This window comes from Perca flavescens, chromosome 10, assembly GCF_004354835.1.
Source record: "Perca flavescens isolate YP-PL-M2 chromosome 10, PFLA_1.0, whole genome shotgun sequence".
Classification (NCBI taxonomy): Eukaryota; Metazoa; Chordata; class Actinopteri; order Perciformes; family Percidae; genus Perca; species Perca flavescens.
In genome coordinates, this window is record NC_041340.1 from 1049583 (window position 1) to 1100709 (window position 51127).

The 51127-nt window shown below is 40.8% G+C and overlaps 4 protein-coding genes across 4 annotated transcripts in view; all 4 read left to right on the top strand.

Moving 5' to 3' along the window:
- The window catches only part of tgfbi (transforming growth factor, beta-induced), a 39322-nt gene extending 38545 nt beyond the window's left edge, over positions 1 to 777 (top strand). Inside the window, exons 16-17 of the mRNA XM_028589680.1 lie at positions 542 to 566; positions 655 to 777. Coding sequence (XP_028445481.1) covers positions 542 to 566; positions 655 to 710 — 81 coding nt within the window. The 3' untranslated portion in view covers positions 711 to 777. The remainder of the gene's footprint in view (positions 1 to 541; positions 567 to 654) is intronic.
- Positions 778 to 13343: 12566 nt separating this feature from the next.
- Positions 13344 to 18660, top strand: LOC114563305 (exosome complex component RRP40-like). The gene is given in 7 exon segments (XM_028590152.1): positions 13344 to 13476; positions 14222 to 14371; positions 14957 to 15131; positions 17848 to 17856; positions 18079 to 18150; positions 18153 to 18208; positions 18330 to 18660. Coding segments are annotated over 7 exon segments (534 nt in total). The 5' UTR covers positions 13344 to 13440; the 3' UTR covers positions 18366 to 18660.
- Positions 18661 to 26312: 7652 nt separating this feature from the next.
- Positions 26313 to 36975, top strand: LOC114562964 (zinc finger protein 235-like). The gene is made up of 2 exons (XM_028589681.1): positions 26313 to 26458; positions 35148 to 36975. Exons 1-2 carry the CDS (start codon positions 26366 to 26368, stop codon positions 36435 to 36437), a joined length of 1383 nt encoding a protein of 460 aa, XP_028445482.1. The 5' UTR covers positions 26313 to 26365; the 3' UTR covers positions 36438 to 36975.
- A 12876-nt stretch (positions 36976 to 49851) lies between these two features.
- LOC114562968 (gastrula zinc finger protein XlCGF7.1-like) overlaps positions 49852 to 51127 on the top strand; it is a 12527-nt gene continuing 11251 nt past the window's right edge. The window contains exon 1 of the mRNA XM_028589688.1: positions 49852 to 50059. Coding sequence (XP_028445489.1) covers positions 49967 to 50059 — 93 coding nt within the window. The 5' untranslated portion in view covers positions 49852 to 49966. The remainder of the gene's footprint in view (positions 50060 to 51127) is intronic.

The window sequence follows — 51127 nt, forward strand, 5'->3', positions numbered from 1 at the left end:
AGAAGATTTATTTATTTATATTAGGACAATGCACATTAATCAACATTTCTGTAAATGCGCCGGTGTTAGCCAGTTGGCTAATTTTCAACTGTAGTCCTAGTTGCATGCATGTCTTTATGGTGGGAAGAAACCGGAGCACCCAGAGAAAACCCACGCAAGCACGGGGAGAACATGCAAACTCCACACAGAAAGGCCCGGGACGACCTGGGTTTGAACCCAGAACCTTCTTGCTGTGAGGCAGAAGTGCTAACCACTGAGCCACCGTGCTGGAAGACATGTTGTCATATCTTCTTGGTATATAAGGTCTACCGTAGATGCAACACGAATTTGAAAAAATGAGGTGCTAGAGAGCACTATAAGTTTGAATGTAAAACAATTTCACCACTAGATGGGAGAAATTCCTCCACAGTGGAGCTTTTAAGCTTTTTTGTGTTTACTTTTGTTGATTTTTTCACTTTACATAAAAATGACGACAACTGGTATTGGAAGTGTCTTTTGGTGTATTCTCTGTCATTAATAATCTGTATTCTCTGTCTAACAGGCGGACTCTAAGAGCTTCAGGGACGGTGAGTTTCTTCTTTCTGAATTATTTCTCAAACAAGTCGACTTTGAGCCTCTTCAGGACCCGTAGACTCACACTGGTTTCTGTTTCAGACGATCTGTTCCAGAAAGTGGTCCGCAGCCGCTCCAGCAAGACCATGTCGCAGTAAAACTCTGCCGAATGTCCGAGTAACCCCAGGGAAACGGGAACAAATAAGAGCCGTTAATAATTACACACGGGGGATTTAACTAAGTACATGTGCTCCAGTACTGTACTTCAGTCCAAATGTTGAGGTACTTGTACTTTACTTGAGTCTTTTCTTTTCATGTCACTTTTTACTTCTACTCCGCTACATTTCAGAGAGAAATATTGTACTTTTTACTCCACTACACACACACACACACAAACACAGAGACACAAACACACACACACACACACACACACACACACACACACACACACACACACACTTTTTACAATGGTTTAATACTTTAACTACATTTTCCTGATGATACTTATAGACTTTAACTGAAGTACCATTTTCACTGCAGAGTACTATTACAGTGTGGTATTAGTAATTGTACTGCAGTAATCTGAGTACTTCTTGTGTAAAAAGGTTTTGTAGTTTTATTGTGTGAACAGGCAGAAAGGAAATGGTTGTGTCCGTCTCTCAGACTTTTACAGAAATATTCCTCCACAAATTAGAATTAGATATTGACGAAATCATTCTCCGTCTACAGAAGGTTTTTACAAGCTGAACTATTAGCGGCTCATATTTGATCCTGTAGAAGCAGAAGCAGGAGGAAGAATCCCCTCAAGTCCTCTCACCATGTCTCTGGACTCACACAGGAAACAGAAACATGGACTCTGTCGCTCACAGAAGACTTTACTCTAAGAAATCAGTCTGTAAGAAATCAATCTGTTAAATAACAGCTCGTGACCCGGATGTTGCCCCTTAATGACGTGTAGGTAGAGTTAAATACAGAACATTTTCTGTTATATGTCCATATAGAAAACTCTCAATTACTCATCTATACGTCCACAAGTTAACCTTTTGAAAAAGCAACAAAAACGGCAGAAAAAAAGCCTCAAAACGGTTTAAAAAAACTTCACAAAATAAACTTCACAAAAAAAAACGCCCAAAATGTCGTAAAAAGCGACAACGTGGACTTCTTTAACTTACAAAAAAAGCAGCAAAAACATCTGAAAAAGTGTCACAAAAGGTCCAAGAAAGCGAGACGACGTGGACTTCTTTACCTGCTAAAACCTCCGAGGTTGGAGCCTAAATGATGCAATTTAGATTCTGTTAAGTTATACTAGGGATGCACCGAATCCAGATTTTTGGGGTTCAGCCAAATCCTGAATCCCCTGGTTGAGATTGTGCTGACTCCTCCTCCCATCCTCAGTCCATGAACCCAGTAAACACATGAATGAAGTAAACAGGGACTGTCCTTCCTTTGCTGTACCTGAAGTTGCTGCATTCTGGCTGCTGTCTGGAGATTCCGTCATGCACAACTCGTATTCTTCCAGATGTTTCAGACCAGATGTTGTAACAGCGGCCATGTTGTGTATAGTTTAGGGTCCTCATTGAACGCTCCACCTACGTAAACACCTTCCACTTCGGTTCGGTGGGAAAATATTCTAAGGTTCTGCAGAAACCCAACCCCGTCAAAAAGCTCAATATTCAGCAGAATCCTGGATTCGCTGCACCCCTAGTTATACAGACAGACAACTGTTAATACGGATATTTCTTAGAGTGGAAGACGCCGTGTGGCGTTTATAAAGTGAACATCCGTCAGTTTCAGGTTCAATTTTCAAGTTTATTTCTTTATATCAAACTTCAAAAGCAAACTAGTTTGCACCAAAGTCCTTCACATAGTCAAAAACATCTGTACACACTCATAAAACACACACCGATATAAATATATGAACAATAAGCCTTGTTTACCTGAAGTTATACCTAATGTTTGAGTTACACAAAAGATGAAATTATGAATTATTTTAATAATTATTTCAATTTTTTTCAATGCAGCCTCAGTGTGAACAACCAAGGTGGATTTGATGCGACTTTTACGTTGATCTACATCGACATTTGTCCTAATGATGCTCCGGCGGAAGTTAGCCCCAAGACACAGACTGTAAAATTACAAACTAGACTAGTCTACAACATGGAGACCAGTCAACAGAGGGAGAGGGAGCTGTTAGACCTGATTAATGTTGAAATAAAAGTGAAAATGCTCCCTTCCTCCATAACCTCCCTAACGTTGGTGCAACAGCGTGCTGCGTCTGACGTCATTGTTATTGGTCTTTTTGTGCATGCGGGTCAGTCGGAAACCGCAAACAGTTCACACTGGAATCTGCCATATAGGACGCGTTTTAAAAGGTCATGTGGACAAACAAACACAAAATCAGATCTGAGCAAAAAATCCCAATTAAGCATTAAGACATGTGGTGTGAATGTAGCTTAAGTTACGCAACAAAACTAGGTTAAAATAAGTATACGTTGACTTTTGGTTTCAACACTTTATCGTGGTTGTTTCTCGTAAGTACGAGTACAAATATTAACAAACTAAAGCTTCTCTGAGGGTTGTTGAAAGGCATTCTGGGAAATGTAGGAAACCACTGAGAGAGGCAGATGTGAGAGGATTGGAGCGGATTCTTTTGTTTGTGGAGAGAAGAATAAGAAGAAGAAATGTTTTTTTTAACCGACAGCGTTTTGTTTTCTTTGTACTGTAAAAAAAAAAGTAGTTTTGATTAAATGTCCAAAGTTTGAACTCTGACATGTAAACCTTTTGTAAAGTGTGTTGTTGTTGTTGTTGTTGTCGTCGTTGTCTTGCAGCATGTCGGCAGCGGCCTGATGGATTTACATCTTTGTGTGTTTTTGTAAAATAAAAATGAAAAAGGAGCTGAAAACACAAGACTTGTATTTATCTTTAAAGGAATCACCAGCAGGACTTTGATGTCATTTTTAAAAACTCTAGACACAAAACTCACAACGATCATCACTTGTAACACAGGCTGTCCAATGTTCAAAACATTGCATCATTCATTCATGTTCATATACATTTAAATAATTCTTGCACTTGCACAATCATTGGTTCAAAAAACTAATATATTGTGAAATACCATTGAAACGTTACTTTAGATCACCCACACACAAGCTACCCATAGTTTCACTGGGTCATCGTTTGTACAATCATTAAATACTGTAATACAAAATAGGTGTATTCATTATAGTACTACATGTAAATACATCCCTGTAAAAGTACTGCAGTAGTAGAGAGAATACTACAGACACAGTGGAATTATTGAACAAAGCCTGAAATGTATTGATGAAAAACAATACAGTATGATCACAACATTGGGTTATTTGAATCAAAGCAAAATAATTAGCTACAAAATATAAAAGAAAAGACAGTAGTACTGTAGTACTGTCAAACATCTAATGCAGTGCAGTGCACCATAGTAACAGGGTCTGATAAACAGTAGTACATTACAGTAAAGGTAGTACATGGGACCATAGTAACAGTGTCTGATAAAAAGTTGTACATTACAGTAAAGGTGGTACATGGGACCATAGTAACAGTGTCTGATAAACAGTAGTACATTACAGTAGTAGTACATGGGACCATAGAAACAGTGTCTGATAAACAGTAGTACATTACAGTAGTAATACATGAGACCATAGAAACAGTGTCTGATAAACAGTAGTACATTACAGTAGTAGTACATGGGACCATAGTAACAGTGTCTGATAAACAGTAGTACATTACAGTAAAGGTAGTACATGGGACCATAGTAACAGTGTCTGATAAAAAGTTGTACATTACAGTAAAGGTGGTACATGGGACCATAGTAACAGTGTCTGATAAACAGTAGTACATTACAGTAGTAGTACATGGGACCATAGAAACAGTGTCTGATAAACAGTAGTACATTACAGTAGTAATACATGAGACCATAGTAACAGTGTCTGATAAACAGTAGTACATTACAGTAGTAGTACATGGGACCATAGAAACAGTGTCTGATAAACAGTAGTACATTACAGTAGTAATACATGAGACCATAGAAACAGTGTCTGATAAACAGTAGTACATTACAGTAGTAGTACATGGGACCATAGTAACAGTGTCTGATAAACAGTAGTACATTACAGTAGTAGTACATGGGACCATAGTAACAGTGTCTGATAAACAGTAGTACATTACAGTAGTAGTACATGGGACCATAGAAACAGTGTCTGATAAACAGTAGTACATTACAGTAGTAATACATGAGACCATAGAAACAGTGTCTGATAAACAGTAGTACATTACAGTAGTAGTACATGGGACCATAGTAACAGTGTCTGATAAACAGTAGTACATTACAGTAAAGGTAGTACATGGGACCAGAGTAACAGTGTCTGATAAACAGTAGTACATTACAGTAAAGGTAGTACATGGGACCATAGTAACAGTGTCTGATAAACAGTAGTACATTACAGTAGTAGTACATGGGACCATAGTAACAGTGTCTGATAAACAGTAGTACATTACAGTAAAGGTAGTACATGGGACCATAGTAACAGTGTCTGATAAACAGTAGTACATTACAGTAAAGGTAGTACATGGGACCATAGTAACAGTGTCTGATAAACCGTAGTACATTACAGTAAAGGTAGTACATGGGACCATAGTAACAGTGTCTGATAAACAGTAGTACATTACAGTAGTAGTACATGGGACCATAGTAACAGTGTCTGATAAACAGTAGTACATTACAGTAAAGGTAGTACATGGGACCATAGTAACAGTGTCTGATAAACAGTAGTACATTACAGTAGTAGTACATGGGACCATAGTAACAGTGTCTGATAAACAGTAGTACATTACAGTAAAGGTAGTACATGGGACCACAGTAACAGTGTCTGATAAACAGTAGTACATTACAGTAAAGGTAGTACATGGGACCATAGTAACAGTGTCTGATAAACAGTAGTACATTACAGTAAAGGTAGTACATGGGACCATAGTAACAGTGTCTGATAAACAGTAGTAAATTACAGTAAAGGTAGTACATGGGACCATAGTAACAGTGTCTGATAAACCGTAGTATATTACAGTAACGGTAGTACATGGGACCATAGTAACAGTGTCTGATAAACAGTAGTACATTACAGTAGTAGTACATGGGACCATAGTAACAGTGTCTGATAAACAGTAGTACATTACAGTAGTAGTACATGGGACCATAGTAACAGTGTCTGATAAACAGTAGTACATTACAGTAAAGGTAGTACATGGGACCATAGTAACAGTGTCTGATAAACAGTAGTACATTACAGTAAAGGTAGTACATGGTACCATAGTAACAGTGTCTGATAAACAGTAGTACATTACAGTAAAGGTAGTACATGGGACCATAGTAACAGTGTCTGATAAACAGTAGTACATTACAGTAGTAGTACATGGGACCATAGTAACAGTGTCTGATAAACAGTAGTACATTACAGTAAAGGTAGTACATGGGACCATAGTAACAGTGTCTGATAAACAGTAGTACATTACAGTAAAGGTAGTACATGGGACCATAGTAACAGTGTCTGATAAACAGTAGTACATTACAGAAAAGGTAGTACATGGGACCATAGTAACAGTGTCTGATAAACAGTAGTACATTACAGTAAAGGTAGTACATGGGACCATAGTAACAGTGTCTGATAAACAGTAGTACATTACAGTAAAGGTAGTACATGGGACCATAGTAACAGTGTCTGATAAACCGTAGTACATTACAGTAAAGGTAGTACATGGGACCATAGTAACAGTGTCTGATAAACAGTAGTACATTACAGTGTAGTACATGGGACCATAGTAACAGTGTCTGATAAACAGTAGTACATTACAGTAAAGGTAGTACATGGGACCATAGTAACAGTGTCTGATAAACAGAAGTATATTACAGTAAAGAATGATGAAATATTACATCCATAGATACTGTATTCTGATTGGTTCAGGCTCCACGCTAACTGGTGACAATGAATCTCGTTATCTTGACACTTTCATGATCTAAACATGGAATATTGTTTGTCTGTTTCCGTACAACTATGCATTAAGAGTAATGCAACAGTTACTCATCATTTTGAGTAGTTGTATGGATTGATAGTTAGATGATTGTAATGAAATGAATAGACAATTATCTGAAATGTAATGTTTGAATTGCTTTTTGAAATAGTAGCACTTTGATGTTAAGTTGTGTCATATTGAACAGTATATATATAGGTGATCTTTGTTAAATGAACAAACGATCTTTGGTTTATGTGTATTGTATCCAAGCAATTGAAACAAGTGTTAGAGTTTTGAAAAATGTGTATTTTGATCATTGGTTGGGAGTTTTGTGGGTCAGGGTGCAGCCCCCCCAGCAGCACAGAGCTGCAGCAGCACAACACTGAGCACTGAGCATCGCACTTTGCAGAAGGTGGAGTAAATCTCAAAGGGCTCCATGTACACCAACACAGTTCTCTCTGATGACCCACACTGATCATCATCTGGGTCAATAACTGCACTCCCACTGAGATATTAGAGATAACCAGGCTACTATAATCATAGTCCCAGCTCACTCTGCTCATGCTCCGATCAGACTTTACACTAACGATTCTTCCCTCGGTTCGGTGAGACTTGATAAACCAATCATACACCCAAACACCTCCAAAACATCTGAGAGTGACTTCTTCTCCCTCTGAGAAGAGCTCTACAGCAGGCGGGCCAAATTTGGGACACATTTGGTGAGAGAGCCCATCAGACCAACGTGGCAGCTGGTCATCAGTGGAGTCAGCGATAGTGCACGGCAACACAGCGCTCTCTCCCACTGAGCCGTAGATTATCTTATTCCATAGTCCCAATTTTACAGTTAGACTGCTAACACACCTCTGTTGGTACATCAGCAGACATCTGTACCATGTAACGTCTGTTTCTGTGACGTTGTAAACATGAAGAGCTGGTGGGTCTCTCACCACTTGGTATTTTCCTGTAACATTGTCCATCTCTGATGTCGTATTGTCCCCAAAAACTCTGCTCCATGTTTCTAGCTCATATCTAAAGTCCCCTTTGAGCCACTGGATATCCAGCTTATGCTTATAACCTGCTATCCAACATGGCACGTGCAAATTTTTTCCAACTCTCACTGTGAAACCGGTAGAATGCATTGAAGCAGCACAAACAGTAATAGTGAAGTTCTTCTCATGCGTCAAGTTGCCCTCATTCCAACACTCCTCTCGGTACGGGCCGGAGTCTGAATGGGTCAGGTTGAGGATGGTGTAAGAAGATGTATTCACATTGCTGTAAAGTCGTTGTTTCAAGTCTCCAGGTACTGGGGAGCTGTTGGACCAGAAGTCAGAGCTGTTGGACCAGAGGTCGGAGGTGTTCCACAGGACAAGCTTCTCCTCACCAACATATCTGGAGATCAGGCAGGAGTTGGCGTTCTTGGGGAGGTTGAAGGTGTAAGAGGACCATTGGTCTCGGATGATGATCCGTTCTTCTGCATGGATGTTGTTGATGAGAGCAAACAGCAGGAAGGAGAGCTCTGTGACTGCAGCCATTCTGCTCCGAGGTCGACAAACACTGACACCACTCAGCTCATATACTCTCTACACCAACCCTCATCAGCAGCTGCTCTTTTCCTGTTTTTATCAAACAATACTTCTTTATGTCTCTCTGTGTGTGTGTGTGTGTGTGTGTGTGTGTGTGTGTGTGTGTGTGTGTCTCTCTGTGAATGGGTGTGTTGCAGCCTCCAACGCAATTTTGCTTGGAGCCATTATGTCAGGAGTAAGGAATGTCTCGGATGTGCAGCAGCAGACTTGTAAACAACTTCAATGTTCTTATGTTCGAAGTTCGTTCTGTTACATATCATAGTCACGACCATGGTCAAAAAACTGTGTTCCTTCTACACTCTTAGAAAAGATGTGTTAAGACTTACACATCAATGGGTGAGTTTTTGGACAACTTGTTGTGTTAATTTTGAACACAAAGATGTGTAAACGTGTAATATTAACACATGATGGCTACACACATTGTGTAAAAAGAAACATATTTAGGTATGTTTCTTTTTACACACAAAAAGTGTTATTTGACACATAATTAGTTGAAAAAGGAATATATGACTTCAACACATTTAGTATCAATACATTTATCATTACGTTTGCTGCAAATAGAACTATACAAGAATGTCAGCAGTAAAAGAAAGGTCTGACAGAACAGACATTTGTCTAATTTCATTGGGCAACACAACACATAACCACACCTCCTACATCACTTCACTTCAAAACTATATGTATCTTGGATTGATGTAGATCTGATCATCCCAAAAATGTGTCTGAATATGCAGTCCAGCCTCACAGCAGAAATTGTGAAGTTATTCAATCTATTGATTTGTGTACAAGGACTTGTTGTTTTTGTGGTGGTGAGCACAAATTTTAAATTAATGTATTTAATTATTATTATATAATTATTATCTATTATTATCAAAATAACGTGACAATTTCACAAACTGCCATGAGACTGGGTTGGAATATCAAGAAGTCGGGAATCTGACAAACCGGGAGGAATTTTTACAAGTTTGTCTATCTTTTCCACAGAATATGAGTAAAAGTGATCATCAAAATATTTAACATGAACTGTCCTTAAAAAAGCCAACACTGTGCATTATCCCTGTTTAAATAAAATAAATTCAAAATAAATTCAAATTCAGAAATTCTGTATGTGTAGCCTCTTTCCGACCAAGTAGTTACAGGAACGTAGATATAGGAACAGTCCACTTTTAAGCAGGTCTACTAACTACTCTCCCCCGAAACCATTTTTTCCATTTGCATTCACACTGGCCAAGTGGCCATAGGAACTGGTAGGAGGGGTAGGAGGTGTTACACAGTAGCCGCAGCCACGCTGGCGCACGCAAATGTGACGTCATGGGGGCGCCGTAACTATTTATACCTGCGCTGGTGGTCGCGACACTAGTTGCAGTCTTCTCCTGAACAGAGGTGGCGCTAATGAGGACATGCTACCAACTTTGCTATTTCTAGAAGAAAAAAATTTAAACAAGGTCAGAACTTGCAGCAGCATTGACGTCAATGCTTCGATCTGATTGGATGAGCTACTTGGTGGGATCAAGCCTTTCATTCACCATAAAAGAACTCATCTTAACCCACTAAGTTTACCAGAGAGACATGCAGTCGCTCTGAGAGTCCTGGCATCATGTTGCCCAGGAGCTCGTTCATGCTTCCTGTTTCAGCTTTGTCGCGCGCCGCTGAAAAAAATAGAGAGGTGCACGACCTCTGCTCATGCGTTATAAATCCTGGCGCACCGTCAAGATCTACGTCATTTTGACGTCACGATGGAACGCACCAGCTTGGCTGCGGCTATTGTAAAACGATCATAAGGAGACAAAGTTGTCTGAATGCTAGTGTAGACCTTTTGTGATGTTAACACAAACACTTCACAAAGAATGTCAACCGGTGTGATTAGATGGCTGTGTGAACACCAAAGACCTTTTGTTATTATAACTCTGCTGCTGCTCTTTGGAATCAAGCAGCTAGGCCTACCTTCATGTGTGCATGTACAAATAACTGTAGTAACCCACTTTTCTATTAAATATGTTATGTATATCAAAGTAAAACACAACACAGCAAACTTTAGAGTGCAAAGATAAACTTAAGACCTGTTTACAAAAGTAGAAGGCATGCTAAACAGTGAAGTTAATACAATATTAAAAAGATGCCGGAAAGGGAAAAGACCCTGCCCTGATTAGGAGCTGAAAGAGTTACAGGAACTGCAGTCAGAGGAACTTAATAATCCCCAAATTGGTCCAGTGGGAACACAAGAAAAAAAGGGTTCTAGGAACTTTATGTTCTCAGAAAGACTTTCTTTTTTTCAGAAGCCTCGCTGTACGGGACGCTATGTTACCGTTAGCTAGCAGCTGGATTAAACCCAAATGGTTAAAATGCTGACAGCTTATGTTAAGCGGTGTAAAGTGTGACTGTATTTCACTGTAGAGGATTCTAACAGCGGGACCTAACAGTCTGACTGCAGCTGAAGACGTCTGAATATCAACACACACAGACGGTTCACTTGAAACTCACCAGCCTCGTGGTGCATTCAAAGTTATTGTAAAATACCCCTTTTCCCATCTGGTGGTTGTTTTTGTCGTTCACCAGCAATTTACTGGTGAAATAAGTTATTGTTATTACATTATTAATCAATCATTTAATTTTGACCATATTAGCAATAAACAAGCCGTTCTTTAATGTCGCCAACTGTCGTTTTGTGCTCCTTTTTTAATATTTTATATGACATATATTCTAAATATATTATATATATTTCAGTTCAGGCACCGTGTAGGCACAGGCACCGTTTTAAAAGTGTCGTTTTAGCACCGGTATCAGAAAAACTCAAACGATACCCAACCCTAACCTACACTGACTGATAAACCGTCTCTGTTGCCTCATCTGCAAAGGAGCTCAGTTCTTCTCTTATTTGGCCACCATGTTCCGAAGAACAAACAACAATAGGATATGCATGTGGTATAGATAGTTGAACATCTAGTGGGTCACCAAATTTCCAACAATACATTTCAATCTAATTTTACTGTAAGGGCACACTATTGATATCTTCCTTTGTATTTTTGTAGTATGTACTGTATGTGTATAAGCTATTGGACACCTTAATTTCCTATCTATCTATCTATCTATCTATCTATCTATCTATCTATTTATCTATCTATCTATCTATCTATCTATTGTTTTTATAAGCCAGAGTTTTTTATATATTCCTGAGATTGCACACAGCATGTGCTTTCTGTTTGAGGGGATTATGCTTAGCTTCAGACTCTCAGCACTTTTAAATCAAGGCTGAAGACCTTTCTTTTTAACACTGCCTTTTGTTAACTCTGTGAATTTGATTTTTGTATGTATTTGTATTTAGATTAATTTTTTTTAATTTTGTATTTATTGTTTTTTATTTCTGTATTAATTGCTTAATTAGTATTCATTTGTAACTGTGTTTTAATGTTTTATGTAAAGCACTTTGAATTGCATGGCTGCTGAAAAGGTGCTATACAAATAAAATTGCCTTGCCTTGCCTTCAAGCCTCATCCACCAAAGTTTTGACAAAGGTCCAAATTGAATCGACATAGTTGGATAATGTGTCATGACGTGGTGTTTTGGGAGGAGGCGTCGATCAGGATAAAGTTCTTTGAACAACTTATGATGATCTATGATAAGCTGTTTCAGGAACACTGCAAGACCTCTGGTTACTACAGGAGCAGATATAAAGCTATATGTGGCCGGGTTGGGTCAGTGGTAGAGCAGGTGCACATACACTGAGAGGTTTATGTCTCCACACAGAGGTCCAGGGTCAGAATCTGACCTGTGACGATTTCCTGTATGTCTTCCCCCCCTTTCTCTTGTGCATGTAGACATCTTTAATTGTTTAAGGCCCTACCTCTCTTGCACCTGCACTCACAAAATAAATGTTTTTATTTAATTTTAAAGTAAAATAAAGTTTATAATCTTTGAATATCATTTGTTGCTATTTTTTAATGTGCCCCTCTGGTTAAACTCTGGCCCCTTCCTGGCCCCCAAAGTAAAATGTATCCAGAACTGCCACTGTTTGGAAGGAAGGAAGGAGAGAAGGGAGGAAGGAAGGAAGGGAGGAAGATAGGAAGAAAGGAGAGAACGAAGGAAGGAAGGGAGGAAGGAGAGAAGGAAGGAAGGAAGGAAGGAAGGAAAGAAGGAAGGAAGGGAGGAAGATAGGAAGGGAGGAGAGAAGATAGGAAGGGAGGAAGATAGGAAGGAAGGAAAGAGAGAAGGAAGGAAGGAGAGAAATAAGAAAGGGAGGAAGATAGGAAGGAAGGGAGGAAGATAGGAAGTAGGGAGAGAAGGAAGACAGGGCGGAAGGAAGAAAGGAAGGAGAGAAAGAAGGAAGGAAGATAGGAAGGAAGGAGAGAAGGAAGGAAGGGAGGAAGATAGGAAGGAGAGAAAGAAGGAAGGAAGATAGGAAGGAGAGAAGGAAGGAAGGGAGGAAAGAAGATAGAAAGGAAGGAAGGAAGGAAGATAGGAAGGAAGAAAGGAAGGAAGGAAGATAAAAAGGAAGGAAGGAAGGAAGGAATTAATTTGCAGACACAAACACACAACTAGAAAATCAAATCTTGAGATCTTTAGAGTTGTATGAATATATTGTGAGGAGAGAAACATTAACATTAATTTATCTGATGGAGTAATAAAGTCTTTGGACACTTTAGTTGCGACACTCCCTCGCCAGGGGAAATGAGGCGCCACACGCCGGCTAAAACAACAGGACGGGCCGCCACTCGCGACCCGCGCAGGGGCACACAACAACGGGGAAATGAAACACCACAATAACGAGACGGTTGGGGTTAGGAAAAAAAAAGAACGGGGAAAGGAACCGCCACACACGGGACACGCCGACAAAGGAACTGCCACACGCGGGGCGCGATCCCCGGTCTCCGGGGTGAAAGTCCTGTGTTTTCTGTTTTCTGACCCATCCACCACCCCGACCAACATCCCTACGCGGACTTTCGCCTTATCAACTACTCGCTACTCGCTTTCGTTCTGGGATCACGAAATATGCTTCCCATTAAAATGCATTGCTTTCAATTTCGTAATGACCACACGAAAAAAACGGCATTTACGTAACCTGTCCACGACTTAATAGATTACAATAACGTGACTATATAACGACCTGGCATGAGCATGGGCTGGATTCGTAATATCGCTTCCCGCAGAGGGCGCTGCAGGCTGCAGGCTGAGCTTCCTGTTTCCTGTTTCCTGTGTGTCCCAGTGATATCAGTCCCCGGAACAACAACAACAACAACCCATGTGAGAGAGAAGCTGTGGAGTCTCCGCCATGTTCTCCGGTTTAAAGGACTCCCAGCAGAGGAGGGTGAGACAGCACAGGAGGGGCTGGTTATCATAGATAGAAATGTGTAAATATATATGTGTTTATATCTATGGCTGTTTATCAGCAGGAGCTTCTACTTCTACAACATGCAAGGTCCGTTCACAAAACTCTGCATTTAAGGTTTCTTCATGACAGCACGCGTTCACTCCTCATATGACACAACTTTTAGACTGAATGTAAATCATTATGAGTCAGTAGTGATTTCGGGTTGAAGATAATGTTATTAAGTCGCGCTTTGTGCCGTTAAAATGAAACTTTATTGATCAGGTCCGCTGGGATTTCTGCTCGCTGCGCGCTCCAGCGGTCGGCGGGAAGAAATCCCAGCGGACCTGATCAATAAAATAAAAAACATTTCTGAAAAGTTGAGATTATTTAGGAGTAAAGTTCTGCAAGGTGAACCAGATACTCCCCGAATTAATCAGAAGACCAAAGCCATTAATAGGCGTTATTAGTTTTTGTTCTGAAAATGAAGTCCGTCGAACAAAATCCTGTCAAATTTTAAAATGTATATATTTAAATGGAGGTCAGCAGGTCACAATAAAAGCCTGTCTTCAAGCCAAATCTTAAAAAGTGAGGAAATAAATAGACTCAAGTGAACATCTCTGTAAAGAGAAGGCAACATTTCAGCAACAGGGCGATTCAAAGTGCTTTACATAATCACATAAAGAGAAGCCAGGTGTTGTAGCGGTGCATGCTGGGAGTTGAGTGTGTCCCTCTCTGTCCTCAGTATGTCCCCGCTAAAGGAGAGACCGTCATCGGCATCGTGACGGTTAAATCCGGAGACGTCTTCAAGGTGGACTTTGGAGGAAGTGAGCAGGCGTCTCTGTCCTACCTGGCGTTTGAGGGCGCCACCAAGAGGAACCGACCCAACGTCCAGGTGAGACACTGAGAGGACACAGAGATGTCCAGGTGAGACACTGAGAGGACACAGAGGTTTCCAGGTGAGATACTGAGGACACAGAGATGTCCAGGTGAGATACTGAGGACACAGAGATGTCCAGGTGAGATACTGAGGACACAGAGATGTCCAGGTGAGATACTGAGAGGACACAGAGGTGTCCAGGTGAGATACTGAGGACACAGAGGTGTCCAGGTGAGATACAGAGAGGACACAGAGATGTCCAGGTGAGATACTGAGAGGACACAGAGATGTCCAGGTGAGATACTGAGAGGACACAGAGATGTCCAGGTGAGATACTGAGAGGACACAGAGGTGTCCAGGTGAGATACTGAGGACACAGAGACGTCCAGGTGCATTATTACGACGTATTTACTGTTTCCCCCCCACGTTTTTGTTACTTTAAAAAAAGAAAAAGTCATGTTTTTTGGACCAGTTTCTGAGGTTTTTGTCGCTTTTTTTGTAATTTCTTTACACTATGTGTGTGTGTGTGTGTGTGTGTGTCTCTGTCTCTGTCTCTGTGTGTGTGTCTGTGTGTCTCTGTGTGTGTGTCTGTGTGTGTAGGTGGGCGACCTGGTGTTCTCCCAGTTCGTCGTAGCCAATCGGGACATGGAGCCGGAGCTGGTGTGTGTGGACAGTTCAGGACGAGCCAATGGGATGGGAGTGTTTGGAGCCGGGGGGCTGCTCTTCACCGTGTCTCTGGGACTGGCCAGGAGGTCGGTGTTGTTTTTACATACCGGTACATATTCTTGTACTACTGTGGGCTAACAGTTAACATAGAAAGGATCAGACATCCATTTAAATACCCTCTGTAAATAGACAGTATTACATGGCTATGCTGCCCTGCTGGTAGTAGGGGTGGGAATCACCAGAGGCCTCACGATACGATATAATCACGATACGATATTATTGCGATTTTAAAGCTACTGCAATATTCTGCTATATATTGCAATTTATTACCTTTTTTCCCAATTTCAAATTATCTCCTCAAAATAAAACTTTGTCAACATCTGTTTTATCTAAAAAGATACATTTCTCTGTTTGTTCATCTCACTTTACTTTTATTGCTGCAAAATGGGATTGTCAAACTGACCAACACATATATAATAAAAGATCGATACAGTATTGCCACGGAAAATATTGCGATACTATGCTGTATCAATTTTTTCCCCCACCCCTAGCTGGTAGGGGCAGTACATTATGAGTATTGCACTGGATTTAATGTAGCTGGTTTAACAACAGGATAGATTGGTGTATGAAAGAGTTTTTAAGTCTGGTGTGATTAAAAGAATGAACTCTACAGCGTCTGTTTGAAGGCAGAAGCTGATATTCACTGTGCAAGACATGTGAGGAGTCATTTGAGATATTTCTGGCCAGTCTAAGCATACTATTATTCTGAGCCTCCTGAAAGACGTATGCTACAGGTGGTCCTATATATCCTATAATAATAAGCAAATTTTAATCTGATTAAATAGCTTTGTTTTATTTTTATCTGATAGGCTACTTAGCCAAGCAGTACTACAGTAGAGCATGATACTCTGAATTACTGATGTGAAAAACAAAAATGATTTGACTACTAGCTCCAAAGGATCTCAGTCTATCATGACACCCAAATATTTAGACTTTACTGATTTCTGAGTTATGAATCTTCACTGAGGAGAGTTGACAATTCGGGGTTATTCCAAAAATGATTTCCTTCACAATGTTAATAATGAGAGCATTGTTATCACACCACTTAACTAACCAATCCACATTGCCCTGATACAGTGTAGGGTCATCACCTTTGTTCAACAAGGTCAGGAGAGTGGAGTCATCGCAGAACTTTAACAGAAACTGATTTGGTAAAGTAGAGGTGCAGTCAGAGGTATATAAAGTGAACAACACAGGGGAGCTGATACAGCCCCGGGGTACTCCAACATTAGTTTTAGTCTTTGGAGAAGAGAGTTTGTCATTTACTTTGACTAGCTGAACCCTCTCTGAGAGAAATGAGTAATACCAAAGAATAAGATAAGGATTAATCTGAAACTGAGTCATTTTTGATAAAAATGAATTTGGTTGAAATTGTATTAAATGCAGATGAGAAATCAAGAAACAGAGCCCTGACATACTGTATGTTTTTGGTTTGTCAAGATGTTTGGAGCTGAGGTGCACCAGTGTAACCACTGCATCCTCTGTACTACAGCCTTGTTTATACGCAAATTAAAATGAGTCTTGTTGCTTCCATAGATATTTATTAAGATGTTGAAACATGATCTTTTCCAGTGACTTCATGATCACAGATGTAAGGGCTATTGGCCGAAAATCATTATATTCTTTAAGACTTTGTTTTTTAGGTAGGGGCCTAATATGCAATGTTTTCCACTCTATTGGGATGGTGTGTGTGTCCACTGACGACTGAAAGATGGGTTGCCACACAGGGCCTAATTCCCTGGCACAGATTTTAATATTTGGGTTGTGGGCTGGAAAGTACCCCTGACCTCCTCCCCAGTTTTGACAATCCTCTCAGTGTCAGAGGGTGTGATAGTCTTAATTACATTTACACATTCCTCACAGTGGTCAGTAGAGTCAAAGTGACAGAAGCAAATCATTTAGCTCATTTGCAAACATAAAATAATTGCCTGTCACAATGGGTTTATTAGAAGGAGAGTCATTTTTTTCATCTTGTCCCATAATCTTTTGGGGTTTCTTTCTTTGAATGTCTCCTCCAGCTGATTTCTGTGTACCTGTTTGGCCTCCCTGAGTTTGTTTTTCAAATCTGTGTCTGATTGTTTGCCTGTGATGGTATATTTGTTTTTAAATGCCACCTTCCTTGAATTTATAATACCCTTAATGTCCTTAGACACAAACCTTTTATTGTTTGGATATAGCTTTATTCTTTTAGTAGGAATGACCAATTGTACGCAAAAATGTATATAATCAGTGATAACTGTAGTAGTTTCATCTAGGGAATTTTGATTATGGAATAATTCTCAATCGGTCAGATCAAAACCGGCTTTAAGCATCTCTCTTGCTTCAGGAGACCATTGTCTTATTTCTCTTTCTACTGGTTTACAACCTTTTCTTTTGTTTTGTAAGTAGGAATGAGATAAACCACATTATGATCCGAATTTGCAATAGGAGGTCTGATTCTGGAATCATAAGCATTTTTAACATTCACATAGCATTTGTCAAGGGTATTCTGTCCTTCCTTGTCCCATTTTTAACCATCTGACTAAATCCAGGTAGTACAGTGTCCAAGTGACAATGAATGAAGTTCCCCAAAACGATGGCAGGAGCATCTCCACAATCCCCACTAGAGGCAATATAACCCACGGGAAATCCACCCTCCAATTTACATATGACACGGACGACATTTAGACCAGCGACATAACACAACCATAATACAAACTCAACACGAGCACACTAGGGCCTGGGCTGCTGCCCCCCTCTCTAATGAGACTGTGTCTCTGTTCCAGGCTGCTGTCCCCCCCCTCTCTAATGAGACTGTGTGTCTCTGTTCCAGGCTGCTGCCCCCCCCCTCGAATGAGACTATGTGTCTCTGTTCCAGGCTGCTGTCCCCCCCTCTCTAATGAGACTGTGTCTCTGTTCCAGGCTGCTGTCCCCCCCCCACTCCCCCTCTCTAATGAGACTATGTGTCTCTGTTCCAGGCTGCTGTCCCCCACAGCGAGGTCCTCTCTGACCTGCAGACCCTCTTCCCCGCGAGCTGGTGGTCGGGATGAACGGCCGCCTGTGGGTCCGGTCGTCCAGCGTTCAGCAGACGCCGTCATCACCAACCTGCTGCAGAGCTGTGACACCATGACGGCCCCCCAGAGACAGGAGCTGTTCAGGAGGGCTGCACAGGGGGCGCTATAACACCATGACGGCCCCCAGAGACAGGAGCTGTTCAGGAGGGCTGCACAGGGGGCGCTATAACACCATGACGGCCCCCCAGAGACAGGAGCTGTTCAGGAGGGCTGCACAGGGGGCGCTATAACACCATGACGGCCCCCCAGAGACAGGAGCTGTTCAGGAGGGCTGCACAGGGGGCGCTATAACACCATGATGGCCCCCCAGAGACAGGAGCTGTTCAGGAGGAGGTACAGGGGGCTCTATAACACCATGATGGCCCCCCAGAGACAGGAGCTGTAAAGCCGGGGTCAAAGCATAGACCGATAAAGTGAATACAAAATCTACAACACATCACACCCAAGGGGGTCAGCTTCGCTTCAGAACTCGAGCCATCTATGGCGCCATTTTGTTGCTAACTGGCCATCACCTCCTGTTAGCATTCCGCTGACCGCCATTTTTTTTTACGTCACTTGACTGAGAATAACTTTACATCTGAAGCGTTTAAAGACTCTATTTCTCCGTTGTTTATTTCTAAAGAAACACAACAATGTATAAAAGGCTCCATTACCTTGTAGCTCACGTTATGGCTCCGTAGCAGACGCTTTTATAACAATAGGCTAACGATTGGGTCATAACCACGAGACTTACTGTCACACAGTAGAGGAATTACCGTATAGTACAGGAGAAGCTCACAGGCAGTTTCGACTTACATGAGATGTTTAGGTTTAATTACTAATGTTAACTAGCATGTTAGTGATCAATAATTACTAATGTTAACTAGCATGTTAGTGATCAGTAATTACTAATGTTAACTAGCATGTTAGTGATCAGTAATTACTAATGTTAACTAGCATGTTAGTGATCAGTAATTAGCCTGTGTCTATGTTATCTCCTTACATATACCTACACTCTCCGTCTCTGTAAGATTGGGAATTATTGAGATTTCTCTCTCACAGCTACCAGAAGACTTCACACTTTCAGACACGTTGCTCACGTCACATTCTCTCAGTTGGAGGCTGCGCAGTAAAGCTGGCCATCACCGGAAAAGTGCTTCTAATAGCCTTCACTGGTCTTTGTCCAGAGACACGGGGTCTATTGCTCCATTATATACTGTCTATTGTCACACCTGCAGCCACTTCCTCCAGAGTCATTTGAACTATGCCCGTTGATCACGACTCTTGTGCAGAGAAAATACAAACCGACTCCCCAGACTAATGTTCAATCTTAAATCTTAAATGATTGATCTTGGTCTGGTGCGATCCAGACTAATGGACTTCTAAAGTGAATCTAAAATCTACAACACATCCCACCTGCTCAGAAGATAACGCTGTAGAAGTGAAGTAAAATCCTCTGGATCGCCCCCTGGTGGCTGGCCCCCCAGTATCTGGGTTCAGCTGTTTGATTTTCGCTAAAAGAATCTTTCTTTTTACTAATAAAAACACATACTGATCCATGTTGTTTTATATATTTACAATAAAACATGTAAAATCTTTCCCATGTATGACTTTCCAAAATACTATACTATGACTTTTTTTTCTGACATACTATGATATTTTTCATTTACATGTTCACACACAACATATTCTACTTTGCAGAAAATAAAGAATAAATGAAACATCACAGCAGCCACAACATAAGTCTGACCCATAAACTATGACCTTTTGGGACTTTTTCATTTTCATCACTTTTTATGATATTTTTTCCTTCTCTCTTATCCTCTCCTGGCCCCCCCTTCTCCCAACGGTACGTGGTGCTGCTATCAGGTCACCTGGTCCAGGGGTCCTGTTTCCATGACTACACCTTTGTTCTCAGACCAGAGACTGTTTCCTCCTGGGTCCAGTATTTCCTGGGTTCATTCTGTTCCAGATCCCCCTCCACATGTCTTATCACTCCCAGAGAGAACAGGGTCAGCATGGCTTCAGGCCTTCTACTAATCTACAAAATATATTCTTCACTATTTTTTATTTACATGTTCACGCACAATGTACTCTACTTTGCAGAAAATAAAGAATAAATACAAAATTACAGCAGCCACAACATAAGTCTTACCCATATACTATGACTTTTCAACATACTTTACTACGATGTTTTAGTATGAATGTTTTTCTAGGCAGCAATTCAAAGTGCTTTACATAAAACATTAAAGAGCACTTAGAAAACGATTAAAAAATGTTAAAAGACAAGAATAAATTGACAGTGCAGTATAAGAATTTAAAGAACTGAGATAAAATACGCCAATAAAAGTTACAGCGCAGTACAAAGAGCAGTTATCGAGTGACATACAGTGTCATCAATTTCAACTTCAGTATAACAAATGAACAGTTATTTAAAGATAGTAAAGATCAAAAAGGTCTTTAGCTTTGATTTAAAAGACCTGAGAGTTGCTGCAGACCTGCAGGTTTCTGGGAGTTTGTTCCAGATATGTGGAGCATAAAAACTGAACGCTGCTTCCCCCTGTTTAGTCCTGACTCTGGGGACAACAAGTAGACCTGTCCCAGACCACCTGAGAGGTCTGGGGGGGTCATAGTGTAGTAGACCTGTCCCAGACCACCTGAGAGGTCTGGGGGTCATAGTGTAGTAGACCTGTCCCAGACCACATGAGAGGTCTGGGGGGGTCATAGTGTAGTAGACCTGTCCCAGACCACCTGAGAGGTCTGGGGGGGTCATAGTGTAGTAGACCTGTCCCAGACCACCTGAGAGGTCTGGGGGGGTCATAATGTAGTAGCAGATCAGAAATGTATTTTGGCCCTAAACCGTTTAGTGATTTATAAACCAGTAAAAGTATTTTGAAATCAATTCTTTGAGGCACTGGAAGCCAGTGTAGAGACTTCAGTACTGGAGTGATGTGATCCACTTTCCTGGTCTTAGTGAGGACTCGAGCAGCAGCGTTCTGAATCAGCTGCAGCTGTCTGATTGATTTTTTAGGGAGACCTGTAAAGACACCGTTACAGTAGTCAAGTCTACTGAAGATAAAAGCATGGACCAGTTTTTCCAGATCCTGCTGAGACATAAGGCCTTTAACCCTTGATATATTTTTAAGGTGGTGATAGGCTGACTTTGTTATTGTCTTAATGTGGCTTTTAAAATTCAGGTCTGAGTCCATTACTACACTTCACTACTGTATTTAAGTACTAAAAGGCTGTAGCTGTACTCAACTGGAGTATTCTTTTTTTCTCCTACTTCCACTTTTACCTGAATACATATTTTCGATGAGATAAATTTGTGCTGCATCGTTACTCGTTACCGTTGTGAATTCCTCACACTACGGAGACTGTGTAGGTTACAGTGTGTGTAGTTACGGCTACGTTAGTTACGTACATAATTTACTGTATGTAAGAAATCTCAGATTGCGTCTTGTTTCTTTTCATTACGGTTGCCCGTTCAGAAGTCGGAGACAATGTAAGTTTGTACTCTTTCTATTTAGCTGTTGTTGCAACAGATGAAGCTATTCCTGAGTTGTTTGAGTCTGCAGTGAGTCCTGAATGTTAACCGTTTGACCCTGTGATGTGAAGCTGATCTAGTTTATCTGGATGTTTGACCCTGTGATGTGAAGCTGATCTAGTTTATCTGGATGTTTGACCCTGTGATGTGAAGCTGATCTAGTTTATCTGTGTGTTTGACCCTGTGATGTGAAGCTGATCTAGTTTATCTAGATGTTTGACCCTGTGATGTGAAGCTGATCTAGTTTATCTGGATGTTTGACCCTGTGATGTGAAGCTGATCTAGTTTATCTAGATGTTTGACCCTGTGATGTGAAGCTGATCTAGTTTATCTGGATGTTTGACCCTGTGATGTGAAGCTGATCTAGTTTATCTGGATGTTTGACCCTGTGATGTGAAGCTGATCTAGTTTATCTGGATGTTTGACCCTGTGATGTGAAGCTGATCTAGTTTATCTGGATGTTTGACCCTGTGATGTGAAGCTGATCTAGTTTATCTGGATGTTTGACCCTGTGATGTGAAGCTGATCTAGTTTATCTGGATGTTTGACCCTGTGATGTGAAGCTGATCTAGTTTATCTGTGTGTTTGACCCTGTGATGTGAAGCTGATCTAGTTTATCTAGATGTTTGACCCTGTGATGTGAAGCTGATCTAGTTTATCTGGATGTTTGACCCTGTGATGTGAAGCTGATCTAGTTTATCTAGATGTTTGACCCTGTGATGTGAAGCTGATCTAGTTTATCTGGATGTTTGACCCTGTGATGTGAAGCTGATCTAGTTTATCTGGATGTTTGACCCTGTGATGTGAAGCTGATCTAGTTTATCTGGATGTTTGACCCTGTGATGTGAAGCTGATCTAGTTTATCTGGATGTTTGACCCTGTGATGTGAAGCTGATCTAGTTTATCTGGATGTTTGACCCTGTGATGTGAAGCTGATCTAGTTTATCTGGATGTTTGACCCTGTGATGTGAAGCTGATCTAGTTTATCTGGATGTTTGACCCTGTGATGTGAAGCTGATCTAGTTTATCTGGATGTTGCTAGCTTGCTAACTTTCCCATACGTCACACATGTTACTAGCTTGTGCTGTGCTGAAAATATAATTAATATTTGTTATTTTTAATATATTTAATAGTTGTTATAATATATTTAATATTTGTTAATTCCTTTGGCTACAGCCATTGGCTAAACATTTGAATAATATAAACAATATGATATTCAAACTTTTGACTGCTTTTTTAATAATTAAATAACACAATACTTGTACTTTTACTTTCAGTCCTTGAGTAGTACATTTTAAAATAAACTACTTGCACTTGTCTCTAGTACTTTATACACCTCTGTCCCCTGGCGATAAGGTCATATAAATTTGTGTGTCATCTGCATAACTATGGTAACTTATTTTTTTGTTTTCCATAATTTCAGCCAGTGGAAGCATGTAGATGTTGAACAGGAGAGGCCCCAGAACTGAGCCTTGGGACACATCATATTTGTATGCTCAGATGCATAATTCCCTATATACACAAAGTAGTCCCTATTCTTTAAATAAGACTCAAACCACTTTAGTACAGAGCCAGAAAGACCAACCCAGTTTTCCAACCGGTCTAGTAATATGTCATGGTCTACCGTATCAAATGCAGCACTGAGATCAAGTAATACTAAGACTGAAATTTTGCCACTAACTGTGTTTAAGTGGATGTTATTAAAGACTTTAATAAGAGCCGTCTCGGTGCTGTGGTGTGGTCGAAAACCTGACTGGAAGGCATCAAAACTGTTGTTTTTGGAGATAATCAAGTCCAGAGTGTGCCCCTTATTGTGCGTGGGCTGTGTCACATGCTGAGTCAGTCCATAGCTCTCAAAAACACAACACAGTTCTTTGGTCCCTCAGTCCTGGGGGTTGTCAACATGAATGTTGAAATCACCAGCAATAATTACACGATCAAAATTAATACAGATTATAGACAACAGTTCAGTAAAGTCCTCAAAGAAGGTTGCACAGTATTTAGGTGGCCTGTAGATATTTAGAAATATAGGTTGAGGGGTGGACTTCAGCTGAAGAGCCACATATTCAAAAGAAGAAAAATTTCGATAAGACATTTGAGTACATTGGAATGAGTCATTAAACAAGATGGCGACTCCACCTCCTTTCTTATTCACTCTATTCTCACTCATAAAACTGAAGTTAGGGGGGGCTGACTCAATGAGAACAGCAGCACTGTTATTATGGTCTAACCAGGATTCAGTTAAAAATATAAAATCAAGATTGTGCTTAATAATAAAATAATTGATTAAAAATGATTTACCCGCCAAAGAACTGACATTTAGTAAGGCTAGTGTTAGTGTGTTAAAATAATTTTTTGGGACAGGTAGTTACTGACGAGGAATGGATGCTAAATTTGGTAAGTTGGCAGTTAAGTGCTTCTTCTTACTTAGCAGATTCACCATTATTTTTCTATTACCTATCACAACATAGATTGAAGAAGAGTTTAATACACAGGGCCCAGGCTTGTCCTGAAAAGAGTCATGAGTGCCACTAGGCATGCAACCTGGACCCGGCCCATATCAGTTAATGCTTGTTGCATTTTGTACACAAGCATCCTTATCAGTCTGGGGAGAAGGAGTTCACTGCCGTCCTTGAGGGGGCAGAGGTGCCTGGCGTTTTACTTTCAGTGGTTGAGTCAAAACAGGGTCAGTTTGATGCTGGGGGGTATGATGGGAGGAGGCATTGGGGCAAACTTGATTCCAGCATCTACCAGCTGCTCCATCCGGTCAGTGAACCCCAACATGTGGCAGGGGGAAACAGGGGAAAAGGTGAATGGGAGAGCGATTGGTCCTCAAAGGCATCGGGGTTGGTAAGGGGGTTTGAGGAGTGTTGGACGGGTGAGAAGGGGGGTTGAGATTTCTCGTCTTCGCTCTGTGGTTTCCCATGGTCAAATCTTTGCTCAGGTGGGGGCTGTGGTGGATCACTGCCGCACTTTGTTGTGTCTTCCTTTTGTTTCGTTTCATCTTGTCTCATGTCCTTGGCCGAGGGAGCAGATGTGTGGTGCAGAAAGTAAAGTAGGTTAGAGGTGAACAGCTTTACTCCTGGCTTGTTAAGGAATAGTCCATCTGCTTTAAAAAGATGTCTGCGGTCCCAGAAAATTTTAAAATTGTCAATGAACTGCAGAGAATGGTTGTTAGAACATGCGGTTGAAAGCCATCTGTTCAGTGCCAACAGTCTGCTGAATCTCTCAGCTCCTCCTCTGACTGGCGGTATAGGGCCACTGACAAACACCTTCACATTCATGGAGCTGACTGTGTTCAATGGATTCATAAACTCATGATTCAGCACTTCAGACTCTTGCTTTACAACATCATTTGACCCTATATGCAGTATAATGTTCTTCACAGTTGGGTGTGCTGCTACGATATCTGGGATTCTTTGGGCCAAGTCAGACACCATGTCTTTGGGAAAACAGAGTATTTTGGTGTTTTTACTGCTTTTGATATCTTTTACAGCAGAGTCACCCACAATCAGAGTTTGGGGCCCAGTCATTAGCTTTCCCTGTAGCTTTTTACTTTTAGAATTGCTCTCAGTCCTTACCCTGCTGTGTGACGATGAGATGTAATCCAGGTCATGTCCAGGGTCCTGCAGCAGAGGAGCAAATCTGTTCTTCACCTGCACACTCAGTTGTTGGGGAGGCATTTTGTTGCTGATTTTCCCTTTTAGAGCTGTCCACGACTGTGTCCTGCTAAGTACAGGGGTTGAAGAGGCGCTCTGCCTGGGTGGTAATGCAGGCCAGCCGGTCGTATCACAAATCTCAGGGCGCTGTGTCCTGCCCGTTAGTCGTCCTCCCATTTCCCAGGAAAATGATTTACTCTTAGGCTTTGCACCAAAAGAGTTCCAGGGAGGACTACCACTTGTTGATTTGTTACCCATTCCACAGCCCTCCTGTTTGGTTGTAGTCTTGCTGGTGCTAGTTAGCCGTGTGTTAGCATACATACTATACTATGACTTTTTTCGACACACAGACAGAGAAACACACACACTCAGAGGCACACACAGAGACTCATGACAGACACACACACAAAGAAACACACACTCAGAGAGAGACACATACACCAGCTCCCTGTCTACAGGCCTGAATATAAATAGAGAGAAGAATGGTAATGTAATTATGGAATAAGTGTTGTGTGTGTACCGGGGGGGTCATGGTACACACGTTCTACTGTCTGAAACTGCAAGTACCCCCCTCTTCTTTCCTACTATCTGACAGTATTTACCTTCTATGATTATGTTGCTAACATAACCTCTTCCAGTGGGCTTGTTTAGTGATTGCACTGCCTTGAATCTGGAACTTAGTATACTACAATCTTAAAGTGCTTTTGAATTTTGTATAACTTTTGCATTTATTAATCCTTTATTGCTTTGGCAGCATATACTCTTACAGTCTGCTTAGAACTTAATCTCTTTGTATAAGAATCAAGTATTATATAGTAGTATTTATTTTAATCTTCTATATATTTTAGTATGTGTGATATATGCTCTGTGTATCTACTAAAAAGGTTACTGGGGTTTAGAAAGAAGGGGGGAGGGATGTGGGAGAGGCTAGAGGGGGACATGCTCAGCTCTCAGAGAGCAGACAGAGAGTTACAGAGAGAGAGAGAGACCCAGTAGAGAGCTGCTGGATCTCCGAGACCAGGACCAGGACCAGAACAAGAGCGGAATGGAGGAGGAGCAGCAGAAGCCGGAGCAGCGGAGCAACAAGGTCCCCAGAAGAGCAGCAGCAGGCTCGGCCTCTGATAGCAGCGGTGTTCAGGTCAGTGTTAGGACACAACAAGCACACTAAAGACACAAGATGGCCGACTCTCATGGAAACAACATGGGGGGGCTCTATGGCCATTAGCACACATGCTCGCTGTGTTCAGCTCTCAGTCCGTTTGGAGCTTCTAACTGAATCTCTGGGCTTAGTTTAGTTTCTAGTTGATATCTGCTTTGGTTTACATTTGGGCTCCGTTTAGAGGACTCTTGTTAAGTTACTGCTTGTAATGTGTTTCCTCATCAAAATAAAAGCATGCATGTAACAAAGTCACCAGGGGCTTTTATTGTGAAGAATGTATAGGAAATGAAACCGTTTTAGTGCTTTGTGAACACAGCGCTATGAAGATAGTTATGACAATGCTTGACTAATAAATACCAAAGTAGACGACATAAGAGCAGGAATGTGTGAAGAAATAAAACAAGTTAACATGCTAAGGATACACCAAGGCCCTGATTAAAAGACAATCCTAATGTCTTCTGAAATGTGTTTAGGTGGAGAGGGAGAGAGAGGTGAAGGGAGTCAAACAGTCTCTCTCAGAGTAGAAAGGAATGTGGCCATAAAAACAGGGGGTTGCCCCATCAGTTGGTTAGACATCTCTTAACAAGGGGAGGGGTCACAGGGGAACTATATGTTTATAGCTGAAGGAAAGGATCCTGGCCCCAGCCCACCAATAGGGACGAGGTGAAACCCTGGAGTAGAATAGAATATCAAATGTCTGTACTAGGAAGTCTGCTTGGGGAAAGAAGCTGTCTTTGTATCGGCTGGTTTTGGCGAGAAAGCAGCCAGCACACTGCTGTCCAGCCAGCCGCCGAATGGATTTTCTTGCGCTTAAGTAGTGTACTTACGGTACGGGCCCTACGGGGGCTGAAGCCACCCAAAACGCATGTCGTAAACGTTGTGCTGTATTACTACTTTATTATCCCCATGCTAAATATCATGAGTTTTTACTCTACAGTTTATTAAGAAATTAATTCCTAAATCCTCCATATGGTAATGGCCTAACTCAATACTTTTCCCCCTCATATTAATACACTTATAAAAAAATTTCCTTCATAGGTTTGATGATATTTTCAGTTAATTCTTGTTCAGAATGACCAAGACAATATCCTTATTAAAAACTGCCAGTTTTTACTGTATGTTTTTTTTAATAATTTTTTGTTTTAAATCAATTTTTTATTATTTTTTTCATTTCTAACATCAGAACAGACATACACACTCGAACAAGAACAACGACCCTCTCCCACCCCACACGCTCTGCAGTCCCGAGGAAAAGAAAGAAAGAAAATAAAAACATAAATCCCACCTTTCCTAGTCCCTCTCCTCTACGTCTTGTGATGCTGAGGTCATTAGGACTGATACCTGTGCTGCTCCACCTTTCCATAGGTCTATAGTTAATTCTTGCTGTAGAGAGCTCAAGCATAACTATGTCTAGAAAATACACCAACCACTGTTTTACACAGCGCTGAGCTATAATTTTCTTGATTGCTGTTGAGCCGGCTAACCAAACTTTCTTCTGTCTTCCAAGCAGGTGTAATTTAGAGTCGTCATTAAGTAACTAAACAATCAGGTCAGTAGGAATTCGACATCCTATCACATCAGATATTATTGATGTTGTTTATTCCAAAACTCATGCACCTGTTCACACTCCCAGACCATGTGCAGGAAAGTTACAGTTTGTTCAGGGAGTAGGAATGACTTTAGAGACGTATCTCTTCTGAGGTGTCCAATATGTCCTATGCCATATGTTGAGGTGGATCGGCTGGTGATTTGGGTTCTTGGAACAGTGGGAAATGTCCCAAACTGTCTCCCAATTAATTACGTTCCCCTCCGGGCTCAGCTCTTGCTCCCATTTCTTTACTATTGGGATTTCTCCTACGGATAATTGCATCAGTTTAGCATAAATCCTGGACACTAATCCTCTGGCAGGAAAATCAACAAGCCATTTAATGATTGGGTGAGTCTCAAGACTGTTCCCCCATTGTGCTCCATAACATTTTAGGACTGACCTTAAGCGAAGATAAAGGAAAAAGGATGACCTAGGGATCTCAAAGCTAGCTCTCATGTCCTCAAAACTCAATATACTTACACCATAGAATAACTGGTCTAGAGTATAAATACCTCTGTCACGCCACTGCTTACAAGCAAAAGGTTTGTTACCAGACATTAAGTGCATGTTGTGCCAAATTGGGGTGTTTAAATGCCACTTATTGGTGTAGCGTAGTCGCTCCTCCACCTGTTTAAAGTTGATCAATGTGTTGGTGATAATAGGGCCATATATAGGCTAGCATACTCTTTTTTTTTTTGGACACACACCTGTAAAGGCGAGGTCTTGCAGTCTTAGACTTCCAGTGAGGTTTTGCTCGATTTCTCTCTATGAGACTGTAGATGAGGGGTCCATCCACACTCTGAGGGCCCGTAGCTGAAAGGCTTTGTGATACACTTTAAGGTTGGGGAGGGCTAGCCTCACATAATGTGTTTACTCACCACAATTCAATGCTGTTAATACGTCGGGTGTATTTTCGGGAAGACTGGGCAATTTCCTTCAAATATTGCGCTGCATGTTTTGCAAGAGAGGCGTTTCCTGCACTCCTTACTGATGGGACCAGTACACAAACAGACGAAACAAACTCCATTCTTTTTCAGGAAATCAATCTTCTCACTTTGAGCTTTCTTCTCCAGTAGAGTATAAAACTCCCGCATGTGTCCACCCTTGCAGTACAGCCAAGTCTTCTCAGGTCAATATCCAACTTCCTTTAGGTCTTAAGCCAGGTGATTTTGTCCTGCTGCCTTCTTTATTTGCCACCAACATTGGAGCATGCTGTAGGTTTCTAAACACAGGATCTGTTGTGGTTTATACTTGGCGCTCCATAAAACTCACAATATCAACAAACCTAGCTCTCCGGCGATGCCTTTCCTGGATGTCACATGACACCGTACGCCACCTGTCTCTCAGTTTGTAGGGCAATCTTTTAATGAAAGTGATCCTATTGGCGGGAGTATTCAATTCACACTATGCACTATTCTCCATGGGGTTGCAGCATCCACGCAGGAACAGCCTATATGCCTATAAAGCCTTTCCATCTTCAGATTTAATTGTTGGCCATGAATAGACCTTATCTAAATACGCAGAAGCAATCATCTGCTCATTTCCAAAGTATTGTTGCAGTAAAGTCTTTGCCTTTGCATAGCCTGAGCCAGTTGTTGTGGTTTCCCCCTGGTGTACTGTTCCAGAAAATGTCGGCAATCTTCAGCATTGTCAGTCTTTACCTCAACTTCTTGTTCAAAGGACCACATGAAGGCCTGGTACTGTAGAGGGTCCCCATCAAATATTTGGATATCTCTCTTAGGCAGCGATGCAAGACATTGCTGATGCACCAGCATTGCTGTTATCTCATTCTGTTTTTCCATTCTAGACAACATGTGGTCCTGGTCACTGTTAGTGTTAGTGGACAAAGGTGTATGGACATCTCTGTGATGAGCCACTGGAGGCGCTGTAGTACCAGTATTTAGAACTGGGCTCTGTCTCATCAGCTCTGGGGGCCTCTGCTGGAGATAACTGGTATCGTCTGTCCCTTTTCTGTTTTGGTATTCCAAAGTGTAAAACAGCAATTCCAGTTGCTGGTTTTCCTTGTTCATCTTTTCCAAGTTTATGTGGAACAAATGTCTCTGCATCAATGTTAAGAGCTTCAATAGTTTTTCCCTTTTTTTCCTCTCCAAACACAGCAGACACAAACCTGATCAGCAGCAATCAACCGGCCGCAACAACAGCAACACCAAACTTCAACAAGTGGCAGTAACCTGTTCACACTGCGTTTCAGACAAGCCATAACACAGTACAAAACACAGGTTACATACCACTGGTTGGGTGTGGTGGTGTCGGGCCACCACCGTTCTCCGCTAATTGCCGGGCGTCCGTGTGGTTTCCTTCCAGTTTTGTCGTATTTTTGTTGACAAATATAGTCGACAATCTAAGACTTCTTTGTAGCCTCTGAGAGGCTGAATAGAGGAATAACTTGCCAGACGCACTTATTGATCACGGATCCAAATCGATTTATTAGGGATGCATGATATTGGATTTTGGCCGATATTCAATATGCCGATATCTTCAAACTCATTTTGGCCGATATCGATGTATATACTCATTTTCCCCCTGAGATATATATATATATATATACACTTTCATTTTACTAAAGAGAAATCCAAGTACCTTTCCTGTAGTACCTTTACCTTATTACACTCATGTGTTGTAGATAAGGCCATACACAAGACAAACCACATTGGATTCTACCATAAATGTATAACTTTACAAATGTATACAGACATTCCCCCTGATTAATAGGTAAATTATTTCACTTGGAGGAGAATAACTGATACGCCAGTGCCACATTTTATTTTTAAGTTCAGACTTCAAACTTCAGTCCTTAGGAGTAAAATAAATAAAAAGATATTTTCAAATAACTAATTTACATACATACTTGAAGAGGTCTGCCAAATGTTTCCCTGACATAGTAGTTGACATTGTACTAAAACTTACAGTGGTCAAGTTCACAAAACAAGCAGCTGTAGTCCAGACCTCCACTTCAGTCCTTAGGACCCACTTTAAAGTAATCCAACTTAAAACCAAGCTCCACATACTGTCTTGTGAGCTACAGACAGTCCTGTTACAACTCAGTGACAAACAGTGTACTCTGTATTGCAAAGAAATACAAGGACATTTGATCCTTCACTTGAACTTGAGTCGTGCAAACCTTTTCAGTCTAACTAACTAGGCTGACAACTCCTAGGCTTCTGTTCAGCTATTTTTTAATACCAGAGGTAGGTTTTTCTTTACAAAAATAAGTTTAACTAAAATAAACACCGTCCATTCGATTTCTCTTTTCGTCTATCACATCAGAGGCAATGCTAAACAGCCGTTCACTGTCAACACTTGTGCAGTACTCACACAGGTATTTGCGTGCAGCAGGAATGAGTGAAGTGAAACAGGCCTGGTTGTGTTTCCAGGACTCCAAAGGACTGTCGTTCCTGGGAATTGTGGGTTTGGCCAGGTATGAGATGACCTGTGAAGTAACAGAATACCAAAATATTTACTTTTTTTGTTTTTTTACTTTATGCTTTTTAGGCATTAACAGAGCACCAATGTTTTTTTTTTTTCCAGAAATCAAATGATTTATTAGTTGCACGTTTTTTTTAAAACACAGGCTGAATTATGATAAATAGGCTATTATCTATGTTATGACATTGCAGAATAATAATCAAGAAAGTTGCATTATTAAATAGGATGCTTTTGAGTCCTAAAGTGAAATATAAAAAAAAATAACCTACATTTGTGCATGTTTGATGCTTACCTGTGACACGGCCTCGGTCTTGTCTTGCTCCTCAAACATGACATTCTCCTCCAGAAATTCTTCATACATATCCAGCAGTGATCCTGTTAGGGTCCTCTTCTCTGGGGGATCCTCTGTACTCATGTCATCTAAAACTTCGAGCAACAGGCGCAAACTACGATGCACTCCTCTTTTTTTTCCTCGTCATAGTACTGGTCTTTGTAGCGCGCATCAATCATGGTTGCAACAGAATATAGTGCTTCACAATGCATGCCGTTGAAGCAATGATTGGCGGCTTCCAGCAGGGTAGTTTTGGTGGTCTGCACGCCTCTGTCCGTGTCACTCAGCCGCAACCGCGGGGATGACATCAGCAGCAGAGGCCTCTACAGAACTTATATCTCTGGTCAGCTGCTCAAAGGGGGCGAGAAGTGTGATCATATTTTCCCCCAATTCCCCACTGATTTGCCGTCAAAGTAGCTGGAAACTCAAAATCACCTCGAAATCAACGGCATAAGCACCTAGTGCCCTCTTCTGCTCGACCAAGCTTTGCATCATATAAAAATTTTAATTCCATCTGGTAGCTCTTTCTGTACATCCTCCAGTCGACTGTATGCCAGCTGAGAGTGCTTGAAATGTCCAACTATTCTCCTTCCCACGGCCACAACATCCGCCACGCTGCAGTGAGACAGGACACCTTCATGCAAGAGGTCAAAGTCTGTTTGCAGCCTTAGACGTTCTCTGTAGAGGATAGGGTCTGGGCTGGCCGCATGTTTGTCATCAATGTCCTTAATTTTCCATAGTGAGTCCGCCGTTTGGGACATTTTAACTCTTGTTAAATTAGAAACAAAGGAGATAAGCTGTCCTCTGATATAGGCGTTAGAAGCCTCCCATAGTACGCCTCTGTTTGTGTCCGGCAGGTCATTCAGCTCAAAGACTAGAGTGATTTGGGAGTGTAGGAATTGCTTATAGTGATCCTTCGCTAGTAGAGTCTTGAGTGAAAAACGTGACCAACCCAGCCCCTTTTCAGCCGTGTAACCTGTGTTTTCAAAGGTGGGTCTCTTGGAAAAACTTTTTGTCACCTCTGAGCTGTTGTAAGTAGGCCAAAATCTTGTCGCTCTTAGTGGGGCCACCTACTCCCCTAACATTCCATTAAATAAATCTAATTGCATTGTTCGTGCTGATCATACCTTCCTGTCATCACGTGAGTAGACGAAGCGACGTCTGGTAATGGGAGGTGAGAGGGAGGGCGGTGTGAAGGAGTTGGAGAGAGAGAGAGAGAGAGAGCATGAACAAAAGAAAACAGACACAACCACATATATACACACATAGGACAGGCAGGATTAGGCATCATGTGAGCATTGAGCAGACCTGCGTCCCCTGACCTGATATCCCCAGTAACTAATTGAACCTTGAGTGTCCATTGCACAGCGATGTGCTATCCACACATCTAAATGGGTTCCAAGTGTTCCCAAACTCCCAGAACAACAGATCAGTCCAATACCAGAACATAACGGTACAAAAAAGCCATCAGATTGACAGCATAATGTGCATAAGGAACAGCATTCAGGGTCTCAAGAGCATCAAGGAAAGAAGAAATAATAATAAAAAAGAAAATAGAGGTACTGTTATATGGGCAGTTATAACAATAAAAGTAAAGACAATGTGAAAAAGCAGAAGGACAAGATTGCAGTACTGACAAGGCATAACATGAGTCAGCAGCTCGTAATAAAAGAAAAGTTAGCGTGAGAGAGTTTATTGAAATATCCCCGAGAGTGCAGATTCACAAAACGTTTGTCCTTACGTTGCTGCTTGAACTTTGAACAGGAGACGCATAGCTAAACTCTTATCAAACAAAACCATTGCAGAAATATGTTGCTACACCGCAGCCTTGACTATGTGAGGCCTACGGCGGCCCCGTTGAAACCGGGCAGAGAGTCAGTTTAGCTCTGAACGCCATCCACGTCAGCTAAGGCAAGTAAAGTCGTCAAAGTATAGAAGGTGAATACACAAACAGACATAAGAGAAACTTGAGGTAACATTAGCAGCCTGCAGCTAAAAATCTAGGAGTGGTCTTACCAGATCAGTACATAGCAAAGCAGGGTCCTAGCATGTCCTCGCTGTCCGGTTGCTAACAGTGGCCTGTTGCCGAGAGCCATCAAGCTAAATTAGCCCCGGGGTTATCAGAAACCAGCTATCTTGGCAGCTTTACCGTAGCCACTAGGTTGTCAGGCAAGATCAGTCCTCAGTGGGTCCCACGTTGCGTCGGCGCTGATAAGAGATGAAGTCCTGAACAGCCTCAGGTTGTAGAGCTCTTTCTTCATGTTGCGGTATGCACAGCTTTGCTCGACTATTTTGGGAGAGTAGCCTTATCCTAAAAGATGTGGATCTGGGAGCCTTTGTATTTCACCTTGCCCCACTGCCTTATATCCTCACGCACAACCAACTCCCAGATCTGAAATCTGTGGGAACGCATCACAACAGCCAGAAGCATTCTCGCCAGGGCCTGGTTTTGGAGCTAGTGTTGAGGGGAAAAAATGTGTCAGCTGAGCACCTTCAATGTTCTCGGGGAGGCCAACTATCCTTACAGTATGTTGTTTTGCGCAGTTTCTTTTTTCCAGATCGATAAATTTGGCTTGTAGCCTGGCGTTCACCTCAAACACCGTAGCTAACTTAGCTTCCACGGTTTTCATGTCCTGGCTTGTGGTGTTAGCGAATGTCTCCAAAGATTGAAAGACACTGTTGGTGATCCAATATAGTAGTCTGGATGTTGTCTAACCTCGCTTCGAGTTCTGAGAACGCCATGCCGAATTAATTCTGGAAAAAGTTTTGAATTCAGTCAAGAGCGAAATTTTGTATTCGGCTAGCATAGCCGAAGGCGTGGATATCGCAGCACCCAACTTCGCTGCTGATCACTGGAAGTCTCTACTCAGAGCTCATGTGGAACTACTCTCCCTCTGTAGCTGTATAGCTGGACCACCAATCACAGAGCTGAAAGCATAACATCTTCTTCCTAGCAACAGCAGAGGCAGCAAAAGGTGGACAATTCATTTAACCCTTCACATTCCAACACAAACTGACCAGGCAGCATTGAAGGGTTGATTTCCTCAAAACACTTTTTTAGATGTTTGTCAAATAATACAATGACAAAATATAATTACAACTGATGACTTTTTAAATAAGATTTTTTTAGAATATCAACAAATTGTTGTAAAGGTGCATACTTTTACATATGTTAGCATGTTAGCATATATAAGCATGTGTTAGCATGGATTGGCATGTTGGCACATGAAAACATCTTATGTAAGTATGTTTTCATGTGTATCGCTCCACCATTGCATCTAACTCTCTGTCTGTTTCTATAGAAACGGAGAGGAAGAGGGGGACTCGGATATCACAGCTGTCAGCACTGTGGCAAGTCCTTCAGAAGATCTGGAAGTTTAAAGATTCATCAGAGAGTTCACACTGGAGAGAAACCATACAGCTGTGACCAATGTGGAGCAGCTTTCACACAGTTAGAAACCTTAAAATCCCACCGACGTGTTCACACTGGAGAGAAGCCGTTCTGGTGTGAACAATGTGGGAAAACATTTTCTCACAGTAGTAGCCTTAAAGTCCACCAACGCATTCACACTGGAGATAAACCGTACAGCTGTGAACTATGTGGGGCAACATTCACCGTTCAAAGTTCCCTAAAGTCCCACCGACGTGTTCACACTGGAGAGAAGCCGTTCTGGTGTGAACAATGTGGGAAAACATTTTCTCACAGTAGTAGCCTTAAAGTCCACCAACGCATTCACACTGGAGATAAACCGTACAGTTGTGAACAATGCGGGGCAGCTTTCTCACGGTCATCTCACCTAAAGACCCACCAACATGTACACACTGGTGAGAAGCTGTTCTGGTGTGAACAATGTGGGAAAATGTTTTGCCAGAGTGGTGGCCTTAAAAGACACCAACGCATTCACACTGGAGATAAACCGTACAGCTGTGACCAATGCGGAGCAGCTTTCACACAGTTAGAAACCTTAAAATCCCACCGACGCATTCACACTGGAGAGAAGCCGTTCTGGTGTGAACAATGTGGGAAAACATTTTCTCACAGTAGTAGCCTTAAAGTCCACCAACGCATTCACACTGGAGATAAACCGTACAGCTGTGAACTATGTGAGGCAGCTTTCACAACGTTAGAAAACTTAAAATCCCACCGACGTGTTCATACTAGAGAGAAGCCGTTCTGGTGTGAACAATGTGGGAAAACTTTTTCTCAGAGTGGTAACCTTAAAGTCCATCAACGCATTCACACTGGAGAGAAGCCGTACAGCTGTGAACAATGCAGAGCAACTTTCTCAGAGTTAGGCAGCTTAAAATCCCACCGACGTGTTCACACTGGAGAGAAGCCATTCTGGTGTGAACAATGTGGGAAAACTTTTTCTCACAGTAGTAGCATTAAAAAACACCAACGCATTCACACTGGAGATAAACCGTACAGCTGTGAACAATGTGAGGCAGCTTTCACAACGTTCGAAAACTTAAAATCCCACCGACGTGTTCACACTGGAGAGAAGCCGTTCTGGTGTGAACAATGTGGGAAAACCTTTTCTCAGAGTAGTAACCTTAAAAAACACCAACGCATTCACACTGCCTCCTCTTGAACATGTTCTAAAGCCAAGCTGTTGTTAGAGAGGAGAGAGGGAACAAATAGTGTGAGTCAAGACGCTGTTTACTACCCTGATAACAAAAGAGAGCAGTCAAGTCAAATTTATTTCATCCATAAAAATGGAAATGACAGTGCTCATACCCCTTACCCCATACGCCTTAATGCCCATAAAAAATAGAGCATAAATACAATTAAAATAAATACAATATATCATACAATACATAAATGCAGTGTAAAAAAGTACAAAAATATATGTTTAAAGTGCTTGTTGTGCTGTCTGATAGTCTGAGGTATAAAAGAGAGAGCATACCGCTTAGTTTGTGTCACAGGAGGCCTTAAGGTGATTATATACTGGACGCAGCCCAGCTGGCGCGTACAAATGTGACGTCATGAGATCGCCATGACTATTTATACCTGCGCTGGTGGTGGCGACACTAGTTGCAGTCTTCTCCTGAACAGTGGTGGTGCTAGTGAGCAAAGGCTAGCAACGCTGCTCTTTCTACGGACTAGAAGAAGAAGAAAAAGGTAAACAACAGCAGAACTGGCAGCAGCATTGCTGTCAATGCTTCGATCTGATTCAATGACCTACTTCGTCGGATCAAGCCTTTCATTCACCATAACAGAACTCATCTTAACCCGGCAAGTTTACCAGAGAGACCTGCAGTCATTCTGAGAGTCCTGGCATCACGTTGTCGGCGAACTCATCCAGGCCTCCTGTTTCCTCTTTGTCGCACGCCGCTGAAAAAAAAAAAGATGTGCACGACCTCGGCGCGCGCTCCATAAATCGGACACGCCGGCCGGATATTACATCATTTTGACGTCACAATGTCGCCTGCTACGTTGGATGCGTCAACTGTAAAAATGCCTTTAGTCTACCACTACGTTCCATAACTCTGCCAGTCTGATTACCATGCAGAGGGTGACCCAGGTCTCTCGTTATTTTCTGTGTCATTTTTACCAGACGGTCGTTATATACTTGATCCACTGTATTTAACTCTCCCACTATTTTTTAACTTTAACTTTGGAGTTTAGCTTAACAAATTGAGACCTGTTCTCTAAGAAATTTAGAATGAAAGAAATAAAAACACTTGGAACCTTCATCATCAAAAGCTTATTTACTATGATGTGTGGTTGCATAGTATTGAACGCTGAGCTAAAATCATAGTACAGGATTCTCACACACTGTCCCCATGCATCCAGGTGAGCATAGACACTGTCCAGTTTACAGACAATAGCATCCTCTGCCCCTCTCCATTTCTGATAAGCAAATTGGGGTCAAGATACTGCTCCACATGAGGCTTCAGACTATTTAACACAATTTTCTCACATTCCTTCATAGCTATGGAGGTTAGAGCCACTGGTCTTAGATCATTCATACACTCAACGGTTGTCTTTTTAGGTACTGGTATAATGCAAGATTGGTTCCATAAATCCGGTAACACTTTATGAGAGAAACAATAATTAAAAATACTTGAAAAAATGCTTGCTAACACTTTTGGAGACAGTCCATCTGGACCTGTTGCTTTGGTGGCTTTCAGCCTTGTAAACATACCATAATACCTCCTTATTGTTTGTTTGCAGGGTATAGTTATCATCCTCTGGGCTGCCAATCATTTCCATTTCCTTTCCGTCTATGTCTTTCCTCCGAGAAGTCTATTTTGTCAGATCTATTATAGAAACGATTTAGGTTGTTAGCATATTCCCTTGTGCCATTTAACTGGATTTTGCTTACCTTCCCTTTCCCTGCATATCCACTCATTAACCACATTCCTTTCCAGACTTTCTTCATGTCATTCTCTTTAAAATAATTTTCTATTTCTCATTTATACCGATATTTCTCTTTATTTATTTCCCTTTTAAGTTCTTTATGGATCTTTTTTAGAGTATCCTAGCCTCCCCTAGCAAAGGACTTCCTTTTGTCATTAATTAACCTTTAAATTTCAGCATCCATCCAGGGTTTACAATTTGCATATACTTTAAACTGCTTTTCCTGTACAACCACATCATGGCAAAAATGTATATACACAGACGAACAAGCCCAAAGTAGCCGAGGTCCAGGACCACTTGCAGGCACTAACCTGCTTGATAAATATAGAAGAAAAACAACGTGTGGAATTTGTCAGAGAACGTAACTTTGGGTCAAAAAGAGCATGTAAAGATGACAAGTGAAAATCAGTGCAGTGAAAAACACGATGAGTGTAACATAACAGTTGTTTTCCAAGGAATCAGATGATGAGATATTCATGGTTGAAGCTTGTAGAAGAAAATTATTTACTAGTTTTAGTCTCATTTTATCCTAATATCCTCTTTCTGGTCACTGATTAAGTTGATCATATTTTACCTGATTCATTAAAACATTTTATCTTGTGTCGTGTAATTAAATGTTATTAACAATCAAAAAAAAACATCAAGAGATGGAATTGTTTTTGGATATATGACTGTAATCATTTATATTTTACTTTATTACTTCATGTATTCATGTGTTTTGTTGAAGAATATTGTGAGTTGGGTTGATATATTTTTACATTTTTTCCTCTTATTTTGTTGAAGCTGGTCATGTTGGTTCATACGTGTGTGATCACTTGAAGAATAGTAATGTAGACTCACTGTAATCTGAACACTTAATATTACCCTGCAAACTATCAATAAATACTTTTTTGACAAACTATACTATGACTTTTTTGAACATACTAGGACATTTTACGAGTTGTATTACTTTTTTCGACATTCTATAGTATGACTTTGTATGACTGTTTTGACATACTATAATATGACTTTACTGTTTTGACATACTATACTATACCTTTTTTGACTTTTTTTCAACATACTATACTATGACTTTTTTTGACAAAATTCGAGGAAATCGTGCCAGGGGAGGCTTGGACCCCGTCATACCTGCTGGCAGTTGTAGTTCTTTTAAACACGTTTTGATATGTTCAAGTTCAAGTAATCTAAGTAAGAAAAATATGAAGATGCTTTTAGTAATCCCCAAGGGGAAATAACACTCTCTCACTGTCATTAAAGCTGTGGTACCATGCTTAAACTTATTCATTAAATTATTACCGTAAGTGCAAGTTAAGTTCATTCATACACCACATTTAAACACAGCTTAAGATGACCAAGTGCTATAAAAGAACTTTAAAATGAAATTAAAAAGTACAACATACAAATATTTTTGCCAACAATAACTGATATGGGACAAAGCACACAATATATAAAAGACAACAGACTGAAAAATGAATAAAAACGTGTCTTTTACTACTGTTATTACTGAGCTAACGCTAGCTTGTCATGCTAGTCAGCTGGATAACGAGTAAACAGCAGCACCAGAAGAGCTCCTGGAGGGACAGTACGTTCCTCCCTTCAGACCGGAACAGAAGGAGGATAGTGTAGTGACTTTACCCTGCTGTTGAACTCCCTTCCTCCTCATCAAGGACTCCAACATGGTTACGTTTTAGGTGCTGACTCATCACCGTGGTGCGCCTGTGCCATGCCGTCACTTCTATCTTGCATTTAACACGTTTTCGATGTATTTAGTGTGAAATGCTCCCACACCTTGGATGAGTTCGGTCGTACTGATTTCTCTGCCTCCGCCGTGTGTTTTAGAACAACGTTACGGGTCTCTCCGTATTTCCTCTACCCCCGCTCTGCTCTTTTTTCTTTTCTTTCGCTCCGCGCTGCTCCGCTCCGCGCTCAACTACATGTTTAATTTTTCATCTCCATGACTGAGTGGAGTGTCGTGTGACACAACGAATCAATAATGAAATTCGTTGTCAACTTTTTTAATAATCAAAATGTATTGATTTTATCGATTCGTTGTTGCAGCCCTAACTTTTATATTAACTTAAAGGTTAAAGGTGCAATATGTAATATATTTACTCTATTTAATCCAAAATGACCACAATATGTAATCAGATTTTAAAGAAATATACTAAGCTGAAACACTGTTTTCTCCTTTGAAATGTCCGTTAGGTGACCACATGTGTGTCTGTGTTTTGGTCTGTGTGTTGGTATCAACTGCCCATTCTGACAGCTGGGCCCGGTTGCCAGATAAACCTGTAGAAACACAAACCCAGCTCGCTACAGCTGGAACGGAGATAGATTCAACTCAATCTAAAAACCCTCGACATGTTTCTAACAGTGGCATGACGGAACAAAACTGTGGGTAAATATTAGAGATGTATACATGTATGTTTACAACATGTAGCCTGTTCAGCGGCCGTAGCAGACAAACGCTAGCTGTCAGTGTTACAAATTAGACCTTTAAACTTTTTTGAGTTTTCATAATTTACTAGGAATTTTTAATTCCTCATTCATATCCTCTTGTGTTGTGTAACTGAATGTTATTAACAGAGTATACATCAAGAGACTGAATAGTTGTTGGGTATATGACTGTTATAATTTATATTTGACTTTATTACTTCATGTAGTTATGTGTTTTGATGAAGAATATAGTGAGTTGGGTTTCTTTCTTTGATTGTTTTCTCTTATTATGTTGAAGTTGGTCACGTTGGTTCATACATGTGGTCAGTTGAAGAGCAGTAACATAGACTCACTGTGACACTTGTTTTTCCCCTCAAACTATAAATAAATACTTTTAATTTCATGGTCAATATTTATGTATGTGTCAACCTTTTCTCCTCATTTGACTCCAACCAACTTTCAGTTTCCAGAGCCAATGGTTTATGAGAAATAGACGTGTTTCCGATGTGAGCCTATGAGTGTTGAGAAAATGGTGAGGGGCAGGTCTTCAGCCAGGACGACAGGAAGAAGGAAAAGACTGAAGATCACAAAGTCCTGGTTTTAAAACATGATCACTAATCATCAAAATGACGAAGTTCTGGAAGAACAAACGGAGACAGAGGTTTGGAAACAGTCAGTGTCAACTTCCAAATATATAATTAAATACTAAAAGTGTTAGGAAAGAAAAACCATGATGTTATATACAAGTCTGAAATAAAAGGCCTAACAGGACCAGCTGTTCCCCCTCCCTTTTTGTTCTTTTTTGTTATATTGTCATATATATTCTTTAAGGTAGGCTACACATCAGTGTCTTTAAAAAAAAAAAAACACCGCAGGTGACACGGTACACGGTGTAATGTACCGACCATCAGTGTCCCCTTTGCCCAACTTCAATATACAAGCCCCGGTGTAGGCCAAAGGTGTTACAGCACATGGAGGTGCATGTAAAGAATGTCATTCCACATGAAGGCTAGTTCCCTCCATCAGCTTTGTGCTATGCCATTATCAGCTGTTTGTTTGTAAGGACTGCTACTTAGTAAGCTTCCCAATAGTAACTTTACATAAAAATGTGTAACAAAGCCAAAATCATACAGATACATACAGATCAAATTACTACCTTTCTATTCTTTCTACTCTCTAACATGTCAACATGGCACTTTCTAAAGCCACGTGGCGTGTTATCTGGACGCATTTTGAGCTCTCCACGTGTATGTCAACGCTGTATACAGCGGACGGCAGTCTGCAACATCACAGCGTAGACATACACGCCTCTTTCTAAAGCCACGTGGCGTGTTATCGCGAGACTACGTGTTATCGCGAGACTACGGTTGGGTTTAGGAAACGTCACTCAGGCTTAGGAAAAGAACAAATGTGGAAAGGAATCACATGAAGCATAGTGTTCAATTTGATAATCCTAAAATTTTGTAATACTGGTGTGACTAATTGGCTGTCATGTGCAGAGTGGGGGGGGGGGGGCACTATGGGTGCAGAGTGGGGGGGTGGGTACTATGGGTGCCTGAGCACCTGCCCTTTTGCCTACGAACGTCCAAATTGCCCTTTTCAGTGGCCATTTAAATTATCAATGCTTCGTTAATTTACATATGAACATTTAAAAATGAATGTGTGAATCAATTTTCCGAGAATAAAAATTGTTTAAAATGAATAATATAGAAGTAAAGTTGGTAGCCTGGTCTACCTGCGCTGCTGCCGGTAGGTGATGTCATAGGCTATCAACGTGACCTTTCACATTAGCTGATGTCGAGAAATAAACTGTAACATTTATTTCCTTTTGTAATGTCATTTTGAAGTATATGTTTGCCAGCAAAAGCTTTTCAACGAGCATCATTTTAAATTGAAGTGACCGGTGAAAGTGGCTACCACTCGGTATCTTTTCTATACCAGCTAGCAGCTGGGCAGCTAACCTGGGAAAGCTTTTGAAATAGCTAAGGGAAAGCATGCATCATTATATTGGATCATGTATTCTCTGTCTGTCTGCGATGCGTCTCCTCGTCAGCAGAGCTACTACTACGATACGATACGATACGATACGATACAACTTTATTGTCAGCCAAAGGCTAAAATTCTTTGTACATCCCTGGGTAGCTTGTTTAAAATGAGCACGTAGACATACATCCAAAACAGTGAATGACATACACATACATCCAAATGAGGACATACACATACATCCAAACATACATGAGATTAATAACACCAACAAACATTACCACAGATGACATAAACTCCAAAATAAGGAAACAGAGAAAACATTTATAACAACAGTACATGACATAAACATACACACAGACAAAGTCTTGGACATGTATATCCCTGAAATAAATATTGCACTGGGTTTAATGTAACCGGTTTAGCAATAGGATAGATTGATGTATGAAGGAGTTTTTAAGTCTAATACGATTAAAAGAATGAACTCTAAAGCGTCTGTTTGTTACTAATACTTCTAATTAGTTAGCTAAGGTTTAGCTGAGGCATCGTGGCCCTACTGGCTAATGTTCTGTCCTTAATGGAGACACTCCAGGTGAACAGCTATGTCAAAATCTGTGTCTAATAACGTCATCACAATCGCCATATTGATATGCAAATCAGGCATTAACTAATTAAAATGCACAAATTTGCACACAATTGACAAGGCTCTGCAGGTGAACAGGATAAACCAAATAACTAAAACATCAGCACCGAACTTCCCCAGTTAAGGAGTTAAGAGTCTTTCCTCCTGAAATATTAGGTTTAAATATGTAGATTTATTTAGAAGAGATCTACAGATGCAGCCTAAACAAATACCACCTAAATGTGTATTTTGGAAGTTTATTTCATTACTTATTTCATTACTTATGGGCATTGTAAATTGTATAATGGGCTTTGAAACTGGATGGCTATTTGAGTTGTCACTTTTTGACAAAAAAGACAAAAACAAATGTAAACACTGATTCTGCAGCCATTCTACCAACTAAGGGCAGGATTTCCTGAGGAGGGATAACGAGGATCTGCACACACAAGAATAAAAAAATAAACATGTTACACTCTTTCCAAGACTCCTTTTTATTTTTATATTCTATATTGTTTTCACACTTCACTGGGAAATTGCTGCAAATACAATTTCTTATCAGCAAGGTGAGAGGGCATGAGATGGGAGGCTCCAGGTTGCAGCCATAGAATGAATGGATTTTTAGTTTGTCTATAGTCTGCATTTATTTTACACACAGACATATATTTTTAAGTATTTTATTCATTAGCATGATAGTCTGCATTTATCTTATAGACAGATATTTTTAAGTATTTTATTCATTTGTATGATTGCCATTACTGTTTAGTTAAAAAACACCAAAGTAGGAAGCAGACATAGCAGATGATGTTGGTGAAGTCGGGTTTTGAATCTGGTTGATATTCTGGAGCTGGAGAAATAACGTTTCTCAGTTTGACAAAACAAATAACTAGTGGTGGGCAGATCGAGGCTTCGTGAAACAATGAAACAGTTGAAGCAAATGTGCCATATTGTGTCGAGGCTTCGAAACAATCCGACACCCGTCTCAACAATGACACCTAGTGGTCACCTGCAGGTATTGATCTGAAACAACCTTGACAACGAGCCATTAAAAGAAAAATGTATTATTTTATTGTATGTGAAGCCTGTAGGCTACTCACTGTGCATAATGTTATTTTGGTCATGAAAAATGAATATTAATAAAAGAAATCAAGCCACAATGTCTCACTTTTTTATAGATGTTTATTCAAAAATATTAATTTCTCTGCTGTGGAAGGACTTAGCCTACTTCTTTTTTTACAGATAATTTCTCCAGCCTTTGAAAAACTCCTCTCACAAGGGACACTTGTTGCTGGCATGCAAAGATATCTTTTAGCAAGGACATATAAATGAGGAAAATATTACTGCTCTCTCTTTCAAGTAAGTTAGGGGATCATGAGTTCTGGGCAAAAAATGCATAGTTGAGGTATTTTTTCACTTCCACTGTGGCATCAGCTGTAGCATTGTGTATCATCTGGGTTTTACGGATAAGATCATCAAAACGTTCCCATAAACTGTCCTGTGTTTCTACTGGTGTTGATGTTGATTATGACGGGCCTGATGTTGACATTTGTGGCTCTGAATGAAAATGAAAACGGAGCTTCCATATTTATCTATCTATCTATCTATCTATCTATCTATCTATCTATTTATATATATGTATCTATCTATCTGTATCTATCTATTAATGTGTCACTGTATGTATACTCTGTCTCTAGCCTATCAGTCAATGTGTAAATTTAAATGTAAGCCTAAATATAACTAAACAACTCGCACTATAAATGTCACTATATCACCAAAAATCCGCTATCTCAAAATCAAACTCCTCTCACAAAAACCCACGAGGTCAAGATGCGTTGACTTCACTTTTATACTGATGTGTGATTGTGTGTTCCCGACCCTGTCAATCAAACGCTGATTCATGCCACCTGTTGAAACACTCGTGAAACACTCCGATGTTTCATTTAGCCGTAGTCACGTGACATGGGTGTTTTGAATCACGCTTTGAATCAGTGTTTCGAAACATCTGCGCTTCGGGATCTCGACAAAGCTTCGGAACGTCAGTTTCACTTCAGCCATCCCTACAAATAACACCGAGGTTTTCGGAACAAGCTGCTTTAAGGAGATTGTGTATGATCACACTGTGGCAGGGTTGGGGGGAGCGTTGATGGTGAGTAAGGATAGTATTGGTGAGGGTGAACGTAGTGAGGCAAAACCTGAAAGGAAGAGGGGGCTCAGCGAGTCAGACGACGCGAATGAGCGAGTGGTGAGGCAGAAAATAGATCAGGAAGGACTGAAAGTGCTGGTAAAGTTCAAAGAGGGTCATGATATTAAGTCAGTGGGGCCTGTGGCTCTCACTAAGTTTTTGTGCGAGAAGGTGGGTGAGATAATCAGAGCTAGAGTGCAGTTTGATGGTGATTTGATGATAGTGTGTAAAGATGAGGGCCAGCAATTGAAAGCCTTAAAGCTGAAGAGTGTTTGCAAAAAAGAAGTTCTTGAGGTGAAGAAAAAAATGGCAGCAGGAGTGGTGTGTAGGGGAGTTATCTATGGTATTCCCATAAAAGAGGATTTGGGAAAGCTGAAGGATAGCATTGAGGGAGGACGTGCGACTAGCCTGAAGAGGCTCAAAACATGGAGGTCTGGAGAGAAGGTTGATAGTCTTTCAGTATTAGTGGAGTTTCAAGGGGAAGAGCTGCCTAAGTATGTCACTGTCGGATATATGAACTTCAATGTAAGGATGTATGTGCCCCCTCCGTTGAGGTGTTTTAAATGCCAGAAATATGGTCACATAGCTGCTTATTGCAAAGGCACTCAAACATGTGGACACTGTGGAGGAGAGCATGTCTATGGTACATGTGGAACTGGGGTGCAAGAGAAGTGTGTCAATTGGGGGAGCACATAGTGTTGGGTACAGGGAGTGTGAAACCAGAAAAGAGCAGTTGAAATCCAGCATATGAGGACTGAAGGAAGGTTGTCTTATGCTGAGGCAGCTAAGAGATTTCAAGCTGAGCCAGTTCTAGTGAGACAGACAGCAAGAGCTGGTAAAAGCTCAGTTGTTGATGAGGATTACCTGATTGTTAAGAAGAAAGAGTTTCTGTGCTTTATTGTGGAAGTTATCAACTGTATGTTGCAAGCAAGACACAGGTCTGAGAAGACAGCTATTGTGGTTAAAAGTGCAAATAGGTATCTGGGTATCAAAGACATTACGTGGGAGAGCATTTATGAAGAACTCCAGCACAGAGATAAATCTGAGAAACCAACATCCCTATCACAGCCTGTCTCACAGTTGCCTACGTTGATTTTACAAGCTAAGACTTAAAAATGAAGAAAAGGAAGGGAAGGAGGGAAAAGAAAAGGAAAAGGAAGGGAAAGGAAAAAAAACATTTATTTTCTACAGTGGAATGCTAGAAGCTTGGTGGCAAATGGGCAAGATCTAAAGAGGTTTATCTCCGAATTAGAGATTAAACCTGAGATTATTTGCATTGTTGAGACATGGCTGAAACCTCATCTAAATTTTGTTTTAAATGGTTATGTGTGTGAAAGAAGTGATAGGATAGTAGTGGGGGTGGATGTGCTACTTTTATTAAGGTGGGGGTTCCCTACAGAGTTTTAGGTAAGGGTGAAGGCTTAGAGTATTTAGTTACTGAGGTTTGGTGTGACAATGGTAGTTAAATATTGTAAATTTTTATAATCCCTGTAAAAGACTTGATATTGATGCACTGGAGCAGGTTGAAGGGCAAGAAAGTGGCAAAGTAATATGGTTAGGAGATTTTAACGCACATAGTTCTCTGTGGGGAGGGGATAGAACGGATCATAATGGTTTGGTTTTAGAAGAACTTATGGATAGGGAAGGGTTGGTTTGTTTAAATGATGGGTCACCTACTCGTATTAGGGTGAGAGGACAGTCTGTATTGGATCTGACTTTAGTTTCTCAGTCCCTTGCAGATCAAATAATATGGGAAGTTTATAGTGAGACAACGATTGGAAGTGACCATTATCCAATTTTGTGTAGGATGGGTAATAGGAGCTGCAATGTAAATCAGAGTTTTTCTGAAAGATGGAATTTTAATAAAGCTGATTGGATAATGTTTACAGTTTTAAGTGATAGGAATATGGGTCAGGTTGAGGTGATAGATGATGTAGATGAATTTGCAGAAAATGTTAGTGTAGCTATGGTGGAAGCTGCAAGAGCTTCTATTGCCGAGTCGAGGCCGGGAAGTATGAAGCAGAAATTGGTGCCATGGTGGACAAGTGACTGCACGCAAGCAATAAGCAGTAGGAATAAAGCGTTTAAAGAGTTTAAAAATAGTTTAAGCTTTCAAAAGTATTTAGAATATAAAAGAGAGCAGGCTAAGGTGAGGAAAGTAAAAAAGAATTACTGGATAAAGTATTGTAATACTATAGGACGACAAACCTCCGTAAATGATGTGTGGAGAGTTGTTAAAAAAAAATGAGTGGGGTGCGGAAATCTTGGAGTTATCCAGTCCTTAAGAATGGGGAGACTATGGCAGTGGAGGATGGAGATAAAGCAGCATTAATGGTCAAAGATATAGCTAATGTTCATAGTAGTTTTAACTTAACTGAAGATGAAAGACATAAAAGAGAGGCAACAAAAAGACAGCACCAATATCTTTTAGAAAATGTAGAGGATCGAGATGATAGTTTGAATGCAAGTTTTTCACTAGGTGAACTAAAGAAGGCTGTGAGCAAGGCGAAGGTAACAGCTACGGGAAAAGATCGAATAAGTTATGCAATGTTGAAGCATCTCGGTAACGAAGCTCTTCATACTATACTGGAGTTAATCAATAAAGTATGGGAACAAGGAAAAATTCCAAAGAGCTGGAAGATGGCTGTTATTATTCCAATTAGAAAGCTGATAACGTCGTTCCAAAGCGGCTTCAGGAAAGGAAGGTCAATTATGGATCCAGTTATTAAATTGGAGAGTGATATAAGAAAGGCCCAAGTATGTAAAGAAGTAGTAGCTGCTATATTTTTTGATATGGAAAAAGCGTATGATATGCTTTGGAAGGATGGTGTGTTAATTAAAATTCAAAGGCTTGGAATAGACGGGAAAATGTATTGCTGGATTAAGGATTTTTTAAGCAATAGGCAAATACAGGTGAGGATAAACAGTAGCTTCTCTGATTGTGTTTTTGTGGAAAATTGTGTATCCCAAGGAAGTGTTATTTCACCAATTTTGCACCCGCCGTGTTTACTACTGGTTCCAGATGCTGATATAACTTTGCATGAAAAGATAAAAAATTATAAGGGGGATAGTGGACAAATAGCTATAAGGTATGTGGATAACTATTATGGGTATGTGCAAATCTTTACTGATGGGTCAAAGCAACCAGATACAGGGAAAGTGGCAATTGCATATGTGATACCAGAGTTTGATATTAAGTTTTCTGCAAGAGTTTCGGATCATTTATCAGTGTTTTCAGCAGAGTTGATAGCTATTGTGATGGCCTTGCAGTGGGTAGAGCAAAGTAAACCGATAAGAGTAGCTATATGCTCAGACTCGTTGTCAGCCTTAGAAAATTTTAAATCAGGTAACTCATGTGAAAGGTCTGATATTGTGTGTGAGATATTGACGTTGCTGCATAGTATTCAAAATGGGGGGACGCATGTAAAGTTTGTTTGGGTTCCGGCTCACGTAGGTATGGTTGGTAATGAGTTGGCAGACAAGTTTGCTAAACAGGCTTTGAAAGCGACAAATATATCTATTCAGTGTAAAATATCAAAATCAGAGGCTAAGTCAATGATTAAAAAACATGTTAAAAAGTTGTGGCAAGATAAATGGGACAGGGAAGATAAAGGGAGGGATTTTTACAGTGTAAATCCTGAGGTTGGTCGAGAGGGTCGTTTAGTATTAAGGTGTCGAAAAGAAGAATGAGACTAGGGCATACCAGACTAAACAAAACATTACAGTTAATAGGAAAACATAATTCAGGAAATTGCGAGATTTGTAATGTGTCAGAAAGAGTGGAACATGTCTTTATGATATGTAGGAAATTTAATAGAGAAAGGGTTTTTATGAAAAGGAAAATAGATAATAGAGAAAGTTTTATCCTTAGAGACCTTTTGTCTAAGGGCTCCGATCATGGAGTAATAATAAAGTATATGTTTGAATTTTTAAAGAACACTGGACTCATTGACAGAATATAGTTTTTATTTATTTTAATTTTTTTGTAGCTTGCAGGCTACAGTATTCTCAAAGATGTAAGCCATAGTGATGATCATGCACAATTTATATGGAGGGTGGCGGTAGTGCGCTAAGTTAGTCCGCATCCGCCGTTAAACAATCAACTGAAGAAGAAGAAGAAGAAGAAGAAGAAGAAGAAGATTTTATTATGACAGAGTAGCTGTCAAAATTCTCTATGTGATCTGTTGCTGTTTTTAATTAACAACATACTGTAGATGATCTGTAATCTGAACAGATTTAGTCTCTCTGACTTCTAAACATAACTATAAGTTTACATTAAACGTCATCATGTTAAGTCGATTCTGAACCAATCAGCTGTTCGATCTGCGCAGATCTGGCTCATCTCGAACGAGCCTAATAGCGGACCAGACGCGAGCTTTTACTTTGAAAAGTAGAAGCTCGGGGGCGGCACCAGGCGGGAAAGAGACAGGAGGCTCCAGGCTGCAGCCATACAGTCTGGAACCCGGAGTGAGTCAGCAGTCCCGGTGGAGAGCTGCTGGATCTCCGAGACCAGGACCAGGACCAGAACAAGAGCGGAATGGAGGAGGAGCAGCAGAAGCCGGAGCAGCGGAGCAACAAGGTCCCCAGAAGAGCAGCAGCAGGCTCGGCCTCTGATAGCAGCGGTGTTCAGGTCAGTGTTAGGACACAACAAGCACACTAAAGACACAAGATGGCCGACTCTCATGGAAACAACGTGGGGGGGGCTCTGTGGCCATTAGCACACATGCTTCTCTCTGGGTGAAAAGGGGCCAGAGGCGTCCAAAGAGGTTTTTAAAAGTCTCGCTGTGTTCAGCTCTCAGTCCGTTTGGAGCTTCTAACTGAATCTCTGGGCTTAGTTTAGTTTCTAGTTGATATCTGCTTTGGTTTACATTTGGGCTCCGTTTAGAGGACTCTTGTTAAGTTACTGCTGATGAAGAGCTACATTTCCTCCAGGTTTCCTCTTCAAAATAAAAGCATGTAGGTAACAAAATAACCAGGGGCTTTTATTGTGAAGAATGTATAGGAAATGAAACAGTTTTACTACTTTGTGAATCAGAATCAATCACAATATTTGTCATTGTGCAAAATGAACAACAGGGGGGGGGGGGAGTACTTTCAGAGTAGAAAGGAATGTGGCCATCAAAAGAGGGGGTTGCCCCACCGGTTGGTTAGACATCTCTTAACTAGGTGAGGGGTCACAGAGGAACTATAAGTTTATAGCTGAAGGAAAGGATCCTGGCCCCGGCCCCCCAATAGGGAGGAGGTGACACCCCGGAGCAGAATAGAATATCAACACTGGTATACAATCACTTTATGAAGTTAACCAGTTAGGACTGAAGACACACAACTTCTCTCATTTAAGGTTGTTTATTAAAGGTGGAATAATAAAACAAAAGGTTTACATGACACACACATCGATACTTCACCCTGGGGCTCTGCAGAAAGGCCCAGACTTCCTAGTACACACTCAGGCAGCAGTGAGAGACCAGAGTGCACAGCGCTGTGTGTGTCTGTGTGTCTGTGTGTCTGTGTGTCTGTGTGTCTGTGTGTCTGTGTGTGTGTGTCTGTCTGTGTGTGTGTGTGTGTGTGTGTGTGTCATTAGCTTCACTGCTGTTGGCCACCTCCATGGAACCACAGGGACAGTGTTTTCCCACATATTCAGAAGCAATTTGTGACCGAGGGTGTTATCAAAAACTGAGGAGGACACAATGTTATAAAT

Bases quoted from the DNA above. Each gene is read 5' to 3' on its own strand.
- LOC114562964 (XM_028589681.1), top strand. From the start codon at position 26,366: ATGGAGGAGGAGCAGCAGAAGCCGGAGCAGCGGAGCAACAAGGTCCCC. The intron at 26,459-35,147 runs GTCAGTGTTAGG...CTGTTTCTATAG, and splicing joins CTGATAGCAGCGGTGTTCAG to AAACGGAGAGGAAGAGGGGG.